At 36.9% G+C, this 61,417-nt stretch overlaps 3 protein-coding genes across 4 annotated transcripts in view; 2 read left to right on the forward strand and 1 right to left on the reverse strand.

The window, feature by feature from the left end:
- Positions 1–17,521, forward strand: part of LOC121367406 (integrator complex subunit 13-like) — a 253,339-nt gene extending 235,818 nt beyond the window's left edge. Inside the window, exons 16-17 of the mRNA XM_041491560.1 lie at positions 1,875–2,004; positions 15,732–17,521. Of these exons, the coding sequence (XP_041347494.1) occupies positions 1,875–2,004; positions 15,732–15,810 (209 nt within the window). The 3' untranslated portion in view covers positions 15,811–17,521. The remainder of the gene's footprint in view (positions 1–1,874; positions 2,005–15,731) is intronic.
- A 3,279-nt stretch (positions 17,522–20,800) lies between these two features.
- On the forward strand, positions 20,801–51,763 carry LOC121367409 (EF-hand calcium-binding domain-containing protein 12-like). 2 transcript variants are annotated; one of them, XM_041491563.1, is made up of 7 exons: positions 20,801–20,863; positions 25,553–26,370; positions 39,103–39,274; positions 40,520–40,890; positions 45,983–46,193; positions 47,246–47,471; positions 48,109–51,763. In XM_041491563.1, the coding sequence occupies exons 2-7, from the start codon at positions 25,636–25,638 to the stop codon at positions 48,359–48,361; spliced, it is 1,968 nt and encodes a 655-aa protein (XP_041347497.1). In that variant the 5' UTR covers positions 20,801–20,863; positions 25,553–25,635; the 3' UTR covers positions 48,362–51,763. The 2 variants fall into 2 exon arrangements, with proteins under 2 accessions (XP_041347497.1, XP_041347498.1); XM_041491564.1 differs by having other exon boundaries at positions 20,847–21,035.
- Positions 50,865–60,402, reverse strand: LOC121367410 (zinc finger CCHC-type and RNA-binding motif-containing protein 1-like). The gene is made up of 7 exons (XM_041491565.1): positions 60,269–60,402; positions 56,010–56,145; positions 55,325–55,433; positions 54,912–55,019; positions 54,346–54,446; positions 53,035–53,116; positions 50,865–52,562 (listed from the first exon to the last, which is right to left on the reverse strand). The coding sequence occupies exons 2-7, from the start codon at positions 56,120–56,122 to the stop codon at positions 52,440–52,442; spliced, it is 636 nt and encodes a 211-aa protein (XP_041347499.1). The 5' UTR covers positions 56,123–56,145; positions 60,269–60,402; the 3' UTR covers positions 50,865–52,439.
- Between the last annotated feature and the right edge of the window lie 1,015 nt (positions 60,403–61,417).

The raw sequence follows: 61,417 nt of genomic DNA on the forward strand, positions 1-61,417 counted from the left end.
TGTATATCAAACTTACCAAATGTTTGACATGCAATAGCTGATAATTAATCAATCAATGTGCACTAGTGGTATCATTAAAGAAAACAAACTAACTTTCCCCCAGACCACAATATTAATAACATATGAAAGATCCACTCACTGTGTGTGTCATAATAACCACATATGTGTTGAGCACCACATTACTATTGGAGTCTATGATAACCGAAGTTTTTTTGAAAGATCCACTCACTGTGTGTGTCATAATAACCACATATGTGTTGAGCACCACATTACTATTGGAGTCTATGATAACCGAAGTTTTTTTGAAAGATCCACTCACTGTGTGTGTCATAATAACCACGTGTGTTGAACACCACATTACTATTGGAGTCTATGATAACCGAAGTTTTTTTGAAAGATCCACTCACTGTGTGTGTCATAATAACCACATATGTGTTGAGCACCACATTACTATTGGAGTCTATGATAACCGAAGTGTTTTTGAAAGATCCACTCACTGTGTGTGTCATAATAACCATACATGTGTTGAGCACCACATTACTATTGGAGTCTATGATAACCGAAGTGTTTTTGAAAGATCCACTCACTGTGTGTGTCATAATAACCATACACACCGGCCTCGGTGGCGTCGTGGCAGGCCATCGGTCTACAGGCTGGTAGGTACTGGGTTCGGATCCCAGTCGAGGCATGGGATTTTTAATCCAGATACCGACTCCAAACCCTGAGTGAGTGCTCCGCAAGGCTCAATGGGTAGGTGTAAACCACTTGCACCGACCAGTGATCCATAACTGGTTCAACAAAGGCCATGGTTTGTGCTATCCTGCCTGTGGGAAGCGCAAATAAAAGATCCCTTGCTGCCTGTCGTAAAAAGAGTAGCCTATGTGGCGACAGCGGGTTTCCTCTAAAAACAGTGTCAGAATGACCATATGTTTGACGTCCAATAGCCGATGATAAGATAAAAAATCAATGTGCTCTAGCAGCGTCATTAAATAAAACAAACTTTACTTTTTAATAACCATACATGTGTTGAGCACCACATTACTATTGGAGTCTATGATTACCGAAGTGTTTTTGAAAGATCCACTCACTGTGTGTGTCATAATAACCACATATGTGTTGAGCACCACATTACTATTGGAGTCTATGATTACCGAAGTGTTTTGGAAAGATCCACTCACTGTGTGTGTCATAATAACCACATATGTGTTGAGCACCACATTACTATTGGAGTCTATGATTACCGAAGTGTTTTGGAAAGATCCACTCACTGTGTGTGTCATAATAACCATATATGTGTTGAGCACCACATTACTATTGGAGTCTATGATAACCGAGTGTTTTTGGAGAAATATTCCTTTCCTTTTTTCCCCACAAATACATTAAGTAAAGTAAAGTGTATTGATTTATGGGTGACAACAGGGACACAGTCATTGTAGAGATTTAGTATTGGATGAGACTGACCAATATCATTAGTAATCTGTACAAACAAACATTAGCAGCATTATATACGGGCTTCTATTTTGGTAGGTGGGGCAGGCTGGCTTTGCCCGAATTAAACGAAAATGCCCGAATCTGCTTAACAACATGTATTGATATAGCAACAGCTATATAGGGTTGTAAATGAATCACTACATGGATTGCAACTAATTTTCAGAAAACATTTCAGGAGGGCACATTTTGCGCGAATATCTCTAATTTTTCTGCTCAAATTTGAAGTTTTGCTCCAGCACTAGCGAGGCAGTTGCCTCTCCTGCCCCCTGTCTCATACACTTATAATTGGCCGTAATGTTGGAGTAATGTTTTGATGACAAGTGTTATTTCTGGGTGTTTTAAAATGCCAAGTTAGTTAAGAGATATATTGTTGCATATTCCAGGCCAGAATCTGTTGACGATGTGGACGAACCGGATTAAAACCATTCATGGCAAAAGGCATCCCGAGTTTGTGGGTCGACTTGAAAGTGCGGGAAATGTCGCAGAGTTGTATCAGCACATGAAGGAAGAAGAGTAAGTAAATCATATCGGGATGGAATCGTTTACACACTGACACGAGATCTCCATGATGTTATACATGAAGGAAGAAGAGTAAGTAAATCACACCGGGGTGGAATCGTTTACACACTGACACGAGATCTCCATGATGTTACACATGAAGGAAGAAGAGTAAGTAAATCACACCGGGATGGAATCGTTTACACACTGACTGACACGAGATCTCCATGATGTTATACATGAAGGAAGAAGAGTAAGTAAATCACACCGGGATGGAATCGTTTACACACTGACTGACACGAGATCTCCATGATGTTACACATGAAGGAAGAAGAGTAAGTAAATCATATCGGGATGGAATCGTTTACACACTGACTGACACGAGATCTCCATGATGTTACACATGAAGGAAGAAGAGTAAGTAAATCATATCGGGATGGAATCGTTTACACACTGACTGACACGAGATCTCCATGATGTTATACATGAAGGAAGAAGAGTAAGTAAATCACACCGGGGTGGAATCGTTTACACACTGACACGAGATCTCCATGATGTTATACATGAAGGAAGAAGAGTAAGTAAATCACACCGGGATGGAATCGTTTACACACTGACACGAGATCTCCATGATGTTACACATGAAGGAAGAAGAGTAAGTAAATCACATCGGGATGGAATCGTTTACACACTGACTGACACGAGATCTCCATGATGTTACACATGAAGGAAGAAGAGTAAGTAAATCACACCGATATGGAATCGTTTACACACTGACTGACACGAGATCTCCATGATGTTACACATGAAGGAAGAAGAGTAAGTAAATCACACCGATATGGAATCGTTTACACACTGACTGACACGAGATCTCCATGATGTTACACATGAAGGAAGAAGAGTAAGTAAATCATATCGGGATGGAATCGTTTACACACTGACACGAGATCTCCATGATGTTACACATGAAGGAAGAAGAGTAAGTAAATCACATCGGGATGGAATCGTTTACACACTGACACGAGATCTCCATGATGTTACACATGAAGGAAGAAGAGTAAGTAAATCACATCGGGATGGAATCGTTTACACACTGACTGACACGAGATCTCCATGATGTTACACATGAAGAGTAAGTAAATCACATCGGGATGGAATCGTTTACACACTGACTGACACGAGATCTCCATGATGTTACACATGAAGGAAGAAGAGTAAGTAAATCATATCGGGATGGAATCGTTTACACACTGACACGAGATCTCCATGATGTTACACATGAAGGAAGAAGAGTAAGTAAATCACATCGGGATGGAATCGTTTATACACTGACACGAGATCTCCATGATGTTACACATGAAGGAAGAAGAGTAAGTAAATCACATCGGGATGGAATCGTTTACACACTGACTGACACGAGATCTCCATGATGTTACACATGAAGGAAGAAGAGTAAGTAAATCATATCGGGATGGAATCGTTTACACACTGACACGAGATCTCCATGATGTTACACATGAAGGAAGAAGAGTAAGTAATCACATCGGGATGGAATCGTTTATACACTGACACGAGATCTCCATGATGTTACACATGAAGGAAGAAGAGTAAGTAAATCACATCGGGATGGAATCGTTTACACACTGACTGACACGAGATCTCCATGATGTTACACATGAAGGAAGAAGAGTAAGTAAATCATATCGGGATGGAATCGTTTACACACTGACACGAGATCTCCATGATGTTACACATGAAGGAAGAAGAGTAAGTAAATCACACCGATATGGAATCGTTTACACACTGACTGACACGAGATCTCCATGATGTTACACATGAAGGAAGAAGAGTAAGTAAATCATATCGGGATGGAATCGTTTACACACTGACACGAGATCTCCATGATGTTACACATGAAGGAAGAAGAGTAAGTAAATCACATCGGGATGGAATCGTTTACACACTGACACGAGATCTCCATGATGTTACACATGAAGGAAGAAGAGTAAGTAAATCACATCGGGATGGAATCGTTTACACACTGACTGACACGAGATCTCCATGATGTTACACATGAAGAGTAAGTAAATCACATCGGGATGGAATCGTTTACACACTGACTGACACGAGATCTCCATGATGTTACACATGAAGGAAGAAGAGTAAGTAAATCATATCGGGATGGAATCGTTTACACACTGACACGAGATCTCCATGATGTTACACATGAAGGAAGAAGAGTAAGTAAATCACATCGGGATGGAATCGTTTATACACTGACACGAGATCTCCATGATGTTACACATGAAGGAAGAAGAGTAAGTAAATCACATCGGGATGGAATCGTTTACACACTGACTGACACGAGATCTCCATGATGTTACACATGAAGGAAGAAGAGTAAGTAAATCATATCGGGATGGAATCGTTTACACACTGACACGAGATCTCCATGATGTTACACATGAAGGAAGAAGAGTAAGTAAATCACATCGGGATGGAATCGTTTATACACTGACACGAGATCTCCATGATGTTACACATGAAGGAAGAAGAGTAAGTAAATCACATCGGGATGGAATCGTTTACACACTGACTGACACGAGATCTCCATGATGTTACACATGAAGGAAGAAGAGTAAGTAAATCATATCGGGATGGAATCGTTTACACACTGACACGAGATCTCCATGATGTTACACATGAAGGAAGAAGAGTAAGTAAATCACATCGGGATGGAATCGTTTATACACTGACACGAGATCTCCATGATGTTACACATGAAGGAAGAAGAGTAAGTAAATCACATCGGGATGGAATCGTTTACACACTGACTGACACGAGATCTCCATGATGTTACACATGAAGAGTAAGTAAATCACATCGGGATGGAATCGTTTACACACTGACTGACACGAGATCTCCATGATGTTACACATGAAGGAAGAAGAGTAAGTAAATCATATCGGGATGGAATCGTTTACACATTGACTGACACGAGATCTCCATGATGTTACATGTAACCCGGGGAAGAAGTAAAGATAACACTCCTTGTGGTTCCAATATTTTATTTGTAGACCAGTTGGAAAAACCAGACATCCACAATATCTATTTGATCAGACACTGGAAATGCAGTAGTGTATAAAATATATATATAATAATCAACCGATTCTCTGCAGAATAATTGGATAAAATAGTACTGACTGTCTGCTTCTGATCAAAGCCGATCGTAATCTGACAATTAGGAACAATCTAGTTATAAAGGGCGTAGTCCAAAAGCATGCAGTGCGTGTCTCGGTGTCGAGTCATCAGTCTTGCGTGAACTGTCATCGTCGCACGTGAATTAACAACTACTAACAAACCCAACACAATAAACAATGACCACTGCTAACAAAAAAGATGAAATAAACAACACACCTTTCTTTAACTATTTTATATTTAAAGATCCACTCCCTACAAATTAGTTTTTAAAAATACTTAATATATTATAATTAATATTTAATTGAAATCTTTGATAATTAATAATTTAACGCCTGGTTACATATTCCCCTCCCCGAGGTAAATGTCTCCTGACATTTAGTCACGATTCAGCTGTACATTTTATAAGACAGCTGCAAATAAAATACTGTTAATTACATCAAACATTGAAATATCACACTGAATTCAGACATAAAATACACTATAATGTATATATACTGCGATATACAAATTTGTCTCTGCAATACCTCAAATGTCCGAACCTAAACAAATACAAAACAAATTAGTTAGGTCAAATATATATAATTATCAAACACCACAGCTAATAACTTAGCTGAACACAACTGACCTGTAAAGCAATGAGTTACCTCAAATCACAGGTTAAATATCCAAATATCAGGTTTTGCAACTAGATTAATCAGCATTACTTTCAGTTTAGTGAATACTGAAATACTGGTCTCAACTGAACTGAAATACAAATAATCAATAAAAATTATTTACATACAACATCATAAAAATCACACAAAAATTTCATCAGTTGAGATATGTTGGGAACACACCCACTGTCCATATCTATCAGGTGGTTTCCGTGTGCGCTGTGGTCGTCCCACAGTCTGTTCAAGCATTGGGAAAACTTGAGAAGTATGTCCTTCACTGTGTAGCTGGTCACTATCTGTTATCTCCTGATCAGAAGTTGCTGCACTCACAGTATCAGGAATCACAGCAGAATCGTCTACAGCTTCAGGTTCCTGACTCACCCCCTCTGGTGATCGAAATTCTGGAACAACCTCTCCTGATGAGGATGAAGAATTAACTCCCACAGATGATGGACAATACAGCTGTACTGGGCTCAATCTCCGACGTTGAGGGATCACATATTTCAGGCTGGCCTGCGAGTTTTCACTTGAATCGGATTCCGAGCTGGACACCTCTCGTGGATACAACCTAACAGGCTTCTTCGGTTTAACCATATGGCTAACTCCGGTAATAATCTCCTAACAGGGAATAATGTTAAAAGGCAGCAACATATTACGATGGAGTGTCCTCACAGGACCCTTGCCCACTTCACGACGCACTCTATACACTGGAATATCCTCATTTGGTATTTGAGATACCAGGTAAGGTTCCTGTTCCCAACGATCAGCTAACTTTTGCTTTCCTTTCAAACCTACTTTCCTGACCAGCACTCTGTCACCTACTTCTAACTTTGTCTCTCTCACTCCTCTGTCATATCTGTCCTTATTCCTGTCACCGTATGCATTGGCTTGTTCTGCTGCAGCTCTGTAAGCATACCTCATTCTACCTCTCAACTTCTGCACATATGAACTTGTATCTAGGTCACCTTCTGTATGTGGATCTGTCCCCAGAAAAGCATCTACTGAGAGTCGTGGATTCCACCCGAACATCAAGAAATGTGGTGAATACCCAGTCGCATCACTCTTCGTCGAGTTGTATGCTTGTACTATAGGAGCAACATACGATTTCCAATCAGCTTTCTTCTTTTCATCCAATGTGGCAAGCATCTTTATCAATGTCTGGTTGAATCGCTCGGCTGACCCATTCTCCATTGGGTGATAAGGTGTAGTCCTCGTTTTCTGAACATTGGCTAGTTTACACAGCTCCTTGATCATTCGACTTTCAAAATTCCTTCCTTGGTCACTGTGTAACTGTTCAGGAAAACTGTAAAATAAAATAAAATGTTCATACAGTGCCTTAGCTGTGGTATGTGCAGTCTGATTTTTACAAGGTATTGCCTGAGCGTATCTCGTAAAATGGTCAGTTATGACTAAAATATTCTCATAACCCCCTTTTGACTTCTCTAAACTCAAGAAATCAATACAGACTAGCTGCATTGGTCTCATGGTTTCTATTGGAACCAAACCAGCTGTAGGTTTGATCGGAGTTTTCCTTCTTATACATCTACCACACTGTTCCACCTTCCTGTTAACATCCTTCTCTAGTCCTGGCCAGTAAAACCGTTGCTTGGCTAACCATAAGGTCTTTTCCTTTCCTTGATGCCCAGCATCATCATGGATACCTTTCAGTGCTATCTGTCGATAAAACTCTGGCAAAACCAACTGTCTTACCTTCTGACCGTCTAGAATAACATTTCTGTACAAAATTCCATTAACCAGTTCTAAACGTCTCCTCTCTCGAAGATACTTCTTTACAGCTGGTATCTCTCTCTGTACTCCTTGTCCCCTCTGAAACAAACCATACTTTACAATCTGTATAAGCCTAGCAGTAACCCGATCTTTGCGCTGCTCCGCAATCCAGTCAATACAACTGATATTATCGCCAAGATCCACGTGCTCACCGGCCGAATGAGCAGTAGTCTTGCTCGATACACTGTCAACCAAAGGAATGGATGCTATCGCTGCTTGACAGACTGCTTTCACAACATCTGCAAAGACCTGTCTGCTGAGACCATCTGCATCCGCATTCAACTTTCCTGCTCTATAAGACAAAGTAAAGTTATAGTTTGCTAAAGCAGCTACCCACCGATGACTGGTTGCATCCAGCTTGGCCTTCGTCAACACATAAGTTAGGGGATTGTTATCAGTGATAACATGAAATGAATTGCCATACAAATAATCATGAAATTTATCTGTGATAGCCCACTTCAATGAAACACACACTTTTTAATTCTGCTAGCTAGCACACAAATAATTTACCCCACAACACACGAATCTATGTCGAATCAAAACACTGTCGAACACATGTCGGTATTATCGGGTTGTAACCTCAACGGCGAAGGGAATCGACGTCGGATGTCTGGTTGTCCTCATCGGTTGAATAGGTCGTTAAACACGTTGGGCTCCATTTGTAACCCGGGGAAGAAGTAAAGATAACACTCTTTGTGGTTCCAATATTTTATTTGTAGACCAGTTGGAAAAACCAGACATCCACAATATCTATTTGATCAGACACTGGAAATGCAGTAGTGTATAAAATATATATATAATAATCAACCGATTCTCTGCAGAATAATTGGATAAAATAGTACTGACTGTCTGCTTCTGATCAAAGCCGATCGTAATCTGACAATTAGGAACAATCTAGTTATAAAGGGCGTAGTCCAAAAGCATGCAGTGCGTGTCTCGGTGTCGAGTCATCAGTCTTGCGTGAACTGTCATCGTCGCACGTGAATTAACAACTACTAACAAACCCAACACAATAAACAATGACCACTGCTAACAAAAAAGATGAAATAAACAACACACCTTTCTTTAACTATTTTATATTTAAAGATCCACTCCCTACAAATTAGTTTTTAAAAATACTTAATATATTATAATTAATATTTAATTGAAATCTTTGATAATTAATAATTTAACGCCTGGTTACATACACATGAAGGAAGAAGAGTAAGTAAATCACATCGGGATGGAATCGTTTACACACTGACTGACACGAGATCTCCATGATGTTACACATGAAGGAAGAAGAGTAAGTAAATCACATCGGGATGGAATCGTTTACACACTGACTGACACGAGATCTCCATGATGTTATACATGAAGGAAGAAGAGTAAGTAAATCACATCGGGATGGAATCGTTTATACACTGACACGAGATCTCCATGATGTTACACATGAAGGAAGAAGAGTAAGTAAATCATATCGGGATGGAATCGTTTACACACTGACTGACACGAGATCTCCATGATGTTATACATGAAGGAAGAAGAGTAAGTAAATCATATCGGGATGGAATTGTTTACACACTGACACGAGATCTCCATGATGTTATACATGAAGGAAGAAGAGTAAGTAAATCATATCGGGATGGAATCGTTTACACACTGACTGACACGAGATCTCCATGATGTTATACATGAAGGAAGAAGAGTAAGTAAATCACACCGGGGTGGAATCGTTTACACACTGACACGAGATCTCCATGATGTTACACATGAAGGAAGAAGAGTAAGTAAATCATATCGGGATGGAATCGTTTACACACTGACACGAGATCTCCATGATGTTATACATGAAGGAAGAAGAGTAAGTAAATCATATCGGGATGGAATCGTTTACACACTGACTGACACGAGATCTCCATGATGTTACACATGAAGGAAGAAGAGTAAGTAAATCACATCGGGATGGAATCGTTTACACACTGACTGACACGAGATCTCCATGATGTTATACATGAAGGAAGAAGAGTAAGTAAATCACATCGGGATGGAATCGTTTATACACTGACACGAGATCTCCATGATGTTACACATGAAGGAAGAAGAGTAAGTAAATCATATCGGGATGGAATCGTTTACACACTGACTGACACGAGATCTCCATGATGTTATACATGAAGGAAGAAGAGTAAGTAAATCATATCGGGATGGAATTGTTTACACACTGACACGAGATCTCCATGATGTTATACATGAAGGAAGAAGAGTAAGTAAATCATATCGGGATGGAATCGTTTACACACTGACTGACACGAGATCTCCATGATGTTATACATGAAGGAAGAAGAGTAAGTAAATCACACCGGGGTGGAATCGTTTACACACTGACACGAGATCTCCATGATGTTACACATGAAGGAAGAAGAGTAAGTAAATCATATCGGGATGGAATCGTTTACACACTGACACGAGATCTCCATGATGTTATACATGAAGGAAGAAGAGTAAGTAAATCATATCGGGATGGAATCGTTTACACACTGACTGACACGAGATCTCCATGATGTTACACATGAAGGAAGAAGAGTAAGTAAATCACATCGGGATGGAATTGTTTACACACTGACACGAGATCTCCATGATGTTACACATGAAGGAAGAAGAGTAAGTAAATCACATCGGGATGGAATCGTTTACACACTGACACGAGATCTCCATGATGTTACACATGAAGGAAGAAGAGTAAGTAAATCACACCGGGATGGAATCGTTTACACACTGACACGAGATCTCCATGATGTTACACATGAAGGAAGAAGAGTAAGTAAATCACATCGGGATGGAATCGTTTACACACTGACACGAGATCTCCATGATGTTATACATGAAGGAAGAAGAGTAAGTAAATCACATTGGGATGGAATTGTTTACACACTGACTGACACGAGATCTCCATGATGTTATACATGAAGGAAGAAGAGTAAGTAAATCACACCGGGATGGAATCGTTTACACACTGACTGACACGAGATCTCCATGATGTTACACATGAAGGAAGAAGAGTAAGTAAATCATATCGGGATGGAATCGTTTACACACTGACACGAGATCTCCATGATGTTATACATGAAGGAAGAAGAGTAAGTAAATCATATCGGGATGGAATCGTTTACACACTGACACGAGATCTCCATGATGTTATACATGAAGGAAGAAGAGTAAGTAAATCACACCGGGATGGAATCGTTTACACACTGACTGACACGAGATCTCCATGATGTTACACATGAAGGAAGAAGAGTAAGTAAATCACACTGATATGGAATCGTTTACACACTGACACGAGATCTCCATGATGTTACACATGAAGGAAGAAGAGTAAGTAAATCACACCGGGATGGAATCGTTTACACACTGACACGAGATCTCCATGATGTTATACATGAAGGAAGAAGAGTAAGTAAATCACATTGGGATGGAATTGTTTACACACTGACTGACACGAGATCTCCATGATGTTATACATGAAGGAAGAAGAGTAAGTAAATCACACCGATATGGAATCGTTTACACACTGACTGACACGAGATCTCCATGATGTTACACATGAAGGAAGAAGAGTAAGTAAATCACATCGGGATGGAATCGTTTACACACTGACTGACACGAGATCTCCATGATGTTATACATGAAGGAAGAAGAGTAAGTAAATCACATCGGGATGGAATCGTTTACACACTGACACGAGATCTCCATGATGTTATACATGAAGGAAGAAGAGTAAGTAAATCACATCGGGATGGAATCGTTTACACACTGACACGAGATCTCCATGATGTTATACATGAAGGAAGAAGAGTAAGTAAATCACATCGGGATGGAATCGTTTACACACTGACTGACACGAGATCTCCATGATGTTACACATGAAGGAAGAAGAGTAAGTAAATCACATCGGGATGGAATCGTTTACACACTGACACGAGATCTCCATGATGTTATACATGAAGGAAGAAGAGTAAGTAAATCACATCGGGATGGAATCGTTTACACACTGACACGAGATCTCCATGATGTTACACATGAAGGAAGAAGAGTAAGTAAATCACATCGGGATGGAATCGTTTACACACTGACTGACACGAGATCTCCATGATGTTACACATGAAGGAAGAAGAGTAAGTAAATCACATCGGGATGGAATCGTTTACACACTGACTGACACGAGATCTCCATGATGTTACACATGAAGAGTAAGTAAATCATATCGGGATGGAATCGTTTACACACTGACTGACACGAGATCTCCATGATGTTATACATGAAGGAAGAAGAGTAAGTAAATCACATTGGGATGGAATTGTTTACACACTGACTGACACGAGATCTCCATGATGTTATACATGAAGGAAGAAGAGTAAGTAAATCACACCGGGATGGAATCGTTTACACACTGACACGAGATCTCCATGATGTTACACATGAAGGAAGAAGAGTAAGTAAATCATATCGGGATGGAATCGTTTACACACTGACACGAGATCTCCATGATGTTACACATGAAGGAAGAAGAGTAAGTAAATCACATCGGGATGGAATCGTTTACACACTGACTGACACGAGATCTCCATGATGTTATACATGAAGGAAGAAGAGTAAGTAAATCATATCGGGATGGAATCGTTTACACACTGACTGACACGAGATCTCCATGATGTTATACATGAAGGAAGAAGAGTAAGTAAATCATATCGGGATGGAATCGTTTACACACTGACTGACACGAGATCTCCATGATGTTATACATGAAGGAAGAAGAGTAAGTAAATCACACCGGGGTGGAATCGTTTACACACTGACTGACACGAGATCTCCATGATGTTATACATGAAGGAAGAAGAGTAAGTAAATCACACCGGGATGGAATCGTTTACACACTGACACGAGATCTCCATGATGTTACACATGAAGGAAGAAGAGTAAGTAAATCACATCGGGATGGAATCGTTTACACACTGACTGACACGAGATCTCCATGATGTTATACATGAAGGAAGAAGAGTAAGTAAATCACATCGGGATGGAATCGTTTACACACTGACACGAGATCTCCATGATGTTACACATGAAGGAAGAAGAGTAAGTAAATCACATCGGGATGGAATCGTTTACACACTGACTGACACGAGATCTCCATGATGTTATACATGAAGGAAGAAGAGTAAGTAAATCACACCGGGATGGAATCGTTTACACACTGACACGAGATCTCCATGATGTTACACATGAAGAGTAAGTAAATCACATTGGGATGGAATTGTTTACACACTGACACGAGATCTCCATGATGTTACACATGAAGGAAGAAGAGTAAGTAAATCACATCAGGATGGAATCGTTTACACACTGACTGACACGAGATCTCCATGATGTTACACATGAAGAGTAAGTAAATCATATCGGGATGGAATCGTTTACACACTGACTGACACGAGATCTCCATGATGTTACACATGAAGAGTAAGTAAATCACATTGGGATGGAATCGTTTACACACTGACTGACACGAGATCTCCATGATGTTACACATGAAGAGTAAGTAAATCACATTGGGATGGAATTGTTTACACACTGACACGAGATCTCCATGATGTTACACATGAAGGAAGAAGAGTAAGTAAATCACACTGGGATGGAATTGTTTACACACTGACACGAGATCTCCATGATGTTACACATGAAGAGTAAGTAAATCATATCGGGATGGAATTGTTTACACACTGACTGACACGAGATCTCCATGATGTTACACATGAAGAGTAAGTAAATCACATTGGGATGGAATCGTTTACACACTGACTGACACGAGATCTCCATGATGTTATACATGAAGGAAGAAGAGTAAGTAAATCACATTGGGATGGAATCGTTTACACACTGACTGACACGAGATCTCCATGATGTTACACATGAAGGAAGAAGAGTAAGTAAATCACATCGGGATGGAATCGTTTACACACTGACACGAGATCTCCATGATGTTACACATGAAGGAAGAAGAGTAAGTAAATCACATCGGGATGGAATCGTTTACACACTGACTGACACGAGATCTCCATGATGTTACACATGAAGGAAGAAGAGTAAGTAAATCACATCGGGATGGAATCGTTTACACACTGACACGAGATCTCCATGATGTTACACATGAAGGAAGAAGAGTAAGTAAATCACATCGGGATGGAATCGTTTACACACTGACTGACACGAGATCTCCATGATGTTACACATGAAGGAAGAAGAGTAAGTAAATCACATCGGGATGGAATCGTTTACACACTGACACGAGATCTCCATGATGTTACACATAACGGAAGAAGAGTAAGTAAATCACATCGGGATGGAATCGTTTACACACTGACTGACACGAGATCTCCATGATGTTACACAATTTTCATTAGACTGATTTTGACCTTTGACATTGAATGAAATTGAAATAACAGTTAGCAGGCATTTGTGACAAGAATTTTGTACTGAACAGTCCTGTTTGATGGAGGCTCAAACATTGTGTTAGGTTTACAAGCAGAACATCTCGGTAGTTTCCTCTCTAGGTCTGATGTTGTTAGGAGTGGAACAGCACAGGTACCTTTGATAGTCATGTATCTGTCAAGTGAACTAGATAGTTTACAGGTCTCACATCCTCATACAGATTGACAGTTCACTCAGCCTAACCTAACATATATATATATATGGACAGTAGCACAATTGTTTATGTTGGGTTTTTTATTTCCTTCATTTATTGTTTATTTTGTGTACATACTTACATGCAATTGACCCTACTGAGTCACATGGTATGGCAACTACATGTGTATAAATTCTTTATAATCCAATCTGTGTGTTAACCTGAGTATGAAGACCATCTGCTTTACAAACTATCATGTTGGCTTTTGTAGACAGTTGGGGAGTTTTTATATACCAAATACATTCATCCTGCAATGGTGCCATTTAAGTCTGGCTTTTGTAGACAGTTGGGGAGTTTTGATATACCAGATACATTGATCCTGCAATGGTGCCATTTAAGTCTGGCTTTTGTAGACAGTTGGGGAGTTTTGATATACCAGATACATTCATCCTGAAATGGTGCCATTTAAGTCTGGCTTTTGTAGACAGTTGGGGAGTTTTGATATACCAGATACATTCATCCTGCAATGGTGCCATTTAAGTCTGGCTTTTGTAGACAGTTGGGGAGTTTTGATATACCAGATACATTCATCCTGCAATGGTGCCATTTAAGTCTGGCTTTTGTAGACAGTTGGGGAGTTTTGATATACCAGATACATTCATCCTGCAATGGTGCCATTTAAGTCTGGCTTTTGTAGACAGTTGGGGAGTTTTGATATACCAGATACATTCATCCTGCAATGGTGCCATTTAAGTCTGGCTTTTGTAGACAGTTGGGGAGTTTTGATATACCAGATACATTCATCCTGCAATGGTGCCATTTAAGTCTGGCTTTTGTAGACAGTTGGGGAGTTTTGATATACCAGATACATTCATCCTGCAATGGTGCCATTTAAGTCTGGCTTTTGTAGACAGTTGGGGAGTTTTGATATACCAGATACATTCATCCTGCAATGGTGCCATTTAAGTCTGGCTTTTGTAGACAGTTGGGGAGTTTTGATATACCAGATACATTCATCCTGCAATGGTGCCATTTAAGTCTGGCTTTTGTAGACAGTTGGGGAGTTTTGATATACCAGATACATTGATCCTGCAATGGTGCCATTTAAGTCTGGCTTTCCTTATAGACAGACAGCTTGCATGCATATAATGACATCATATATTAGTCAAAACTACATGTACATCACTAAGTTTATATGTACAATAGATGTTCAGCATATATATATATATATATATATATATATATATATATATATATATATAGCAAACACTGTTCGATATTGGCAGTGTTCACATACTTGACTCAATGGCATTAATTTTTTCAAGTTATTCGATGTACAGTACAATATTTAAAAACATAAATGTGGTATTGCTGAAATGGCATCATTAGTATTTCCTACTCTACAGATTTATTACTTTTTTTCTTCTTGTGTTTTTCAGGGAAGCCCCACCGGAGACACAGCTATCATCTCAAGCCCCCAGACTACCCCATCCCAAACAGCCGACGTGTAGACGCTAGGCATTGTCAACAACCACTGTTCAAATTGTGTCTACACAATAATGTTTCACCGGGGCGATATTACAATTGGTTGTCCAGTCACCTAGTAGTTGTTGGCCAAAACAGACAAATAAACCAACATGCTAGATGATGAAGATTTCACTTCAACTTATTTTCGAACATATATCCAATTAATGTTCAAGCACGCTGTCCTGGGCACACACCTCAGCTGTCTGGGCTGTCTATCCAGGACAGTGGGTTAGTTGGTTAGTGAGAGAGAAGAGAGTGTAGTGGTCTTACACCTACCCATTGAATTGTTAAGACCCATACCGGGTTGTGAACCCAGAACCTACCATCCTTATGTCCAATAGCTTAACCACGACGCCACCAAGGCCAGTTGCTGAAGATGCTGATTCTGATGCTTTTGTTCTCATCAAAAAATGTTTGCCTGTCATTTACAAGCTACAACAACTGAGCTTACTTAGACTTAGATACTGTATTTGAAACACACACGTACCCACATACACTCACACACACACTCGGAACTCATACACATGTATACACATACTTACACACATTTATTACACAATTTATATACACAAGAAAGAAAAACATTAAATAAACAAATTTTAAAAAATCACAACACAAGTTTTGCGCATTTCTCTTCTTCTGTTTTTAATGCATACCCAGGTATGCTATTGCTTTTGGAACAAATACAATTATATTTTGCAAGAACATGATCGCCCACTATTTTTTTAAAATATTTTATTTAAAAGTAGAAGTAAGTACATGTAGCTGGCAACTGGCATTAAAATTTTATTCTGTTTCATATATTCATCTTTCTAAATGTTCATGTTGGTAATAGATTAATAACTTGGATTTCACAAAGTGTTTCAAATTCCAGTGACTTATCATTTACAGCAACAGTATTAACTGCATATGATTTATGCAAAAATTATAAACCCAAAGTACTCTCACTGTGCGATTTTGAGGAGAGTCCGGGAGCCTGAGGCTCGCAAAAATCATATAGGACTCTTTAGCTTGGCTAGCATACGAGCCCACAAAATGACACCATCAACATATATCTCAAAATCTTGGGAAACCACAGTCTTGAATGGTGATCTTTTCCTTGGTTTTATGAAAAACATTTAGTGTATCTTCTGTTCTACCAGAAACCGTGCTGCTTGTTGGGCTAGTGGCAGGCTCTCAAGATTTGCAAACAGGGAGTCCTTATGACCACTATCACCATTAAGACTGCAGCTTGTTGGGTTGGTGGCAGGCTCTCAAGATTTGCCAACAGGGAGTCCTTATGACCACTATCACCATTAAGACTGTTAAGCAGTTACAACAAGTAACAACATGACAAATAGTGGTGTTGTGCCTTTACAAACATAAACTAGTGAATTTCAACAATGTTTGATATTTAGAACCCTTCAACATTGGAACTTGTCATCTCCAGATAAGATTTGAATATTTTAGGTTGTTGAAATTATAGGCAATTTTTCACTCAGAACAAAATTTCATCATTTTTTTTTTGACAATATCCACATACATATTGTTTCAAATGTAGTCTAGCTGTACATTAGACATTGTTGCACTTAAAAAACAAATCCATGTAAGTTACATTATGTTTGTGTATGAATGTTTATGTGCATCCAGCAAAAGAGAACGATTTTATGAATCCAATTCTAGTTTGTAAGTTTCATTGTCATTGAATAAAAAGAGAACAATACAGACATGCTTTGTTTTCTGTACGTATTGACATTTTCAGTCTGCTTTGAATTTGCCCCATGTCAGTGTTGATGCCCCCTACAGTGATTTTAAATATCATATTAACCAATATATCTTTTCAACTTGGCAAGAAGATTGGGACAGTGTGGTTGCGAACAACCTTCATTCTGTCAAGCCAGTCCTGGGAGATTGGCAGTTATCCTATAGACAGTGCATGAAGGATGAAATAGTCTTGTGCCGTGCCCGCATCAGCCATACATATTTGACACATTCATTTATTTTAAAGAAGGACCCTCCACCTCAGTGTGAACATTGTCATTGTACATTGACTGTGCACCACATTTTGGTGGAGTGTGATCATCTGAAGCCGACGAGAAATGATATAGTTGGTAACAGAACTGTTTTGGAATGTTTTAAATTCCATCCAGAATTAAGTTTTAAAGTTTTAAAAACTTTGATTTATATACAAACATTTAAAATATAGGCCTACTTACCTTGATATTTGTATTATATTGTACTTTTCTACACAGCTCTTTAGACTGGTTTTACATAATTGTATAAATAATATTTTCATATACTTACCATTTATGACATCCAATAGCCGATGTGTATTTTTGGGCTGGGGTGTTGTTAAGCATTCATTCATTATTGTAATTTTTGTCTCTATTTTAACAAGTAAAAAGGCGAGATATAGGTATAAAGTTTCTAGTCTAGATCGGTTTCTCACAAACTATAAGTCCTAGGTCAGTGAAACTTGGTTTATAGTTTATAGAAAATATTTCTGGTAGGTGAGACATTTACTTCTGAGAAGTCTTGTTATTTTGGCTTTGTATGTCTACCCTACATTTGGGAAATAACTAGATGCCATCTCCTGTACATACATACAACATGTGCCATTAGCAGGTTTCTTCTTTAATATTAATATTTAACAGACCTTGCCGGAAATAAGTGGGTGAGGTGCAGTACAAATAATAAGTGAGGCACTAATCAAGTGACATTACAGCTGGACAAAAGGGCACTCTTTCGTATTTTTGAAGGGGGTGGACATCAGGGTCTCTGTTGTGTCTTTGGCGCTGAATTAACCATGATGAAACAAAGTAATGATTGTTATTCAAACATTGCTCTTTCCCCTCGAAAATTACACAACCTGTCAATTCAGCCAAACTACCACCAGTAACCTATTTCCTACTACCACCAGTGACCTATTTCCTGTCTTGATGAAATTATGCAAAGTCTGTATTCCTCATTTATGTCCCTTCCCTCATCTAGTAACTTCCATTTTCATTTCTAAGAATCTCACTCTCCCACAAATATCTGTCAGCCTCAAACTGTTAAACTAGAATTCACTTTTACAATCAGCCCTGCCAATATGGAGCAGATTATCACTTGATGGTTGAGTACTTGTCTGAGGTGCAATGGGGAAATGATTGCCCTTGATGAAAGCAATTTTTTCTCCATAGCAACCATAAAACATAAATTGCCCCGTCATTGTCTGATACATGTACCGTCCTGTCTTTGGGAAAGTACATATAAGAATCACTTTCAGCTTTTTTGAAGAAAAGGCCTCTCTCAATCAAGTCAAAATGGATGTAATATCTTAGACACTAAAGTGTCGTAAAACGGTTATGTTAGAAATCAAACGGGCAATGTAAAAGTGACTCCTGAAACTTGCAACTTAGCCTAATTACATTTTATTATGACACGTAGTCATCAGAGGAAATCCGCTACATTTTTCCTTTTATATCCACCTTCCCACAGACAGGAAAGCGCATGCCTTTGACCAGTTGTGGTGCACTGGATGGAACCAGAAAAAAATGAGCTGAATGGATCCACAGAGGTGGTTTGATTCTGCAATGCAAGCACTTCAAGTGAGCACTCAACCAACAGGTAAATCCTGCCACTTAATATGTATGTTCCACATAGGTAATTAGATAATGACCATGCATTAGTCATTACAGTTTAGTTATAGTCACGGCATATTCCTGTCCGGTTGTTTTAATCACTCAAACACACCACTCATTTAGATACAAGGCATCCAGGGCTGGTAGTCCTGCTGCTAAAAACCATAGAGGACAAAAACACAAAAACAAACTAAGCCACAAATCTAAAATGTAAACATTCAAATTAGCAGGTGTGCAAATAATACCAAGATCTAGTTCAGTTGGTAGAGCACTCACCTGAGATTCTGTGGTCATAGTTCCGAGACCTCTATGACCAGTGCCCAGTGCTGGTATGTGCTCTCCTGTATGTCGGAAACTGCTTGGATGACTGTGTCAGAACTATCAAATACCAGTGTGTGTGTGTGGGGGGGGGGGGGGGGGGGGGTATTTGTTATATCTGTGAAAATGTCCTTACAAGTAATTTGAAAGGCGAGTCTGGCAACCATGAGCCGTACCACTATTTTTACACTGTGCCGCCCCTGTTTGTTCTGAGGGTCAATACCCCCCCCCCCCCCCTGCTCTAAGTGAATTTCTTTAAAAATACTATTTTGGGGGAGCATAACCCAGACCCCGCTAAAAATTTCACTCACAGTCAAAACCTTGCAGCACACACCCTTGCTTCTAAAATTATGTAACACCCATTAATACCCCTAACATGAGATTTTAAAAAGTGCATATTTTGGGCATAAAAATAAGACATAACTAAAATGAACAAGGCAAATACAAATATTCAACCAATTAAAATGCCTCGAAACGAGCCACATGGTAGGGAGTCTAGAGACAAGAGTAGTAACATGACCAATTCAATTCAGTTTTCAATTCAATTCAATGTATTGCATATTACCAAACAAACTGGTGTCAGCAAACAGATAAAAACAAACATACACCATCAATAACAACAACAATTAATAATAATAATAATAACAACAGTATTAACAATATTAATGACGAAGAAACGAAATGTGTATTATATTTACGGTATACGAATAAAATTAATATGTAATAATAAAGTATATCATAAAAATAAAATGGTCAAAGTACTTGGAAATAATTAAATTAAATTACTTCCCCACAGATAGCTGGAACACGAACTTTACGTTTAGAAATAAAGCCGTCAATTGTTAAGAATTTCAATGTCACTATTATTGTATGACATAATAAATATAAATTGGGAAGGACTTTCCTTTGGAAGTGTCACTAACTCAAACCCTAACTCTATTTATTATGTAAGTATTTATAATGTTCTTTATACCATAAATTGTAAATTGCTATTTAGAGTAGAGAAGTCGGAAAAGAGGTTTAACTTATGACCATTAAAAAGGAGGAAATAACTAACGGACGAAAAAGAAAAATAGATGGCGCTGCATTGTTTACAGTGACAACAAAATGGCCACTTAAAAAAAGTAGGAATTTTACATGTTGATTTAGGTAGTTAAAATGTTACTGCTGTTCACCCGTGTAAGTTAACTGACTAAAAATTTAGATAAAAGCCAAAATTAAAGAGATTTTAGACAAAGGACGACGACACGTCATTGAGGGCCTCGTTAAAATTTACACTCAGCGTCAGCTTTCACGGTCAGTTCACGAAACAAAAACGTAAACATGTTTTTGTCAATTATTTATATTTAGCTTGACTTAAAAAGAAAAGGAAAGGTATTTTGAGAATGACAAAAACGTTTTATTTTTGTGTGCCATTTCTGACTTTGGAAAAACATTGGTTAAGATAACTCAGGTCGTAGCGAATCACCCGCCGAATCAGCGAATGTGTGACTGTGAGTTGTTCCGTCTGGCCCTTGGACTATCACTTTCCGCTCCTCTGTTTTAGCTTGGAATTGTCAACGCCAACGCCAGTTGTTGTCAGCTTGTCTCTAGTACGAAAATTAAAAGTTGATGGTGAATTTGCACTGAACTGTAAGGATATTGGAGTGTCAAATGTACTTAGTTGTTTCATTTCATTTCAACTTACTTTCGTGCTTATATCCAATTAAGGTTCAAGCATGCTGTCCTGGGCACACCCCTGAGGAATCTGGGCTGTCTGTTAGTTGTTAGTGAGAAAGAAGAGGGTGTAGTGGTCTTACACCTACCCATTGAGGTGTTACAACTCGTTCTGGGTGGGAGGCGCTACCAGGCTGCGAACCCAGTACCTACCAGCCATATGTCGGATGGCTTAACCATGACACCACCAAGGCCGGTTTAATTGTTTTACATTAGTACTTTCACCTCTATAAGAAGATCATCATCAGGGCTGCAGAAAGTACTCGCCCACTTGCCAAATGCGAGTTAAGAAATGCAACTACCAGCCCAACGGTCAACCTGTTTTTTTATTTGGTTTGTCATGTGATGTTGATCACTTACCAAATGTTCTTAATAATGTTATATAATTTGAAGTGAAGACACTATATATTATAATATTGTTAATAATATATTGTTCTAGAGACATTCTGGCGGGCTAATAAAGTTTAGTTGGTTCTGGTCTGGTGGGCTAGTTAAATATTTTCCATTTCTGTACCCTTGATCATCAAATGGGCACAGAAATTATTTTTCATGGTAACGGTTCATTTTTAAAACAAATTTCACACATTGTAAATATTAGTTTTTTTCATTTGAGTTGTAATGCATTAGCTATAATGTTGTTATAAAAGTAACTGTATGACAATACTCTTAAAGAGGTGAATGCACTAATGTGAGACTTTCTTTTCATTGCTCTTTTATAAAGGGGACCAGACAACTCGGCCCGGGGGACTACTCGGCCCAGACAACTCGGCCCCGTGTCCGAGACAACTCGGCCCCGTTTGATAGTATGATAGTTGGCCATGTCGTAGTATTGTACTATAGTAATAATAATGCATTATACTGATAGATACCGCTAACTATATGGTCACCATTAAGAATGACAATTGTGCATGTCGCACGTGCATATCGTAGTGTCGGGTGGGTTTCTAGAAAACCAACAGAACACATATACATAAATAGTTATAATAACGAAATAAAACACCAATCACCAAAAGAACATAGCAATAAAACGTAGAGCTTTCCACAGGCGACAGGCTGCTGGAAGTCAGGAGGCTATATCCGCGAGTGTTGTTACTACGATAAAGTACGATAAAGAACGTTTGCATGTTTTTTCTGGGATCATCTCCAGATTGTCCCTGTGTCGAGTTGTCTCTGGACTCCGGGCCGAGTTGTCTCGCGGTGGGCCGGGTTGTCTCAGAACTCTGGGCCGAGTTGTCCTCCGGGCCGAGTTGTCTGGCATTCTTTATAAATACAGCAATGTGGAAGACGAGAAAAACATGGATGGAAAATTTATTCATATTATTGTTCCTGAAAACAAAGAATCCTGGATATACCTGGAATACTGTCAAAAATATTTAAAAAAAAAAAAAATTGGCTTCTGCATCAGAAAGCACATTGTTAATTTTGAGTGGCATTTGCTATATGTTCCCTGTTCATTTCAAGTCCTAATTTGATAAAACCAAACTCTTCATGAACATTACAACATTGAACATAAAATACAGTCATAAATATTCCTACACTTATTCCTATAAAAATAATAATAAAATTGTCCATTAAGCAGACATCAGTGAAATGTTGGAAACCCTTCAATTTAATATTTCTACAGGATGTTGGCTTTGTTTGATGGTTATCAAATCATTTGTGTTTCTAATTTAATTTATAGATTCAATATTGTCACCATCATTAGGCTAGTGGTCGGGTTTAGTCCAAAACTTTGAGTAGTAGATTGCTATATGTCCACAGTCCAGGGCATAAAGTTTGGCACAAATTTTTTTATCGTTCGTCGGTTATGCAAAATCAATATCAACATAAACGATGGATCATTCGTGCAAAAGCTGTAATCGTTTGTTAAAAAATGTTTTTAATAAATTATCACTGTTTTTGGAAGAAAATAAGCCTATATTGTCGGTATGAGAAAGATACAATATGTATCCATTTGAAATCAGTATCGCAGTCAATACAAAGTTGGCACCACAGTGATATAAATCAGCACTGTCTTTAGACGTCTTGAAAAAGTTTAGTAACATAGTTGCACGTTTCCTTTGATCATTTTGCTACCTGCTCAAAATCATATGCTGTTCGGAAAATAAAGTGACTGTCCTGAGTTTCAGCCATAGCAAGAGTTCCATTCTTCCCCCCCCCCCCAACAAAATAAACATATATCCTACTTTTTCTTTATTTTTTAAACAATATATCTCATCTTAAACATGTTTTAAAAGTAAAACACTACACGCATAAAACATTCAGGATTTCATATGACTTAATTATTTCATGCAAAACCTGTAATCACTCATCAGAAAATCCAAACAAATGTGTGTTGGCTAATGTTTTGTAAAACTGCGTGCAGTGGGAAATTCCTGATATGTGCTTGATGGTAATGGTCTAACCAGCTTTTTCTCTGTCATTCAACGTGTCCAGCTATTTCTTTCACGACCACCGTCTATTTTTTTTATAAAATGCTACCTGCGTTAGCACACTATCAACATGTTTACAATTTATGAAAGTTTGTTGAAATTCTCAGTCCTGACGTCACTATATTAGGTGTTTGAAGCAGTTACAGACAGGATCTTTATGGGTAGTTTCTTAGAATATTATGTTATATACTGATGCAATTTAATGACACTGATGAAAACAAAATATGTTTAAAATATAGATGGGTGTCATGAAAATCTCTCTCACCGCTAGTCCAACCCAATTGGAATAAGTCGGCCGATTACTGATTCTCCGTGGAGTTCGACACTTCTTTCAGACTGAATCAGGTCTATTAATAACAAACGCGATGGCATTCTAGCAACTGTATCTAGTGTCAGACAAAATGACCGCTAATATTAACTTTGTGACTGTCAAGGCATGCCAATACATAGCCTCATCTGGCGCACGTGAAGATACCTGTGCTAGTGCTAGATTGATTTAGTTTAAAACCCATTTTGCCTGTCACAAAAGCATGTACTATATGTATTATGAACATGTACCACAGTGCGCAAGAAAACCAAGTTTTCGTTATTATGAATAGCATTTTACAAAATTTCTAATTTCCAATGAATCCAAACTGATGTTAATAATTTTTTGTTAAATTATATCAAGGTTTTAAAATATTTGACAAATATACTTGTTTATAAGCCTACTTTGAAATTGGTTAAATACTAACCCTAACCCTAACCCAAAATTCTTCCCTAAAAGAGGTAAAAAATATTTTGACACAGGTCGATTTTCATGGGTCAGTCGGGTTAGGACAAACAAAACTATTTTTTATTTTCACCTGGTAGCTTTTAAGTTGGTCCTAGCATACAAAAAGTATATTTTCATATTTATTATAGGAGAAAATCTACGAAAATCACTCATCTTAATTTCTCGTTTGAATATTGTTGCCCATTAACCTTTTCATTTGTATCTGAACTACTATACCGGCCTCGGTGGCATCGTGGCAGGCCATCGGTCTACAGGCTGGTAGGTACTGGGTTCGGATCCCAGTCAAGGCATGGGATTTTTAATCCAGATACCGACTCCAAACCCTGAGTGGCAAGGCTCAATGGGTAGGTGTAAACCACTTGCACCGACCAGTGATCCATAACTGGTTCAACAAAGGCCATGGTTTGTGCTATCCTGTCTGTGGGAAGCGCAAATAAAAGATCCCTTGCTGCTAATCGGAAGAGTAGCCCATGTAGTGGCGACAGCGGGTTTCCTCTTAGAATCTGTGTGGTCCTTAACCATATGTCTGACGCCATAAAACTGTAAATAAAATGTGTTGAGTGCATCGTTAAATAAAACATTGCTTTCTTTCTTTCTGAACTACTATAGAAAATTGTTCGTGTAAAGACTAAAACCACACGATTGGTTGTCTGAAAAATTCAGATTTATGCTCTGCAGTCTATTGGATAGCTGCAGCAGTGCAGATTTCTTTAAAACATTTTGGTGAACAATGAATGTATTATTAATTACTTAAGTGTTTACATAATAGTGAAAAATTCATGTATCTCAAAAAAATTAATCAATATCCTAATTTTATTTGTATCATACAGGTTTATCTGTATACATTCAGTTAAAATATTCACAGTAAATTTTACAATTTTCTTTTGCAGGACAAATCATCGATGATATTGATTCATTAGAAATAACACAATACCAGTAGTTTGTTTTATTTGTGAAGTTTCAACTCTTCATAATGCCACCTCAAAATGAAGCCAGTGATCTGCTTGATACAGACATCAGTTTCTCACTGGAACGCTTGTTTGATCCGTACAACATGGATCATATTCCTGTTGAGAAGCACCTCGACGGCTTTAATCAGAGAGACTTGTATCATGTGCGCCATTATAAAGCGGCAGTTAAGATCTTTGGTGGTCCTCTCAGTCGGAAACGGGTTATTATCGCACCACCAATGGAAACACCTTGGAAGCACAGACTTGGTTTGTATCAAGGCTTGAAAACGTTTCCTTCACCTCCAGTGGTAAATACTCAGCTGAAACCACAGACTCCACCAACAAAAGGACCATCAAAAGAAATGATTGCAGCCATGAAAGAGCAGAAAAAGATAGAAGAATATCAGTCCTGGATGTCTCAAAGAATGAAACTCCGGGCCAACTTGGAAAACATGGGTTTGAATGAGAAATGGCTCCAGAGAAAGGGTGACATGAGTGAAGTGGAGGCGCGGGTTATGAATCGTCTGAGAGCGGAACGACTCAAAGAGCCCGAAGAGGAACCACGGCGGGTACTGCCCCGCCCCGCCCCGCCGGAACCCTGCGTGCCCAAGCTGAGTACACCAAGTCCTGAAGCTCTGCATGGAGTGAAGCAGTTTCTGCAGGAACAGCGACTGCGGTTAGTGGACTTGTTCCAACAGGTGGACAAAGACAAGAACTGGTCGCTTTCTAAAGCAGAGTTTCTCAACGCCATAAGTACGGTAAGTAAAACCTCTAAATGCTATAAGTAAGGTAAGTAAAGCCTCCAAATGCTATAATTAAGGTAAGTAAAGCCTCTAAACACTATACGTATGGTAAGTAAAGCCTCCAAATGCTATACTTAAGGTAAGTAAAGCCTCTAAACGCTATAAGTAAGGTAAGTAAAGCCTCCAAACGCTATAAGTAAGGTAAGGTAAGTAAAGCCTCCAAATGCTATAAGTAAGGTAAGTAAAGCCTCCAAACACTATAAGTAGGTAAGTAAAGCCTCCAAACGCTATAGTATGATAAGTAAAGCCTCCAAACACTATAAGTAAGGTAAGTAAAGCCTCCAAACACTATAGTATGGTAATTAAAGCCTCCAAACACTATATAATTAAGGTAAGTAAAGCCTCCAAACACTATAGTATGGTAAGTAAAGCCTCCAAATGCTATGAGCAAGGTAATTAAAGCCTCTAAACACTATAGTATGGTAATTAAAGCCTCTAAACACTATAGTATGGTAAGTAAAGCCTCTAAACACTATATAATTAAGGTAAGTAAAGCCTCCAAATGCTATGAGCAAGGTAATTAAAGCCTCTAAACACTATAGTATGGTAATTAAAGCCTCTAAACACTATAGTATGGTAAGTAAAGCCTCTAAACACTATATAATTAAGGTAAGTAAAGCCTCCAAATGCTATGAGCAAGGTAATTAAAGCCTCTAAACACTATATTATGGTAATTAAAGCCTCTAAACACTATATAATTAAGGTAAGTAAAGCCTCCAAATGCTATGAGCAAGGTAATTAAAGCCTCTAAACACTATAGTAAGGTAATTAAAGCCTCTAAACACTATATAATTAAGGTAAGTAAAGCCTCCAAATGCTATGAGCAAGGTAATTAAAGCCTCTAAACACTATAGTATGGTAAGTAAAGCCTCTAAACACTATATAATTAAGGTAAGTAAAGCCTCCAAATGCTATGAGCAAGGTAATTAAAGCCTCTAAACACTATAGTATGGTAATTAAAGCCTCTAAACACTATAGTATGGTAAGTAAAGCCTCTAAACACTATATAATTAAGGTAAGTAAAGCCTCCAAATGCTATGAGCAAGGTAATTAAAGCCTCTAAACACTATAGTATGGTAATTAAAGCCTCTAAACACTATAGTATGGTAAGTAAAGCCTCTAAACACTATATAATTAAGGTAAGTAAAGCCTCCAAACACTATAGTATGGTAAGTAAAGCCTCCAAATGCTATGAGCAAGGTAATTAAAGCCTCTAAACACTATAGTATGGTAATTAAAGCCTCTAAACACTATAGTATGGTAATTAAAGCCTCCAAACACTATATAATTAAGGTAAGTAAAGCCTCCAAATGCTATGAGCAAGGTAATTAAAGCCTCTAAACACTATAGTATGGTAATTAAAGCCTCTAAACACTATAGTATGGTAAGTAAAGCCTCTAAACACTATATAATTAAGGTAAGTAAAGCCTCCAAATGCTATGAGCAAGGTAATTAAAGCCTCAACACTATAGTATGGTAATTAAAGCCTCTAAACACTATATAATTAAGGTAAGTAAAGCCTCCAAATGCTATGAGCAAGGTAATTAAAGCCTCTAAACACTATATAATTAAGGTAAGTAAAGCCTCCAAATGCTATGAGCAAGGTAATTAAAGCTTCTAAACACTATAGTATGGTAATTAAAGCCTCTAAACACTATAGTATGGTAAGTAAAGCCTCTAAACACTATATAATTAAGGTAAGTAAAGCCTCCAAATGCTATGAGCAAGGTAATTAAAGCCTCTAAACACTATAGTATGGTAATTAAAGCCTCTAAACACTATAGTATGGTAAGTAAAGCCTCTAAACACTATATAATTAAGGTAAGTAAAGCCTCCAAATGCTATGAGCAAGGTAATTAAAGCCTCCAAACACTATAGTAAGGTAATTAAAGCCTCCAAACACTATAGTATGGTAATTAAAGCCTCCAAACACTATAGTATGGTAAGTAAAGCCTCCAAATGCTATGAGTAAGGTAATTAAAGCCTCTAAACACTATAGTAAGGTAATTAAAGCCTCTAAACACTATAGTATGGTAAGTAAAGCCTCTAAACACTATAGTATGGTAATTAAAGCCTCTAAACACTATAAGTAAGGTAAGTAAAGCCTCCAAACACTATAAGTAAGGTAAGTAAAGCCTCCAAACGCTATAAGTAAGGTAAGTAAAGCCTCCAAATACTATAAGTAGGTAAGTAAAGCCTCCAAACGCTATAGTATGGTAAGTAAAGCCTCCAAACACTATAAGTAAGGTAAGTAAAGCCTCCAAACACTATAGTATGGTAATTAAAGCCTCCAAACACTATATAATTAAGGTAAGTAAAGCCTCCAAACACTATAGTATGGTAAGTAAAGCCTCCAAATGCTATGAGTAAGGTAATTAAAGCCTCTAAACACTATAGTAAGGTAATTAAAGCCTCTAAACACTATAGTAAGGTAATTAAAGCCTCTAAACACTATAGTATGGTAAGTAAAGCCTCTAAACACTATAGTAAGGTAATTAAAGCCTCTAAACACTATAGTATGGTAATTAAAGCCTCTAAACACTATAGTATGGTAATTAAAGCCTCTAAACACTATAAGTAAGGTAAGTAAAGCCTCTAAACACTATAGTATGGTAATTAAAGCCTCTAAACACTATAAGTAAGGTAAGTAAAGCCTCTAAACACTATAGTAAGGTAATTAAAGCCTCTAAACACTATAGTATGGTAAGTAAAGCCTCTAAACACTATAGTATGGTAATTAAAGCCTCTAAACACTATAAGTAAGGTAAGTAAAGCCTCTAAACACTATAGTAAGGTAATTAAAGCCTCTAAACACTATAGTATGGTAATTAAAGCCTCTAAACACTATAGTATGGTAATTAAAGCCTCTAAACACTATAAGTAAGGTAAGTAAAGCCTCCAAATGCTATGAGCAAGGTAATTAAAGCCTCTAAACACTATAGTATGGTAATTAAAGCCTCTAAACACTATAGTATGGTAATTAAAGCCTCTAAACACTATAAGTAAGGTAAGTAAAGCCTCCAAACACTATAGTATGGTAAGTAAAGCCTCTAAACACTATAGTAAGGTAATTAAAGCCTCTAAACACTATAGTATGGTAAGTAAAGCCTCTAAATACTATAGTAAGGTAATTAAAGCCTCTAAACACTATAGTATGGTAAGTAAAGCCTGTAAACACTATACAGTGGTTGCAAAACAAGGCGTCGCGAGTCGCATGCGACGTTTACTATACTCATTTTCGACGTCTATTTTCATCACAGTTGCTCAGACTCCGGTTCATATTTTCTTGGTTCTTGTCTGAATGTATAGCTCAGCTTCTATGTGTTAATTTCTTCAGGAAAACTTGAGTTTCCCACGAATACAGTGTCCATTACTGCCCATTGCCTTTGTTTTTAAAATATATTTTGTTTTGATTCATGTGCACAGTAGACCCAGTGATTTTACGCGATCGTGGAAAACGGACGGAATTCCCATTGTGAAACGGAATTTACATTTGGAAACAGAATTATGATTTTCCGCGAAGTTAAAAAAATTAATACTATTTTACTATTGCCACACGCTGTAAAACTGACGATTGACCCGTGCGCAGTACTATTGGCAAAGGCTAGACTGGATTATGTGCCTATATCCACAGAGGTTCAGGCATGCCCACCTCGGATTTAATCTCTGACTTCACCAGTGACTAACTCCGGGGCGGGAGGGGGGGGGGGGGGGGATTGAGTTTGAAGTGGGCAGAATTTGGAAGAAAACCATTTAGTAAACTCCAGCGAAAGCGCAGACCGACTAGTAGACACCAAGTGGAGCCAGGCTGTCATTGGCTGAATTTCGATTCCTTGGTGAAACCTATCTTCTACCTAAGTATAATGAGAATAACTGCATCCAGCCATGTCTGGACTTTAAAATTAAATCCAAAAGTAGTTTTGACTGCTCGGCCTGAAAGTTTTTAAGGTGATTTGAGCAATAGAACGGGCGCCAAAGTAAAGTGCGTTGGACTATTTATAAAAAAAATAAACATAAGAATTTAGAGCCACGGCCGCAAGTTTTAATGTCCAACTAAGCCCAAAAAAGGAGGTTACCTGTCCTAGATAAGGTTGACTAGGGGGAGGAGAGCCACACCCTTGTGTCCAGTTGGGGAATCAGCTGGTGGATATCTGGCTTCGCTAGCAGTCTGAAAATTGCAGGATACTGATCGCTGAACACCTTCTTCATCAGGTGATGAATCGAAATGTTGTCCATTTCTGCAAACAGTAGAGCCTGGCTGTAGCGGCTGTCCAGATGGTGTGTTACACACATAGATGTTCGCCCGTCCTTGAACGTCACTGGATGCAGCTCATTCTCCCCCTGTCCGTTTGGCATGTCCTCAAAGTTCCTACATCTCGGAACAGAGAGCAGCCTTTTAGTGTTAGGAACGTTCAAGATGAAGCAGTTGAGGTAGCGTCGATTCAGCTTCCCGTGCAGAGTCCAGGGTTCCATGGTATCTCCGGACTCTGCACCTTCGGGTGGTGGCTGTGGTTGTTTAGGCGGTGTCCTGGTGGTAGTGACCGCAATCGACGCTTCCGCCTTCCGCTTTCCAACGGCACCTTGACGGTCCTGCGTCTCAGTTGGTGTCACCGGTAGAGTTGGCGACACACCTATGGACGTAAGAGTAGGCCGGGATGAAGTGGGCCGCCGGGTCGGAGTTTCGCAGATTGACGTGCTAGACTCCTTCGCTTGGGCCGTCTCTGAAGTAGAAGTTGGGCAGGTCGGGACCACTGTCTCTTCCTTCCTCTTCTTTGGTGAATCCACAGATTTTATGGCTATACCATCACGGTTTTGGTTTTTTCGTCTTGAAACGAATTTATATAAAATTTTATATTGAAATTAGTTTCCAGCATACTTCGTAATTCACCCGAATCATTTTGTATACCCTCGGCATAATCCCGAATGTTTTCAAATTATTTTCAAATCACTGGCATGTTTTTGCAAGTAAGATTTTAATTGGTTGAAGGAAATGTCAGCTGGACATGAGCTCCAACGGGTTGCTGTTAGATCCACATGTAATAGTGGAGCTAATTTTAATTAGATTGCGGTTTGTCGCTAATGCTTGTCTTGGAAGACAGATTTTTACGCTACACATTAAACCGAATGACCATTTCGGGAACCACCAGTCAAAATATGTTTGCAAACATTTAGCAAAAGAACGGCTGGCTGAACGTTGCAATGTTACTTTATTTCTGCTGTGTCATGCGCACACTTCAATTGGCAGACGACGTTAGACTGTCAAGAGATGATAAAATAAATGTTTACGTTTTGTGAACCTTAAGCCTCGTTGAATAAAGCAGTGCACTTAATTGTTGGACAGTCATGCTTTATGTAGTTATTATAATTGTGAACCTTTGCTCCTGATGTGATTTTTCACTACTAATATGTAGGCATACTTTGATTTAATGAGGAATAACGACGCATGTCGACACCAGTCACTGAGTCAATTTTCGGACCCTTTAATTTGTTACAACTTATGTTAGTTCAATTGTTAATTACATATTGTAATCTGAAACGGAATTTACAAAAACATGAAATGGAAAATAGCTTCTGTTTTTTTAAAACGGAAAGAGTCATACAACCGTGTCCAGTGTATCGGCGCGTCCGGTGATTCGGCACACTTGCCAAACGTGAAGTAGATCAGCCTTATTGATATTAAGAATATTAAAACGAGTCTAAAAACACCTTTCCTGCATTTTTAAAATTGTAGTAATCGGTATAATTATTTTTTTGGTTATTTTTATTTAAACTGAAAAGGAAAACAAAGACAAATGCAAACAAAACAAGTTTTACACCTTAATTGACAGTCATTCCAGTTCACAACTGCCACATTGTTACGAGAATATTTTTTTTATATAATAAAAGCGAAATAAGATCCACGTGTGTGCACAATCTACCCGAGAAACAAATCCATTTAGGCATCTTAGCCATGCATGACAACGAACATGTATGCATCTGCAGTACTGTGCCACTCAAGAAAACGATGGGTCATGTGTGATCGTTCATTTTCATAGTAACATTTTTTAACAAGACAAAACAAAAAAGTACTAAAATAATCCTGGGACAATAGTGTAGTGTTTATGGGCTACAGTGTGAGGTCATAGACTGTTTATAAATAGCGGGGTCACCGATCCACATCTACTGCGACAAATCGCCAGACATGCAAATCGTTTTGGATACAAGGGGGTGTCCAAATTTATGGACAATTTTAAAATGTTTATTTACTACAGACACAAAACAATTTGTAGTGTATCTCACATTATGCACTGCTTCATTGATGAGACACATTTTATTAAGTATTTCAGTGTCCACATAGAAAATGGTCTTTAAATGCTTACGTGTGCCGATACACCGGACAGCACTGTACTTATTCTATTCTTGGCCAACAATTTCACCAACTATTTACATTACAAGTGGATTACATTGCACACTTCTGTGGTAACAGACTGCGGCCTGTAGAGCCCGCGTGCCCCCATTACTGAGTATCTGTAGCTCTCGATAAACCCCCAACTCCTACTCTGTCAGTTCCAATGCCTACTAGTACTTCGTTTTGCAACTGCTGCTATAGTAAGGTAAGTAAAGCCTCCAAACACTATAGCATGATAAGTAAAGCCTCCAAACACTATAGTAAGGTAATTAAAGCCTCCAAACACTATAATTAAGGTAAGTAAAGCCTCCAAACACTATAATTAAGGTAAGTAAAGCCTCCAAACACTATAATTAAGGTAAGTAAAGCCTCCAAACACTATAAGTAAGGTAAGTAAAGCCTCCAAACACTATAATTAAGGTAAGTAAAGCCTCCAAACACTATAAGTAAGGTAAGTAAAGCCTCCAAACACTATAAGTAAGGTAAGTAAAGCCTCCAAACACTATAATTAAGGTAAGTAAAGCCTCCAAACACTATAAGTAAGGTAAGTAAAGCCTCCAAACACTATAATTAAGGTAATTAAAGCCTCCAAACGCTATACGTAAGGTAAGTAAAGCCTCCAAACACTATAATTAAGGTAATTAAAGCCTCCAAACACTATAAGTAAGGTAAGTAAAGCCTCCAAACACTATAAGTAAGGTAAGTAAAGCCTCCAAACACTATAATTAAGGTAATTAAAGCCTCCAAACGCTATACGTAAGGTAAGTAAAGCCTCCAAACACTATAATTAAGGTAATTAAAGCCTCCAAACACTATAAGTAAGGTAAGTAAAGCCTCCAAACGCTATAAGTAAGGTAAGTAAAGCCTCCAAATGCTATAGTATGGTAATTAAAGCCTCCAAACGCTATAAGTAAGGTAAATAAAGCCTCCAAACGCTATAGTATGGTAATTAAAGCCTCCAAACGCTATAAGTAAGGTAAGTAAAGCCTCCAAACACTATAGTATGGTAATTAAAGCCTCCAACACTATAAGTAAGGTAAGTAAAGCCTCCAAACGCTATAAGTAAGGTAAGTAAAGCCTCCAAACACTATAGTATGGTAAGTAAAGCCTCCAAACACTATAAGTAAGGTAAGTAAAGCCTCCAAACACTATAGTATGGTAAGTCAAGCCTCTAAGTGCTATAAGTAAGGTAAGTTAAGCCTCTAAATGCTACAAGTAAGGTAAGTCAAGCCTCTAAATGCTATAAGTGAGGTAAGTCAAGCCTCTAATGCTATAAGTAAGTTAAGTCAAGCCTCTAAATGCTATTAGTAAGGTAAGTCAAGCCTCTAAATGCTATAAGTATGGTAAGTCAAGCGTCTAAACAAAGCCTCTAAACACTATATATATATAAGTACATGTAAGGTAAGTAAAGCCTTTCAAGCTACGTTATATAGAAAGTTACTTAAAAGAAAGTTTTATGTAAACATATATGTTTTGCTAACTGTTTATGTATTTTGTGGATTTGACTATTTTGATTAGTAATTTTTTTTAAAACTCAGGTCAAGAAATTGTGTATAAAAAGTGTCTTCCAGGGATAAATTAGTTTGATCCCTGGCATGATTTGGCACATTGTAGGGGTTACCTAACTTAGCACACCTTTACATTTTAATTTCGTGTAAAAACAAAATGACATTTAGAAGATTTAACGAATGTTTTTTTTAGCAACACTCAATTTTGCAGAAAGTAACAGTTGCACTAGTTTCGTCCTTTTATGTAAACTGCAATAACAACTGTACAGTGTATACATACAGGTTATTACCAGAGTGTGTTTCGGTATCGTCAATATCATATATTAGGAATAAAAATTGTATACATTATTTTTATTCCTAATATATGATATTGACGATACCAAAATACACAAGGGTAATAATCTCTTTATCATATAAGCTCAAGCTTAATACAACATGTTTTTGTTAACTGTACACACAACTTTAATTCCAGTCCGCCATTACTAGATATTCAAATGATGTAAGAATATGTGGCGCGGTGTATTTTTGAATGGAAATGACGTCAAACTCGAATGACGTCATTTTGGATGTCCTTACATCAAAATAAAGTTATCAGTGCCGTAGCTAGCGGAAAGCATTATAGAAACTTAAAGAAAATTCTCTTCTTAACTGTTTAAGGAGTTTTAGACTATTAACTACTCAGTTGCCCTTCCCTCCATCAAAAAATCCTAGCTACGGCCCTGGTTATGCCTAACGGTTTTTGTTTTCTGAACGCTGGACAGCTTTCAGTGTCAAATTGCCATTGAAATGTTTTTATTTGATGACTATGAATGCATACGTCAATCATGGATTGTCACCCAAGTATGTTTGCTTAAATGTCAATAAACCTAGTGCTGAGACTTCGACTAATTTACATCTAATTTACATCTAATTTGCAAAGTTATCAAATTCTTAAAGTATGTGATCTGAAAAATATCACATACTTTGATTGTACTGAAAATGTAAGATATTATATGATAAAAAGTATATTCATTTATTGGAAATAGTTACAAATAAATATGTTGCCCATTATAAAGTGTTTTGGCCAGATTTGGGACTTTTGGTTTCTACAATTATGTCCAGTAGGTTTTAAATTAAATTTCAGAATAAACTGGTTGTCATTGATTCTACAGTTTGACCAGTAATAGTGAGAACTTCCTACAATATTATGAAAATACTGACACAATTCATGGCCCAATGATTTTTAATTTCAGTGGATATTATCTTCCACAAAGTATAAAAAGAAACGTTTAAAGTTGTTTTCAGTCAATAAGTATGTCTAATAATAGCTTTGGATGAATTATACTTTAAAAGTTCATATAATGTAGCTCCAGTTGAGTTTCAAACAGCTGAGAGGACTCAAACATCAGACTTTGCTTGGAAGCTGTTTGTAGCTTCAGGAACAAAAACCTTAAAGGAGGGGATAATTAAGGCATTTGGCCTGGTATGCATATTCATCGATATATAATGCACATTATTGCTTAATATCAACAAGTATAATCGTATAGTTAATTAATAAAACGGTTAAATGTGACAGCTATTATATATAACGGTTGCAGCCATTTTGTACCATCCCAGTGAATACGCCCTCTGTAAGCCAGCACCAATTATATATTATTTTTCAATACAAAATAAACCACCATTGTCAAAGTGTTGAAATAACTAATGTGTTTTGTACATAAAGTAACCCATGTACTGAAACAATAATCGGAGTGTTTTCTTGGTTAATTGGTCTTTTCTTTCTGTGGTTCCTGATTGGCAGGTGTATATTTAGAGGGTCCCCAGACACTGTGTCTAGACACACTAAAAAGACGTGCCTCTTTTATGAAAATCACAGGGTATTGTGTGATAACAGCATGGATACACCTCAAATCGTAATGGACATTACCAACCACCCTGCTTTATTACTGTAAGTAATTCTGTAAAACCCTTGATTAAGTAGACTTTCCCATCTAAAATCGCAAAACTGACCAATTACGTAGTCCCCCCAAAAAAAAAAGTATCACTTGGGTATCATGAGTTGTAGTTTTTGCTCGAACGTGCCCTACCAATAGGCCTAATAGTATGCATTTTTTCTTTGGATTTTAAAAAAAACAAAAATACTATAACTCCATTTCGTTCTATTGATGTAACCTGAAATATATTTAGTTAAATTTATTATACTATCAAGTAATTTATGTTGTTTTACAAGTCAGATTGATGAAAGCGAAGCGCCTTGTTATAAATTAGAGCGTTTGTTTACACTGTGCATAGAGAAGATGGAAGGAGCTGTTATCACTTCGCCCCAAGCTATACCACCGGATGTCACAAAAACAAAACAAAATGGCTGCCCCCAGTTAGCAGGAATAATCATGCATTTTTATTAGCTTTAAAATTACGCATTTTTCATTTGTTAAAGAGTCCGTATGTGTTGGTGGTCTGGGCATGCATCTTTCCAACACATAAGGCTCTTGTTTGAGTTGACCCTACCTTTAAGATCAGGTCCTGTGTATAAAGCATTGTTTTACCAGTCCTGGTCACTGGTCGGGGTGTAGAGAAACCCACTGGGTGAGTGATATAAATAGTGACAGCTGCTGTATGTTGTTTTAGGCTAATCTTCCTATAAGGAAGGTAAAGCTGTGTGAGTGATATAAATAGTGACAGCTGCTGTATGTTGTTTTAGGCTAATCTTCCTATAAGGAAGGTAAAGCTGTGTGAGTGATATAAATAGTCACAACTGCTGTATGTTGTTTCAGGCTAATGTTCCTGTAAGGAAGGTAAAGCTGGGTGAGTGATATAAATAGTGACAACGGCTGTATGTTGTTTCATACTAATGTTCCTATAAAGAAGGTAAAGCTGTGTGAGTGATATAAATAGTGACAGCTGCTGTATGTTGTTTTAGGCTAATCTTCCTATAAGGAAGGTAAAGCTGTGTGAGTGATATAAATAGTGACAGCTGCTGTATGTTGTTTCAGGCTAATGTTCCTATAAAGAAGGTAAAGCTGTGTGAGTGATATAAATAGTGACAGCTGCTGTATGTTGTTTCAGGCTAATGTTCCTATAAAGAAGGTAAAGCTGTGTGAGTGATATAAATAGTGACAGGTGGTATGTTGTTTCAGGCTAATCTTCCTATAAGGAAGGTAAAGCTGTGTGAGTGATATAAATAGTGACAGCTGCTGTATGTTGTTTCAGGCTAATCTTCCTATAAGGAAGGTAAAGCTGTGTGAGTGATATAAATAGTGACAGCTGCTGTATGTTGTTTCAGGCTAATGTTCCTATAAAGAAGGTAAAGATGTGTGAGTGATATAAATAGTGACAGGTGCTGTATGTTGTTTCAGGCTAATGTTCCTATAAAGAAGGTAAAGCTGTGTGAGTGATATAAATAGTGACAGCTGCTGTATGTTGTTTCAGGCTAATGTTCCTATAAAGAAGGTAAAGCTGGGTGAGTGATATAAATAGTGACAGCTGCTGTATGTTGTTTCATACTAATGTTCCTATAAAGAAGGTAAAGCTGTGTGAGTGATATAAATAGTGACAGCTGCTGTATGTTGTTTCAGGCTAATGTTCCTATAAGGAAGGTAAAGCTGTGTGAGTGATATAAATAGTGACAGGTGCTGTATGTTGTTTCAGGCTAATGTTCCTATAAGGAAGGTAAAGCTGTGTGAGTGATATAAATAGTGACAGCTGCTGTATGTTGTTTCAGACTAATGTTCCTGTAAAGAAGGTAAAGCTGTGTGAGTGATATAAATAGTGACAGGTGCTGTATGTTGTTTCAGGCTAATATTCCTATAAAGAAGGTAAAGCTGTGTGAGTGATATAAATAGTGACAGCTGCTGTACGTTGTTTCAGGACAATGTTCCTATAAAGAAGGTAAAGCTGTGTGAGTGATATAAATAGTGACAGCTGCTGTACGTTGTTTCAGACTAATGTTCCTGTAAAGAAGGTAAAGCTGTGTGAGTGATATAAATAGTGACAGTTGATGTATGTTGTTTCAGGCTAATGTTCCTATAAAGAAGGTAAAGCTGTGTGAGTGATATAAATAGTGACAGCTGCTGTACGTTGTTTCAGACTAATGTTCCTGTAAAGAAGGTAAAGCTGTGTGAGTGATATAAATAGTGACAGCTGCTGTATGTTGTTTCAGGCTAATCTTCCTATAAAGAAGGTAAAGCTGTGTGAGTGATATAAATAGTGACAGCTGCTGTATGTTATTTCAGGCTAATGTTCCTATAAAGAAGGTAAAGCTGTGTGAGTGATATAAATAGTGACAGGTGGTATGTTGTTTCAGGCTAATGTTCCTATAAAGAAGGTAAAGCTGTGTGAGTGATATAAATAGTGACAGCTGCTGTATGTTGTTTCAGGCTAATCTTCCTATAAGGAAGGTAAAGCTGTGTGAGTGATATAAATAGTGACAGCTGCTGTATGTTGTTTCAGGCTAATCTTCCTATAAGGAAGGTAAAGCTGTGTGAGTGATATAAATAGTGACAGCTGCTGTATGTTGTTTCAGGCTAATGTTCCTATAAAGAAGGTAAAGCTGTGTGAGTGATATAAATAGTGACAGCTGCTGTATGTTGTTTTAGGCTAATCTTCCTATAAGGAAGGTAAAGCTGTGTGAGTGATATAAATAGTGACAGGTGGTATGTTGTTTCAGGCTAATGTTCCTATAAAGAAGGTAAAGCTGTGTGAGTGATATAAATAGTGACAGCTGCTGTATGTTGTTTCAGGCTAATCTTCCTATAAAGAAGGTAAAGCTGTGTGAGTGATATAAATAGTGACAGCTGCTGTATGTTGTTTCAGGCTAATCTTCCTATAAAGAAGGAAAAGCTGGAGGATCTGATGTGGGCTCTGGACATGAATCTGAATGATGAAGTGGAGTACAAGGAACTCAAAAAAGGGTTGGGCATCCTCAAACTGGAACACAGGGCCTTGAAGAGGGAGGAAATGTCTGCCAGTGGAGCCAATAGTCCAGGTAATCAGTAATCCAATTGCCAACCATTCATCATTGACTGCCCTCCATTCATCATTGACTGCCAACCATTCATCATTGACTGCCCTCCATTCATCATTGACTGCCCTCCATTCATTGACTGCCAACCATTCATCATTGATTGCCAACCATTCATCATTGACTGCCAACCATTCATCATTGACTGTCCTCCATTCATCATTGACTCCCAACCATTCATCATTGACTGCCAACCATTCATCATTGACTGCCCTCCATTCATCATTGACTGCCAACCATTCATCATTGACTGCCAACCATTCATCATTGACTGCTCTCCATTCATCATTGACTGCCCTCCATTCATCATTGACTGCCCTCCATTTATCATTGATTGCCCTCCATTCATCATTGACTGCCAACCATTCATCATTGACTGCCCTCCATTCATCATTGACTGCCAACCATTCATCATTGACTGCCCTCCATTCATCATTGACTGCCTCCATTTATCATTGACTGCCCTCCATTCATCATTGACTGCCAACCATTCATCATTGACTGCCCTCCATTTATCCTTGACTGCCCTCCATTCATCATTGACTGCCAACCATTCATCATTGACTGCCCTCCATTCATCATTGACTGCCCTCACTGATGTCATGTGATCGGTTTGTAACACTGGTTGGTTTTCTTTTCACATCTCATGCTGTAATAAATGAGTTTGAATAGCTCAGTGGGGGAGAGTGTGGTATGATTAGTACATGCTGCACTGACTTTTCTCTCACTGACCACGGACAATTCACCCTGGCCTGGACATACAACCTAGACAGCCTGTCTTCAATAGACGGCCCAGGTTGAGCTATATCCAGCCCCTTCTTTTGTTCAGTAATTTACTTTATTTGTGTTTGACTGGGAGAATATTTTCAAACCAATATTTCTACTGCTCTAAGCATCTAGAATGTAAATTTGTATAATCCCTTTATGGGTTTTCCAGAAACAAGTTCATATAACCCATTTAGTTTTATGGCACATTTCATCACCCTGTAAATGATGTCCTAAATTTAATAGGTGAATGAAAACAGATTTACGCACAATATGACTTTTACAAGCGATACATAAATGAAACAATCAATCGCGAAATTCTCAATGGTCTGCATAGTACTCCACCAATGGCACTGATGTCTTTTTGTGTTTTACTAATGTCTTGCAGTTTCTGTCCCTCCATCAATGGCACTGATGTCTTATTGTGTTTTTAATGTCTTGCAGTTTCGCGATCTTCAAGTGCTTCCTCTAGAAAATGGTCGAGCATGCAACACAGCTCCAGTGGAAATGAGGTTCAGTCTTTAAACCTGTCTGGTGATCTGGAGCAGGAGACGAGGATTGACGCGATGTCATCACAGTCGGACGGGAAGCGGTCTGCGTCATCGGGCAAGCGGTCTACGTCATCGGGCAAGCGATCTGCGTCATCGGGCAAGCGATCTACGTCATCGGGCAAGAGCAGTGTGCGCAGCGGGAGTTCCTCATCCCAGTATCTGGAACCACCGGAGCTCGACCTGAGGCAGGAACAGTTCATCCTGGACAGTGAGGAGAAGATGGTTGACCGGTGCAAGTGTACGTTGGGTTTGCTCAAATTGAAGGTAAATATCCACACGGCACAGGTCGTGTGATGACCTCACTTGTGGCACTTTGTTTGTCCATTCTGTTGTACAGGACAGAAAAATCTGTCACCTGTTGTAGTTTCTTTCCACTTTGTTGTAGACTATACAACACACCTGTAAATATCATGCACCCCCGTGTTTTAGCATGTTTTACAGGTACTGGTCACATAGAAGAGTGCTACACTATTTTATAAGCCACACATCACTCGAAGCATTTTCAGTACAGTGCTTGAGCATTCGTAAATTTGGACACTCATTAGCAGCTGACATAGATATTTATCTTTAAAGACAAAGGTTTAGGTCTTCATTTGACTCAAAAATAAAATAAAAATTGATAATGGTACTTATTGTTTCATTATTATTGAGATTTCAGCAAAAAAGAAAGATGCCTGAGAAAACAAATGTAGGTCATTTGACAATTGAGCAGGTGCTGGTTCGATCTGCTGTTTTGTGTAATGCTTGATGTCTTGGGATATTGACTTGTTTAAATAAATTATACCATACTGATAAACATGTAGCTTTTAATAAAGAGTACTGCTGCATTTGTTGTGCTCGTATATAAAGTTATCATACAGAAAACATATGCATTATCGAAATGACATATTTGTATAAACATGTTCAAGTAACGTTGTGTTTGTTATCGCATTTTATTACATACCCATTAATCTTACTATATAAATACAGCCCTGAATACAAAATGAAATACACTTTTCCATATTCAACTCAACTGCCAGAACTATACCGTATTCAACGCTACTATTTACAGCACATGGTTACCGGGAATGTCCTTCTCGATATGTAAACAAAGTTGGTGCTTGGTTTGAATTGCTTGGTAGGGCAGTTAACTGTTATGCATGTTTAAAATGCTATTTTGTGGAAAATTTGAACTGAAAACGGACGAAAACAGTGACAAATATTTACAATTTAATGAGTGCGATACCAAAACGTGAGATGGGAATACTACTAACCGACAAGCTTTTAATCCACGATATTTAAGGTCGACGACAGTCACATTTTGGACCCTTGTTTTGGCTTCATACACAATAAATAAAACATCTCCAACCGTAATTTTGTGATATGATATATTTGACAAAAGGTACTTTTTATTTCTTTCATCTTTTAAAACTTAAAATTAATATTTTGTCCAGAATTATGATTTTTTTTTTTTTTTAATACCGACCTGTAAACAGCGTTGTCTGCTTGTTATAGGAATTTGACAGGGGTCAAGGTTAGTAGACCAGTTTTTATTTTAATGTGACGAAGCATTGTAATAATATAGCTAATTTTGAATTTAAATGACGTCAGTATTCCAATGATGTCACTTTGCATCTCCTTACAATAACCATAAACTGGGTACACGACGTTTCCTTTTTGGAAAAATTCCATTGTAAAATTGCTATTGAATTTTTTTTTTTTAAACATTACTAATGCACCTGAATGTGTTTGAACAAAATCTTGTGATTAAAAAATTGTACCTTTTACAAAATATGGAAATTACGGTAAGATACGCTATATTTATTGTGTACGAAGCCAAAACAAGGGCGCGAAAGTGACTGTCATCGACTTTAGCAATAATGACGTAGCATGCACCGCCGTCTCCTCACGTAGAAAACTTGGATGAACTGACAACTGGATTATTCAGTGGAGCAATGATTTATGGAGCACATTTAATATAAACTTCAACTTTTCAGCAACGAATAATTCCATGAACATCAATAAAAGAAAACACACCGATGACGACACAGACATTGAGTGAACAATTATTCTTGACATTTTTCTTCGTTGATAAAACTGGCATGCTGAAGGTTTTGTGATGTTTTACAAGCAAATTAAATATATTGTTCGTGAATTTTAGCTATTACATTGACTTTTAAAGGCATTTCAAACAATAATATCCTTAAAATTATAGGTAACTTTTCACTCGTTCTTTCTTATTTCTGTTTATTGTTTAAATAGAACTATATTCCTATGTGTAATAATTGGTGGTTCATCGGTCCGTGTAGTAACACAGCTGACCTAATTGTGTAAATTTAGAAATCCCCGTCATTAGCTAGCAGTGTTACAATTTTTGAACTATTATTTGGAAACAAAATTCCAATTTAGGGTATGTAATAAATACAAAACTACATAAATGTGGTTTTCTGATTTCTGTATACCTGCCGCATCAGGGTTTCCTGCAGGAAATAGACTCGTGGAATACAGAAATCAGAAAACCACATATATGTAGTTTTGTCTATATCATACTTCCAATCTCGTGTACACACTGATGAAAATAAGTCTATAATCAATGCAGTTTACTTGTATTTGATACAATAAAACTCTCATACTGACAGAAGTGGATTAAACATTTGAAGTTGAAAGTAAAAGTTGCATATAAATCACAATATTATATAAACCATCTCTTCCAATTTGAAAGAAAAAGTAGCATATTATATTCTGCAAAATATGGTAATCCTTAATTTGATCTTGTACTTGTTTTTAACTGTAGTTGTAAAGATCTGCAAGTTGAAGAATGAGTTATTTTCAAATGTTTATTTTACACATTCTCTTTCTTGTTCCCATCTCAAGCAGTGTTTTACACCAACCCGCATGCTTATGAAAGTTTAAAAACTGGACTTAAGTCTGTCGTAAAGTGTCTCTCAAACAAGTGACATGTCGTTAGTCTGGTAGCTTTGCTCTCAAACAAGTAACATGTTGTTAGTCTGGAAGCTTTGCTCTTAAACAAGTAACATGTTAGTCTGGAAGCTTTGCTGTCAAACAAGTAACATGTTAGTCTGGAAGCTTTGCTCTCAAACAAGTAACATGTTGTTAGTCTGGAAGCTTTGCTCTCAAACAAGTGACATGTTGTTAGTCTGGAAGCTTTGCTCTCAAACAAGTAACATGTCGTTAGTCTGGAAGCTTTGCTCTCAAACAAGTAACATGTTAGTCTGGAAGCTTTGCTCTCAAACAAGTAACATGTTAGTCTGGAAGCTTTGCTCTCAAACAAGTAACATGTTGTTAGTCTGGAAGCTTTGCTCTCAAACAAGTAACATGTCGTTAGTCTGGAAGCTTTGCTCTCAAACAAGTAACATGTTAGTCTGGAAGCTTTGCTCTCAAACATGTATAACATGTTAGTCTGGAAGCTTTGCTCTCAAACAAGTAACATGTTAGTCTGGAAGCTTTGCTCTCAAACAAGTAACATGTTGTTAGTCTGGAAGCTTTGCTCTCAAACAAGTAACATGTCGTTAGTCTGGAAGCTTTGCTCTCAAACAAGTAACATGTTAGTCTGGAAGCTTTGCTCTCAAACAAGTAACATGTTAGTCTGGAAGCTTTGCTCTCAAACATGTATAACATGTTAGTCTGGAAGCTTTGCTCTCAAACATGTATAACATGTTAGTCTGGAAGCTTTGCTCTCAAACAAGTAACATGTTAGTCTGGAAGCTTTGCTCTCAAACAAGTAACATGTTAGTCTGGAAGCTTTGCTCTCAAACAAGTAACATGTTAGTCTGGAAGCTTTGCTCTCAAACATGTATAACATGTTAGTCTGGAAGCTTTGCTCTCAAACAAGTAACATGTTAGTCTGGAAGCTTTGCTCTCAAACATGTATAACATGTTAGTCTGGAAGCTTTGCTCTCAAACAAGTAACATGTTAGTCTGGAAGCTTTGCTCTCAAACAAATGACATGTTGTTAGTCTGGTAGCTTTGCTCTCAATCAAGTCACATATCGTTAGTCTGGAATGGAAGTTTTGCTGTTTAAAGTCGTTGGTCCTAACTTTAAAGGGTGTATACTACCAAATCAAATCTCATAGACGGTAATAGTAACATATGTGGCTAAAACTCCTACCTGCAACATATCAACTGACATAAACGCCACAGATATAAATACTACCACCTCTCACACTTAAAGTGAATCAGAAAAAATTGGGGGTCAAGCTGCTCGTTTCTGAGATAACGGGTAGCGTCTATGACTACCCTAGTTCCGCACAAAATTCGAGTACTTTTTTTTACAGGTACCCCCCCATACATGTTTCAAGCACCAGGCTACTTGACACATTGGTACTAGATGAAATAAAATTCCATATTTTTTTACCCAGATGAAACTATTATTTTTTACAACCAACACACTCACATTTATAACCAATCACAGGACTTGTGGTGTTCACTTCTCTATCAAAAGTTTGGTGCACCTCAAATTTTGACCCAGCCGGAAGTTATTTGGTCTAGTACTACCTATAGGGACAGTCCCCAGTAAGTTGCCATTGTAAGATGTGTCAAATAACAGGATGTAATCACTCAAACTACATGTTAAATACAAACTTTGGTTTACATTGTCAGTGTCTGTATATTCATTGTGTTTCTCATCACCTAAATGTTTGTAAGCAGCACAAACTGGACTTGGTCTTCACGTACATGGAAAGAAATATACCATTTTGTCCCTAAAACCTTTCCAAATTATTCCACTAAATCAATGGCAGTTCTATGTCATAATATAATTTGGTTAAATAGCATTAAAATATTATTTTGTGTTGAATTACTATGTAGCAGTATGTTATTTGTTCCAATTAAAATGGTCTATTTTTCTGTTGTAAAAACATTATAGAATAATTGTTTGTTCTTGTTTGCTTTATATACAAAAACCCTTTACCCCCATAAAAGAAAGATTTGTAATCCGTGCAATCTGATTGAAGATGACTATCATCACATCATGTGTGAAATATAATACTTCACCTCTACACTATATGACTATTTAACTTTACATAATAACACATTTAAAATAATGCCTGTGCATGAACAATTTATATTTATTATGCAGACCCATGATCCTGCTTGTGCAGGTGCAGTGTTTAAATTAGTTTGTGATTATACATCACATGTAACATGTATTAACCGATAATTAGTATCCTGTTTGTCTGTGCCATGTATGTACAAATAATACATGTTTTGTATCCTGTTTGTCTGTGCCATGTATGTACAAATATTACATGTTTTGTATCCTGTTTGTCTGTGCCATGTATGTACAAATATTACATGTTTTGCATCCAGTTCCAAATGTCGAATGTTTATGTGCAATAAAGTTTATCTTATCTGATAGGCTTCCTCTGGTGGCCAACAGTTGGAAATGCCATCTGCGATTAAAGTGGGTTACAAACCGATTGACGATCACTTGTTGAAGTCCACTCTTGATTCAGACAAGAGAGATATGATCGAGCTCTTCAGACACAGGACACTCAAGGAGTACGACGACATCATCAAGCTGTGTAAAGAGCATAATGTCGTGCTGACAAAGAAATTACTGGACAGGGGTAAGAGATGGTATTTCGTTATTTCTACAGTGAAACCTCTCAAAACAGGACCAGCTGTAAACCAGAATTCCCTCAAAACCGGACCAGCTGTAAACCAGAATTCCCTCAAAACCGGACCCTCTGTAAACCAGAATTCCCTCAAAACCGGACCAGCTGTAAACCAGAATTCCCTCAAAACCGGACCCTCTGTAAACCAGAATTCCCTCAAAACCAGACATTTTTCATAGTCCCTTTTTAAATATCTGTACAAAAGAGAACCTTTCTAAAGCGGATACCTCCTAAAACGGGACTTTTTAAATATCTGTACAAAAGAGAACCTTTCTAAAGCAGATACCTCCTAAAACGGGACTTTTTAAATATCTGTACAAAAGAGAACCTTTCTAAAGCGGATACCTCCTAAAACAGGACTTTTTACTTGGTCCTGCAGGTGTCCAGTTAAAGGAGTTTCACTGTGTAAGTAGAGAGATGGGGGAGGGGGGATTAATTGAGGTTTTTTCTAGGGAAGGATATTTTTTTTGTTAACTCACATTCAGTGTTTTAGTGTTGACATCACAATATTCAAGAAAAAGTTAACGTTTGTTTTGTTTAATAACACCACTAGAGCACATTGATTTATTAATCATCGGCTACTGGATGTCAAACATTTGGTAATTTTGACATATAGTCTTGGAGAGGAAACCTGCTCCATTTTTCCATTAGTAGCAAGGGATCTTTTATATATATGTATCATTCCACTGACAGGATAGCACATACCACAGCCTTTGATATATTAGTCATGGTGCACTAGGTGGAACAAGAAATAGCCCAATGCGCTCACCAACGGGAATCAATCCTAGGCTGACCGTGCATCAGTAGAGCACAATATTACAAAAATACTCAAAAGTTATCTTTTCATTCAATAGTGTGGTAATAGTGTCAGTTCATTATAGGTCTGTCAAATCCTAGCCTTCATTTCACTTCATGCCAGCACACTGACCAGTGTGGTAAAACGTTACTACATTCAACAGTATTTTAACAAAACATGGATTCTTTACTGTGGTTATAATTTTCAGTGTTGCTGTATCCGCCTGAGAGGCCATACCACGAAATGTTCGATCAGATTGGACGATGCTGGCGTTCAAGAAATAAAGTCTTTAAAACACAGATGGCTGACACACAGAAAGAAAAGAAAAGCCGACGTGTTGGAATAAAACAGGTTGACTCGAATCTAGACAGCAGTGATGTATCTTCTAAAGTGGACTGCTGGATTAGTTTTGACGAGTATTGCAAGTTAACAGGGTATGTAAACTCAAAGCGATACATGTATTATCACTTTTAGTGTGGTCCACATAATGTAAGTAAACACACAAATAGCCCTTTCACCCTTATTACTAATTTATTATTTATATTTAAAAATAAACCACTTGCTTATCATATTCAAATAATTACAAGTAATTTGTTATCATTCTTATTTTTCTTCTCAGGGTGGAAGGAAGGGAATTTTTATTTTTATAATTTAGTTATTATATTCTCTTTTGTGCTTTTAAATCATTTTACTTCTAAATCAAGCAATACATCCACTGTGTTTTCCCAGCCTAAGACATAGGCGTACGGGCTACCAGTTCTGTAGGGGTCAGGCTGGTTTTTGTCCGAATTGAACAAAAATACCCGATTCTAGATAGCAACATTTATTCATATTAGCATTACTATAACACCTATACAGAGTTGCATGATTCACTACGCATTGTTACATGGATTGTAACTAATTTTGTTGATAGAATGATGGAAATAAATTGTAAAAAGTTCATAGGTTAGCACATTTTGCCCGAATGTCCTTATAATTTTTGCCTGAATTGAAGTTTTGCTCTACGCTTATGGCCTAAGAAGTGTGTTGTTTCGTTTGTTGATTGACAAACTTGTGTTGAAACTGTTGTAGGTACAAACCCAGACATATAGACAGCAATGCGTTTTGGCCTGGTCACCTGCTCGACAAACTGAGATTGTGTATGCCTCCGTACGATGGAGCTGCACCCTCAACGGATAATCGTCACGCCATTTTCCACGAAGTGAAGAAAACAAAGAGATGTAACCATGGCTACGACAACAACATGAAGTGGTGGCCGCCGGGAAGAAATGGTTATGTGCAATATGCAGACTGTGAAACCTACCATCGACGGCTTCTTGACTGAAGAATGTTTTGCTGTTATACATTTGGTTTTTGATTTGTTTATTTAGTGATTTACTGTAAAGACCAGGTCAGTTAAAAACTTCATGACTTTCACATTCATATGTGCCCATTGCCAGTCTTGTCATTTTAACACTAATTGGCCAAATTCTGCATAGAAAATAGAGATTTTGGGGTGTTCATGTTGGTTGCCACATAAAACTAGAGATGTGATTTTTTTTTTAATTCCCCAGCTTTTTAAAAAATCTGATTTCATATTCATGGGAGGTTTTTATTGCTGAAAATAGTGTTTCCTTAAACCAGTGGATTTGACTTTGAATGGTGAAAAATTACTGATGTAGGTGTCATGTCGAGTTTTCAACTTTCAAAACGATTACTTTATCTGTTATTTCTACAACAGGTATCACCTCCCTATAAACTGCATTCCAACTACCGGTATTGTAGGAAATTAATTTATCAAACATTCCAACTACCGGTATTGTGAGAAATTAATTTATCAAACATTCCAACTACCGGTATTGTAAACATTCCAACTACCGGTATTCCTTGAAAATGTGCTTAATTTAAGGAATATTTTATTAGCCAAAAATTAAATGTTGTAGCCACTTTGAATAAAAATTATCCCAGTTAATGTTTTAAAAGTGACAAATGTAATACATGACACATAATGATACTACAAAACCCATTTAAAATTATTTATGTAATTATTTTAGTTGTCCTTACACAGAATGCACCAAATTAGAAACCACCACATTAAAAAAAATTTAGGGAAGATATTCCTCAATTACCCTCCCCCACCCCTTACCAACTTAGAATATAGTGATTGTTTTAATGGAAATTAGTAACTTCTCTACCAAACAAGTCAATGGAAATATTTATTGATTTCTACCTCCGATTGGTGACCCGAAATATCAATCTATGTTTTGTCAAATAAATAGCTGCTCATGTGTGGTCAACTATTGTGAGGCAGTGTTCGAGATTAACAGTTTTGGCCAGTATCCCAGTTGGATACTAACATTTCAAAATCTGGCATTCCACCTGAGAATTTAGTATTATATGGTATCCCGGTGGGATACTGGGTTCTTGAAGTCTGGTATCCAAAATTAAATTCTGGTATCCCCGGGATATCGGGATACTGTTAATCTCGAACACTGTGAGGTGGTAATTACTGGACAAGTCATCAAGTTCGTTTGATCCTACAGTTGAGCTACGTGACTCTGTGCCACGTGTTCAGCTCATTTCCTGGTGTTCGACAGAAATAGTTTAGTACATTACCTAAACATCCTTTAAAAGAGTGGTTTATCGGGTTGACGATGGCAACACTTGAATAAACTGCTATGGTCATAGTTGCAAAAGTCCACATTTCACTATTTTTACTTCCAAGATGAATCGCTACAAACTAATCCATTCCAAACTGTTTCATATTTAACTTGATAATCTTTGGCTAAAATTTTAAAAGATAACAAAATCTGTATCACCCCTTCTGGCTGAATCTATGATGATTTTTAATCTTTCTCTCCTTGAAACTTTGGTCTTTAATTATTCAGGGGCGGGACGCAGCCCAGTAGTAAAATGTTCACCTGATGCCGTCAATCGGCCCATTTTTCATTCCAGCGAAAGCACCACGATTGGTATATCAAAGGCCATAGTATGTGCTCTCCTTTCTGTGGGATGGTGCATATAAAAGATCCATTGCTACTAATGGAAGCAGATTTCTTCTCAAGACTATGTCAAAATTACCAAATGTTTGACATCCAACAGCTGATGATTAATAAATCAATGTAATCTAGAGATGTTGTTAAACAAAAGAAAAAACAAATATTCATTTTAAACGGACACAAAGAATTTATAGTAGTGATTGTGGTATTATGCCTTACCCCACTGGTTACATTTCTTAATACAAAATTGTTCTGTTATTACATTGAATTATTTGGCTTTAATTTTTTATTCACATATCTTTCCATTATGAAACTGTTTAATCAGCAACATAGAGAGAAAAATATGTCTGCCATATTCAGTTTCTCAGATGGCCGGTTGATCTTTTTTTAATTCATGCACATTTTCACCCATATAAGAACCCTCCACATTTATTCTCAGTTTCTTCTCATCTGTGTGGCCCTCAACTATATGTCTAATGCCATATAAGTTATAACCGTTATACGTGTCTAGTGTGTCATTAAATAAAACATTCCTTTCTTCATTTTCCACTCTGTACTCCATGTGCTCGGCGATCATTTGTCCCATGATAACCGTGTCATTTACCTACTTTGAAGATAGCAGGGTGTGAATATTAAAATTGTGTATGCTTCATGTGCATTTTTGTATGAGAACCATGTTATTTTGTCTCTTATGTGGTAATATACTGTACAGTAATCACGATTTGAAAGTCACTTGTACTGTACTTTATGTGAACCTTTCTGGTCTTCATAAGTTTGTATTCTGAATGAAACCATAGAAACGCCAAACATGTACAGTACTGAATGAAAGAAATAACACAACACTTTGTCTTGTATTTGTAGACCAAATGTAATTCATTAATGACAGAGCAATATCTGTACAAAATACATATAATGTGGGATCGAAAGTCAGTAATATGGGAATTGTTTCTAGTAATAAAATAATGAAGTACACATAGACAGAACTGCACTGCAATTGCTTTACAGTGTCTCTTCCAATACTGGCCTTCATCTCTATACCAAAAGGGAAATTTAGCATAGGGAATTTGATGGCAATTTGTTAACTAACTCTTTTATTTACAAAAAAAAAAAAATGCTATGCAAATTGGTATGGGTTTAAATCTTAATGACTTTTAACATTACTCATTATAGTTAATGCCAAATTCCATTTTGATGCAAATGGATTATAGTTTTCATGTAATCTCTCAATTATTTTCTTTAGTATACATGTCTCTGAATTTAAAAACAACAGTACATCTATATTATTTTGTAGGTATTTCTTAATGCAAAAAGGATAATCTTTGTAACTGTTCTATGCTTCTACAATTTATGGATTTTTATGCTTTACATTTTTTTTTTTTTACATGTAATTTTATATGGCTTTACATATTAAATATATCTTTTTATAAACCTTGCTGAATAACAAATTTTGTTTACTGGCAGTTTTCCAGGATAACTATCTTTTTATAGTGCACATTCCAGAACTGCTGAATAAGAAATGCTGATGACCAAAATAAATATTACCATATACAAGTTGTATTTTAATATACCAAATGTATTGTCCACTAAAAACGTTTATAAAACTTTTTATTATTTATTATACTATTTAATATATGTTTGCTATACTGCTGAATAACAAATGTGCTTACAATGTGTTATTTATTTATTTATGTAATTATAATACAATGTGTGTGTGTATGCTATGTGATACAAATATATACTAAACAAGTGATAGGTATTCCTTTGTTTATTATCATTTAAATTCCTTCCAATCTCATTTCATCAAACTTTTGGACAATAACTCATTCCATTCTCCTCTTTTAGTGGTAAATTATAAAAAATTTAACCACAAGATAAAACTGATTTTAAAGATAACACTGATTATAAAGTTTTACCACGCTGCAACAAAGCTATAATCGGGTCTGTCAGTTTTGGTACAGATGCGAAGACAGAAGTGCAGAATTTGTAAATGAATCGCTTCGTGTCCACAACTGACCTGGGATTTATCTTGTACCCACAACTGCTTCATCAAAGCCTGTACACTTTCTGTTTTTAAGAAAGTGCATAAAAAAGATCCATTGCTGCTTTTCTGTAGAAGTAACCTATGTGGTAGGAGCAGTTTTTCTTCTCGTTGTTAAAATCGTATGTTAAACACCAAACAGTCATAGTTTCAATGTGCTGAAGTGTCATTAAATATGTTTTTTGTTTTGTTTTTGAAAAAAGTCAAATTGCCTGTTCTTTCATACACTTATTTCTTCAATTGTAAACAAATGGCATCATGTTATGTTTTGCCCCCTCTGCTTTCTGACCTCCCAGCCCACATCCTTAACATCAAGCCAGGAAATGGCACACCACACAATGCATAACCCAGACTCCACTGATCATGGGGAAATAACTCTGATATTATCAATCATCATCTAGCTCCTCTTCATCACTGAAGTACGTGTCTTTCTTGTATTTCTTCTTCTTGGGTTCACATGCCGTTGCGTAGTAGCTGCAGCTCCCCAGCAACTCACTTGATTTCTGTTGCTGGTGTGAAAAAATATGGAAACAAAATTATTATAAAAATGTTCATCATTCATAATTTCTTAGAAAAAATAGGGAAAGCTGTATCTCACTATAAAGCTATATTTCACGCAGTCAAAAACTGTTTCACCCGCACTAAAACTGTATCTCATACACTATAATGCTGTATGTTGCCCACTATAAAGCTGTATGTCACCCACTATAAAGCTGTATCTCACACTATAAAACTGTATCTCGCCCAATATAAAGCTGTATGTCACACTATAAAGCTGTATCTCGCCCACTATACAGCTGTATGTCCCACATTCTAAGACATTTGGTTTAAAGGCATTAATATTCTTAATATTCACGTGAACTGTATAATTGCAATGTCTAGATTGAATGATAGAAACTTTAAAAAAAAAATGTATACCTATCCTGATACTACAATACATTAATTTAATGAAAATGGCATTCTGTGTAAAATGTCTATTACCTCATATTGTATGGCAGCTGCTAAACTATCGACACCAGAACTTTCTTCATTGTCACTGTTTTGCTCTTCATCATGCTCTGCACTGAAAATATACCAAGTAATTGAAAAACTGTAATGCACAGTACATGTTTAAGGATTGTTTTTGCTTTTATATTGCGGCAATGTCGAAAACTTGAATCATTTTCTTTTTCCTACCTAACCGGACCTTAACTTAATGTCATTCTCCCATGTAACATAAACTGGTCTCAACATCCCAGCAGCCAATATAACGGCTTAAAATCTTAAACAGTACCAATTGTATAAAACCAATTGTATAAAACCAGCCAAATATGTGACTTAAAAAAAGAAAAAAAAGAACACTTACAATTTGTATAAATTACAAACTTTCCACATTTATACGATTTCCTCAATTCTGATTTGACGATGACAAAGAAAAACTGAAATTATCCTTTGACAAACACATGCTTCTCAGGAAAAAAGTATTGAAAAAGAGAGAATTTGCTTGATCAAGGGGAGAGTTCGACTGCCGTAACCCACCCTGTGTACAAGCTCCAATCTTTGTAATTACATAAAATCTGTTTGTACAACTGTCACAAACTGCATAAAATTGTGTACTGTAGTGAAGGATTTTAAATTAAACACCTCAGAAAATTATGTCATTACGTCAAGTGGGACATCATTACATAAAGCAGATAATGGAAAAGAACGTTAAAAACTGATTTATGAATTATGTGTAGTTTTAAGTAAATAAGTTGTGCTGTTTGTAATTATAAGAATTGTTCGTCATTTTTTGCGAACTTATCGATGTATATCAGTCATGCGATTTATACAATTTGTGACTGTTGTATATTGATAAATTCTCAGAAAATGACAAACAATTCTTATATAAATAATTTTCTTTTTCTTTGTCATTATCCATTTTTTGTTGGGTTTGGGGGTTTTTTTTAATGTTATCCAATGACATTTGAGTAAAAAGTTTAAAAAAATTGTTTTGTTTAATGACACCACTAGAGCATCATTGGATGTAAAACATTTGGTAATTTGACATATCGTCTTAGCACATGCCATTGCTATACCAGTCGTAGTGCACTGGCTGGAACGAGAAATAGCCCAATGAGTCCATCAATGGGGATCGATCCCAGACTGACTACACATTAGGCAAGCCCTTTACCAATGGGCTACATACCTTCCCCGACAACTGAGTTAGTTGTATAACAAGTGAAATATTGTAATTACAATGGAAAACATAAAACAATAAGTGCTCCAAAAAAATGTACACTATTGTAATAACATGGAAAATATTACACATACTCATCATCGTCATCCCATTTTCTTTTCTTCTTCTTCTTTTCCGGAAGCTCACGATCTCCAAGAAGATTTTTTGGACAATTGTAGCTCAAATGACCCTCATCCTATAGATACACAAATCAGGGAGCTATAAGACAAATCAGGGAGCTATATTATCTGATATCTTTATATCATAGATAATATAGCTCCCTGATTTGTATGCTAAATTGAAATCTTACATTTTGTACATATTAAGCAAGTGAAAACAAAAAGCCTGTTAGATTCCACTGTTATTGTGTAGTCAAATGTACATAAAAACAGACATTTCTTTCATAGTGTCTGAATTTAATTTGCAATTTTTATATAAATGAGATTTTAAAAATAAAACTATTTTTTTTATACAAATAGGAATGAAATTTAAATGTTATTCCCCAGTATTGTAAGCACAGAAATGAAAATGTTTTATAAACAATTTGTTTATAATTTATTAATATATTTTCTTGCCGTGTTCCTTTCCAAAAATGGCTAGGTAAATATTGTCACTATCTACAAATAATGTGAGTAGAGCTCATAAATGATAATTAGCATACTCCACATTCATAGCATTTACTCTTGTCTTTGTAAATCTTCTTCTTAATAAACTCGGTAGTCCTTCCGTTGTCTTTGGCAATACTACAACGAATGGTTCGGTCAAACATCTGAAAAACAATCAAAATCACAGACATTTTTAAAACTAAAACAAACAATAAAATGTGTACCCATCCACTAAAGCTTTTATATTGGCAATACATAGATAAATAAATAAGTAAATAAGGACATTGCATGAAAAGTTGTCTGTATTATGTTTGAAAAGAAAATGGCTACTATGCTGTCAAAAATGGGTAAATTGCCATGACAATCAAACTTTATCTGTAGGCAGACAGATGGAAGGATGGAGATGAAACCTACAGTCCCCTCCGGTTGGACCAATAATCACATGACAAGTAAAGATAACATGGCTGACCTTTGTGTTGTTGAGTGCCTTCACAGCCTGATGAGCAGAGTCCTTCTCCACGTACATAATAAACGCAACACCCTTACTTCTGTGTCTGTCATCTCGCAAAATGGTCACTCTACAAGTAGAATAATAAATAGATCAAACAAACACGTATTCATTCAGACTGCCCATCTGTGTGGGGCCAAAAAACAACATTATACGAAAGCTGCATACTCTAGAGCATTTAGAATATATTCAATGTGCCATTATTTAGTTTCCTTATTTACCATCTAGGTCACATTCAAATGGAGTTAGACTGAAATGAACAATGGAGTACAACTACCCAATTTCTACTTCTTAAATAAAATTTGAAAACTGCAGTTTTGAAATTGGCAAATTGTTTAGAAAAAACCACACTTTTCCACTAGTGTGTGTGTGTGTGTCTGTACGTGTGTTTGCATGCATATACATATGTGTGTATGTGTGTGTGTCCTTATATAATTTATTGGTTAAAAAGAAATGAATGTATGAATGTATGTAAGTTTGAATGAATGAATGAATGAATCATCAGTCAATCAATGAATGAGCCAGTCAATCTTTAACTGTACCCTAGCACCAAATCTAATATGAAAATGGGAAAAGAGAAGACAAAAAGCCCAACAGGTAACCACAGGTACATGACTACTCTCCTGTGTCATATTTCTTTTCTTACTTTCCAACCGCTCCATACTTCTCAAATATCTTGTGCATGTCATTGTTGGTTAAAGAGAAAGGAAGGTTTGACACATAAATCGTGCTTTTGCTTGGTGCTAGTTTAATGCTCATGACATCCAGCTAAAGAAAAGATCCTGAAAAGGAACAAATAACAAGATTAAATATTGAATAATGAAAGCTCTAACTCACAGAAAAATTAGATATTCTCAATGATTGACTGGCAATACCAGTTTTGATGACAGAGAGATGAGCAATGTGTCTGAAAATTCATACGTTTATATATATATAATCATGTCAATCAAGCGGGCTGTTGACAATTAAGGTGATAATTACAGAATAATAGATCGTCGACTAAGGTGATAATTACAGAATAATAGATCGTCGACTAAGGTGATAATTACAGAATAATAGATCGCCGACTAAGGTGATAATTACAGAATAATAGATCGCCGACTAAGGTGATAATTACAGAATAATAGATCGTCGACTAAGAGGAACGAAATGATCCTGCAACATGGTTGTCAGTGTTTGTACGTGGTGGAGAGCCTCACTACATAAAACATAATTACAGACAGTCTGGTTAACTTCAAAGAACATTTGGAATAATTGTTAGTACCGTTTGTTTTTGCTCTCAAAGGCATGAATTGTGTCAAACTTTACCTATTCTATATATGTATCAGTTCATGTTTATTAATTACTAAGCAATCTCAATCTTGCATAGGGCCCAGAAATGGGGGTGGGTGGCCAAATTGGAGAAAGAAAGTAGAGGTGTGAAGCATAAATAATTTTGTGTAAAACAAATGTATTGCATTCAGTGTTTTATTTGTTAGTTACGTTCTGCCATGTTTTGACATCTGTACAATATGTCAACGTTACTTTCTGTTATTTATATATATGTATGTTAATGACGTTTTTTTTTTTTTTTTTTTTTTTTCTGGGTTTTTTTCTGTCAATAAATATATGTAGCCTATATGCCCAAGCATATATTTCAAATTCATCTGGGTTATCTTTTTTTTTTTTTCTTTACTTTTACAATATATACAAAATGAATGTACCAAAGGTATCGAAGATGCCAACAGCTGTGGTGGGGTGGGATAAGATGGGGTGGCGTGGGGTGAGGTGACTGATATATTAATTCGCCTTTCAACTGGGGTCAAAAACAAAAACCGGCCTTGGTGGCGTCGTGGCAGGCCATCGGTCTACAGGCTGGTAGGTACTGGGTTCGGATCCCAGTCGAGGCATGGAATTTTTAATCCAGATACCGACTCCAAACCCTGAGTGAGTGCCCAGCAAGGCTCAATGGGTAGGTGTAAACCACTTGCACCGACCAGTGATCCATAACTGGTTCAACAAAGGCCATGGTTTGTGCTATCCTGTCTGTGGGAAGCGCAAATAAAAGATCCCTTGCTGCCTGTCGAAAAAGAGTAGCCTATGCGGCGACAGCGGGTTTCCTCTAAAAAAAATTGTGTGGTCCTTGACCATATGTCTGACGCCATATAACCATAAATAAAATGTGTTGAGTGCATCGTTAAATAAAACATTTCTTTCTTTCTTTCAACTGGGGATGCATAGTTTTCAGATACAGAGGTAGGCAGCTAAGTGCACGCTTCTTACAATATTAAGCGAAATCAACCAACTACACTAAACTCAAACTATTTTCTTGTCCCCTTCATGATCAAGTTATCGAAGTTTGACTGTATTTACAAGTGTAATTATACGCTAGGGGTATGAGTGTTAATACGTAGTGTACACCTTTAAAATCAACAAAGAGCTTCAAAGCTATAAAATTGACATACATAACCCACCCACTCCCCACAAAGCAAATGAAGAAAATAATTCCTGTTCATCTCAACGCAAGGGATACAAGTATGCTTAGAAATCTAACGTATCTAGATTGGGTTTGTTTCCTATATTATATATTATCTAGACAATGAGTGGCAAATACTGTACTGTATGTTTGAGACATAACTGTTGAATAAACACTGTGCTGGGGTGTCATTAAACAAATATTCATTTCCAGGAAATGTCTTTAGATTCCTGGAAAAGGGTTTCAAAAAGGTACTAGAAAATGAACCAAAATAGTGCTTAATTAAATTAAACCATTTGATTTGTATGTACCCTAGAAATAAATATTGTTTAAATCTCAAAGTTGAAATCAAAGTGTTCTGTTTAATAAGAGGCCCGTGGTTTTCTCATAAATTAACTGCCTGGAACTCACTGAAGTAACTTTATACAGCAGAGCAAATAATGGATTGTTGAATGACCCCTTATCAATATATTTTATTCTAAAACTTTGAACTATTATATGGAAATTTAGATTTAGATTTTACTTAATGACTTTACAATAACATTGAATGATTCAGAACCATAGCGAAACATAGCAAACATTTTCTTAACAACTTATATTCTATTGAGAACGCCTTATGAAATTTATTACAATTTATTTATTTATAGTAAAAAAACTATTAATTTCCAAAATCTTCTTACATTTCTTCGTACGTCAAACCAAAGTGAAATTTTAATTTTTTTTTTAATTTAAATTTAAAAAATGTATTAGAATGAGACACAGGGTACCCCCAAACAGAAACTCCTAGTACATATAGTGATTTCCCTAGAAATTTGACAAGGCATGGTAGACCAAACATTTTTAGGGCATTTCACCATTGATGTAATTTATGTGCTTGCTTTAAATAATAAATTAATGGCAAAAGATATAAAAGGCATATTTTATTAATTAATAATACCTTTTTGGGTGTTTTATAAAGGCAATTTTATAATTAATTAGTGAAAAAGGCTTGTTTAATCTCAGGGCAGCATGGTGCCGATTACGGTAAGATGGTGCTAAGGTCGACGACAGTCACTTTTCGCACCCTTGTTTTGGGTTCGTACACAATAAATATAGCATATCTTACCGTAATTTCACTTGAAATCCATATTTCGTAAAAGGTACAATTTTTTAATCACAAGATTTTCTTCAAACACATTCAGATGCATTAGTAATTTTCAAACAAAAAATTTTCAATAGCAAGTTTGCATTGGAATTTTTCCAGCATTCTTAAAACGGAAACGTCATGTACCCAGTGTATGGTTATTGTAAGGCGATTCAAAGTGATGTCATTGGAATACTGACTATATTATTACAATGCTTCGCCACATTAAAATAAAAACTGGTCTACTAATCTTGACTCCTGTCAAATTTCTATAACAAGCGGACAACGTTGTTTACAAGTTGGTATTTTGTTATTTTTCATAATTCTGGACAAAATATTAATTTTTAGTTTCAAAAGATGAAAGAAATAAAAAGTACCTTTTGTCAAATATATCATATCAAAACATTAGCGTTGGATATGTTTTACTTACTGTGTACGAAGCCAAAACAAGGGTGCGAAAAGTGACTGTCGTCGACCGTAGACAATTGTGGCATGCTATAACAAGCTAGAGAAAACACTGACATATATACTATATTATATAACGTTGGTATAATGTTACATCCGACATTATTGTTTTGGGACTATTAGTATTATAACAACTTATTGTCCAAACCAAATTGTTAACAACTACCAAAAATTACTCTCCTACGTTTAATTGCCGTTAGATTTCCTCCAAAGTTTGTCCAGACACAAATCGCAGAAAAAACTATACAAATATATACAGATTTCACACACGAGACTGCAACGATGTCTCCGATATCATCTTTGCTGAGGTTACATAGGAAAAAATACATGCAGTTTTCTGCCGTCTGCCATGTTGCTTGTTTATGGAATACTCTTCAAGAGAGGTGAAAGCCTCCAAAGTATGTGACACAATTAATATGAAATCAATGATCTCTAGTGGAATCATTAAAATAATAATAATAAATAATATGACGTCATCACGTTTGCTTTTATATCATAACATGTTATGATGTTGTTAGATTAAGTCCTATCCTTTCACCCCTCTTGAAGAATATTCCATAAAAAGTCAAATGGCAGCTTGCAAAAAATTACATGCTTTTTGCCCTATGCGCTCTCAGCGGAGTCGATATAGGCGACATATAGTTATCATCTGGTATGTGGAATCTGTGTCATTGTAATGGTTTTTTCAAGATTTCTGTCTGGACAAACTTTGGAGGAAATCTAACGGCAATTAAAGGTAGGAGAGTAATTTTTCGTAGTTGTTAACAATTTGGTTCGGACAATAACAAGTCGCATTAAAACGTTCGTTAGGCCTAAACTTTAAAAAAAAAAAGGTTGGGTTTCTTTTTTAAAGCTTACTCACTTTCTAAATTCCTTTGTTATGCTTATTTACAACTACATTTACTTTAAACAATACATTTAGCGTATGTTTTTTACGTATTAAATTTGTTTTTATCATTGTTTTTATTCTGGATTATGGGCGCAGCCATACTTGTTCTTCTTCTACGTTATATTCCTCCAATGTCTGGTGACCTACACGATGGTGAAAAGTCATGTTTAAAAATATCAACATATAGAATTTTGAATTAGCTGCACATTGTCTTATATTTGGTGGCAGTATCTAATTGTTGTGTAAATCGATCTATTCCTTACTGAGCTCGAATATTTACTGTAAAGCTATTTATGATGATTTGTGGTGGTTGTATTATGGGTTGTAGTGGTTGTGTGATAGGTTGTGGTGGTTGTGTGATAGGTTGTGGTAGTTGTGTGATAGGTTGTGGTGGTTGTGTGATAGGTTGTGTTGGCTTTGATAGGTTGTGTTGGCTGAATAATGGGTTGTGTTGCTTGGATGATTGGTTTTGGTGGCTGTATGATGGATTGTGGTGGCTGTATGATGGGTTGAGGTGGCTGCATGATATGTATTGGTGGTTGTGTGATGGCTATATGATGGTTGTGGTGGCTGTATGGGTTGCAATGGTTGTTTGATGGTTGTGGTAGCTGTGTGATGGTTTTGTGCTGGGTTGTGATGTCTCCATAATGGGCATTGGTAGTTGTTTGATGGGTTGTGGTGGCCGTGTGATGGGTTGTGGTGGCTGTGTGATGGTTGTGATGGTTATTTGAGGGGTTGTGATGTCTCCATAATAGGTATTGGTAGTTGTGTGATGGATTGTGGTGTTTGTATGATGGGTTGTGGTGTTTGTATCAGTTGTGGTGTTTATATACTGAACAGCAATGAAAACGCACCACCAAGAAATGTTTGGATTTCGAAAAGAATACCAGAGCAATAAATGTTTTGTTGTGAACAGCAATAGATGGATGATTGATAATGACAACAAACAAAAAGGATGCACAACCATTGATTAGTTTAATTCATCTACGTATGAAAGACACGTGGGGTCACAATGAAAAGTCAATAGCTCGTTTGACCACCATCTGCAGCAACACAAGCCATGCAACGTTTTCTCATCGACCCGATAAATCTGCGAATAGTGTTCTGGGGAATAGCATTCCA

This window comes from Gigantopelta aegis, chromosome 3, assembly GCF_016097555.1.
Source record: "Gigantopelta aegis isolate Gae_Host chromosome 3, Gae_host_genome, whole genome shotgun sequence".
Lineage (NCBI taxonomy): Eukaryota > Metazoa > Mollusca > Gastropoda > Neomphalida > Peltospiridae > Gigantopelta > Gigantopelta aegis.

Excerpts from the sequence above, each read along its gene's own strand:
- LOC121367409 (XM_041491563.1), top strand. The coding sequence starts at position 25,636 with ATGCCACCTCAAAATGAAGCCAGTGATCTGCTTGATACAGACATCAGT. Across the intron at positions 26,371-39,102 it reads TTCTCAACGCCATAAGTACG|GCTAATCTTCCTATAAAGAA; the intron begins GTAAGTAAAACC and ends ATGTTGTTTCAG. Across the intron at positions 47,472-48,108 it reads GAGTATTGCAAGTTAACAGG|GTACAAACCCAGACATATAG; the intron begins GTATGTAAACTC and ends AAACTGTTGTAG.
- LOC121367410 (XM_041491565.1), bottom strand. The coding sequence starts at position 56,122 with ATGAGCATTAAACTAGCACCAAGCAAAAGCACGATTTATGTGTCAAAC. Across the intron at positions 55,434-56,009 it reads AAGTATGGAGCGGTTGGAAA|AGTGACCATTTTGCGAGATG; the intron begins GTAAGAAAAGAA and ends TTCTACTTGTAG. Across the intron at positions 55,020-55,324 it reads AGGCACTCAACAACACAAAG|ATGTTTGACCGAACCATTCG; the intron begins GTCAGCCATGTT and ends ATTGTTTTTCAG.